Source organism: Nuphar pumila, chromosome 7 (assembly GCF_984573655.1).
Source record: "Nuphar pumila chromosome 7, dmNupPumi1.hap1.1, whole genome shotgun sequence".
Classification (NCBI taxonomy): Eukaryota; Viridiplantae; Streptophyta; class Magnoliopsida; order Nymphaeales; family Nymphaeaceae; genus Nuphar; species Nuphar pumila.
Genome location: NC_143255.1, coordinates 20,706,449 through 20,778,537, shown reverse-complemented (window position 1 = coordinate 20,778,537; position 72,089 = coordinate 20,706,449). Strand labels below are relative to the sequence as shown.

Genomic DNA, 72,089 nt, shown 5'->3' with positions numbered 1-72,089 from the left:
ATAAACGAGAATTATAATTTAAGCCCAAAGGACTCAAGAGGATATAACCTGCAATTCTTGGATCATGAGACCTTTGGTACATATGTTGGGGGGTGCTGAACCCTGCTGGACATGGTGGAGAAGAGGTATGAGGTTTCTCGTGGTTATGATTAGGCCAAAATAGTGAAAATAAAGTTAAACGGCTAAATAAGTTATAGGTATGGTTTGAGCTCGATAAGCGTTTCAGATAATGTTTCGGTCTAGAACTGAAATGACCTGTCTTAGGGGTTCTAAGGTTACCTAGTAATGTGTGTAAGGGGCTGGTGTATATTCTAAACACAGGGAAGGTTGTTAAAAGTCATGGGTTACCAGTTTACGACAATTAGGTATTTTGAGTACTCGATAAATTGCAGTTTTGGTTTTTAGGATCTATAAAATTGATAAAAGTTATTCTAAGGCTATAAAGAGGCTATAGAGGTACCTTGGAGGTCTATAGTAGGCTAAGATAGAGTTTTTCATATTCTAAAACTCAAACACATGATTTGCAATGCGGAGATGCCACTTGGCTTGCCAGAAAAGTGAAAATGCATGGTCCTATATGCTAGGGGAGCTCAGACTCTTGAAGAGGGTTGAACGTCCAACCTTAGGAGGTTTGGTCCACTGAGAACCGGAGAGGTCGTGAGAGAGGAGAGGGAGAGTAGAGAGAGAAACAAGAAAAAGAGAAGTGAGAGGAAGATGTCATAGAGAGAGAGAGACGATTAGAGAGAGTTCTGAGAACTTCACGTTAATTATATTCAATGCATAACAGGGAACCCCGACCTTTATTTATAGATGGGATGCTTGGGATAGAGTTCATACTTAATAACCTTATCTATAAGTTATAAAGAATACTACTGTAAAATAAAGACTGAACTAGAGAAAAGATTTCAGAGTCCTTTTGACAGGACTCCTATAATTGAAAGTCATAATAAATTAAGAGAGAATAATTAATTAAAAACTTTAATTAATCATGAGAGACTTCTAGAGAGGGGGAGGACATCCCATCCTGCTCCTCCAATTAGAGGCCCCTACAAGTGAGCCCCATCGGGTGGCGCTCCTTGTTTCTAGCATAGACAAGTGTCAGACTCTCCTTCCTTGTAGTATGAATACATGTCCCTTGACTTTTTTACATGTGAGAATACACCAGTTGCCACATTATCCTCCTGGCCCTCACCTAGGGCTGAATGACCTTCACTACCTGCAGAAAAAGGCATGTGGATCCTGAAACTCGAATGCACACTATCTTCTTAAATATCGGTCGTAACATAAGGCTTGAGGATGTTAACATGGTATTACTTGCCAAACTAGCTCACATGGTAGCCTCAAAGCAAGCAAATCTATAAGTGGATTTGCTTTCAAAAGAATATGGGTTCGGCAATCTTGGGGATGTTACAACGTGATGACTAGTATGGCAATTATTGAAAAACAAGCAATTTGGAAGATTGGGAATGGTAAATTACCAGTGGGTGGAAAATTTTCCCAGGTTCAGATTGCAAATGTGAGTCCAAATTCAAAGGATTTACGTAGACTCAAAAATATAAAGGTGGTAGATAGATTGGAGGCAGACTCATCAGGTTGGTGTAAAATGCAGGCTTCTAAGTAATTCAACTGGTTCATAATACAAAGCGAGAAGCTCTCGAAGAGGACGGGCTGCAATGGAAGGCAGACCAGGATTTCACCGAGTCAATTCGCAACTGGAAACAGAAATTTGAATTGAGAAAGTTGCTTTGGGTAAAAAACACTTCTCACGATCTGCTTTTACTCATAAGTTTGCTCTAGCAAATCGTCTGCCTACCGTTTGATGGAGTTAAAAAATGGGGAGTAAGTATGGCAAACGTGTTGTTCTTTGTATGTCAAAAGAAGAAGATGATTAAAGTGATAATGAGTACGTTGGTAGTTTATAGTGTGAAAAGATTTACTAATATATAATTTGTTTGAACAAACCACACTTAGCAAATCTTTTTTTTTATTTCACAGAGAGCTGGGGTTCAGCAGACCCCTACCAGTTATACAATCATACCATTAGGATTCGAACTTGCAACGTCTCAACACAAGGTGAAGTGCACTAACTGCTCCTGCCAGACAAGAACATCTCCCGTTGGTGCAATTCTTCTTTTTTTTCTTTTTAAATTTGACTTTGTAGGTAACGTGAACGCGTTATAAAAGATGGGCGGCACCAATAAACACTACATAATTTCTTAAAAGAACATGTATCGTTTACTGAAAAAACATAATCCAGGGGTCGATTGCTAACAAATCAATCATTCTAAACATATCTATATACAATGTCTGATTAAGCCAAAAAGACTTGCATTATAAGATCCCAACTGGATTATACATACAAAGGACGTAGCAAATATATTCCCAGTTATAGTGTAGAAAGAAATCAATTCCCCACCTAAAAAAGGATTTTCAAAGCTAAGCTACTTCGAAAGTAGCTATGGCTAGAAATCCTTGAAGTTGCATCACTGTCCACAAGAAAATTCTCAACAAAACCCTAAACTGCCTTGCAAACTATAATCACAAATATCGCTCAAAATTTGAACATCTCATGTTTATATATAGTATCACGAAATATTAAGAAAAACATAACTTGTAAGTTAATATAGTGATTTTTTCCTTTTTTTTAACCAATATCGTGATATTTTTAAAAGGCAAGGGTTAAACCCATGCATGGAGTTTTATGCTTTCGGGACAATGATCGTAAGTACGACAGGCAAAGCCAGCACAATGTAAAAATAGAAAAAAAAAAAACAAAGATTACGGATTTCCTATGTTTTATCTTTCCTTTGAATAAAATTTTATTTTCTAAAAAAAATGATTATATCACCAATTTAAATGACTAATAAAAAAAAAAAAACAAAAACAAAGATACATTTATCATAGGAGGGCAAATTTGTACATTTGCTAACCCAAATTCCACAATTCACGTCGTACTCCTCAAGTGGGTAGGCGCTGGTCCAATGTTTATTAATAATTCTTAAACATAGACACGTTGGGACCATCCTTTATCCTCCGGTGTGCGCTAGTCACCGTCGTGCATTTAATATCTTTGGGCTCTAAGGGTTGGGTACATTGAAGGGGGGCTTGGCCACTAGACGTATCGTCAAGATTTCACTGTTACGAGTGTCAAACCTCTTGCATTAATAATGAAAACCCATGCTCATCCGAAGCCGGCCTATCACAGGCATAATTTGGCAGTGCAATAAACACCATAATTTTTTTGTGTTTAATTCCTCTATGGCACTAAGGCAACGTGGCCTAGTAAGTCTTCCCAACACCTATTATACCAAAACACGTTAACACAACATCACTGCTTCTTTAACCTTTTCTTCACAGAAATCCTTATAACAATGTTGATGTAGTCATCTTATACCAGCTAGTACCTTCAACTGAAGGATTCAAATGTATCGTATTGGTCTCAACAATAAGTGCATACTGTCACCGGGGTTGAACCTTGCCTTGACGGCGCTACGGACCTTACCAACATCCAATGGAGGTCATAAGGAGCCTAACATAACACAACACTTATCTTCATTGCTTTTCTTTTCCTGATACCAGTGGAAGCCACTGGGCTATCATGCTAACCTGCTAGCATCAATTTTTTTTTGTATCACTGACCTTTGCTGCTAGGAAATCCAATCTAAGTTGATGTCTAACAATTTATTACAAGAAGAAAAGATGTTTGATGATTCAATTCCTTATAGAATTTTTCTATACCGGCTCTCTAAATCAGTTTGTTGACACCTTCATTCTAGCATCGTACAATTTGGGTATTGTTGAAAGGAAAAGAAAAAACATCAAGGAGCTTTTCATGAGTTAATATTATTCCTTCTAGTATATGTTACTACGTTTATTCTGTGATCTTAGCATTTGCACATCCCTTCTGTAACATCATTATGAACAATGTCAATTTACTGTTGTCTCTGCCTACAAAATTCGTTCACTTTTTTGGAGTTGTTCATTAGGAACAAATATATATCTGAACATAAATACCAAAATATAAAATATTGGATTTAAGCATAAATATAAAATATGTGAACATCTATTGATGTAAATACAAAATTTAAATGGATTTAAACATAAATATAAGATATATAAAATAAAATCATTTTTTTTGCAAAAAAGACTGTTAGTTTTGGCTTAAGTAGTCACTATTGGTAAAGTGTTGTTTTCCAAAGCAAAAACCTATAGCAGCAGCTAAAGTCGTTGCTATAGGTAACCTCTTGTGATAGAAGTAATTGTCACAAGAGATTTTATTTAGTGACGGTTTGACCTATCACTAAAATATTTAGTGATAAGACATTTAGTGACAACTCTTGGGGCTTTTAGTGACAGATTTTAGGGCCTTTTATCAATTAAAAAGCCTGTCACTAAAAGTCTATTTTATTGTACTAGGGGGAGGTGTGAACATTCCCAACTGAAAAAAGTAGTTGTCATTATTTGTCACAAGGTCAAGCCCAATCCTGTGACCAACTTTCACAAGATTTAAGGCATAAAGAAACACAATTTATACTTATTTTATTTACAATCACAAGATTTTGAGAAAATTTAATAATCATAGTGTTATTATAAACATACCTCAAAAGATACCCTAATTTTGACCAAGAGAAAAGCGTTTAAAAATTCTTGAAATTGTATAACGTCTTTGTAAAATGAAGCGCACCTTAGTTTTGAATTTAGAACTACTGACTATGATGCAGATGACATTCACTTTTGGCACCATTGTTGTGTGTAGACCGAGACCACAAAAATACATTAAAAATAGCCAATTTGCTACTCAAAATATGTCAAATCTATCAACTTGATTTCTTTATGATTTTACCCTTTTGTCACTTAAAAAGTTAGATGCCTTGGTCAAATCACTTGTTTCATTTCAATCATGCGCATGCGCAAAACATGTACCTACAATAGCACTTCATATTTCGTTATTCTAAAATAATGTCAAGCATCATTTCCATACTACAACAAGAATAACACTTCTATTCTCATACATTTAAATCATGCTCCCCATGATACTCAGTCTTCAATTTAATGTTTGCACAATGCATCAAATCATACTCATCTACCATAGGTAGTTTACCTGATTTCATAAGCAATTGTATTTTTCTAATGCGTTTTAGCATATAGCCATTTTGTGATACTTAGTATTAAGCATTGCATTTTTGCGACACTTGTATGAGAATCCATATATATATGCATGGTGCAAGCATTTAAACACTCGATACTTATTTAAAATTGAATTAACATGTGCATCTATGCACTTTCAATTGTGTACATAAATAATACATGAGCACTTGCATAAAAACTGAAACTATGATTTGTGTATCAACCTAGTCAACTATACACATTCGCATTTGCTCATTTGCATTTATGAAACATTTGAGACCTAATAAAAACCTTGACTTAAATGTGAATAAAACCACTTTGAAACTGAGTTTTAAATACACAAAATCAATATTTTAAAATAAGTTTTGAAACATATTTAAAACTGCATCTAAATCTGAAAATCTTTATCTCTTAGGCATTTTACCAAACATTTAGCATGTGGTACAATTTTCAATGCAAAAACTGAAATTCCTAAATTTATAACATGTAAAACATAATTAAATATGTTAATTAAACTATTTTAATTACATGCTCAACTCACTAATTAATCATAAACTAACATAATCTACTATTAGGCATATCAAAAATCCAATTACACTAACATGAGACTATGCTACATGCATTAGCTAACTTAACGCTAAAACACACAAGATTGCAACCAAAAAACCTAGATAAGCATTCTAAAATTTCAGTTAAGGGTTTTTTGTAAAACCTATAAATTTTGATAATTATTAAAATAAATAAAAGTGAATTTTCTTAAAAATAAATATTATAATATAATATTATTTGAATGCATTGAGTCCAAATGGATCTTGGATCTGAACAAGATCATATAGAACTAGTAGTTGGATCCAAATATGGCAAGTGGATTTGGATCCTAGGTAGATTTGAAACCCAATTGCGATTCAGTTGGATTTTTAATAGATCCAAATATTGTATGACCCAATCAAGATTTGAAAGCCAATTGAAGAGTTTTATAAATTCATAGTATTCGAAGATCTAGCCCAAATCTGAGATCCGTTAGAAAACCCATAAGCATATAAATAAATTAATATAGACATGTGCAACAAAAAGTGAAGTGTTGTGGAGAGGTTCATTGCCCCTTTGAGAGATGACGTGAGTTCAAATCCCACAACACACACAGTTTTGGTAAGAAGGTGCTACATTTTCTTTATAAAAAAAAGACTATATGTATACAAATAAATTAATGGAGACTCTAATTGCAACAAAAAGAGTAATAGCATTGTGGAGAGGTTCATTGCCTCTTTGAGAAGTGACTTGAGTTCAAATCTCTCCACACACATAGTTTTTGTTGTGGTGTATTATAATTCTCTTTTATAAAACCTTGATTAAATTTTGAGGCTACATGTTTTCTTTAAGAAATATAAAGACTAATCGAGAATTCCAAATTGACAAACACAATTAGGGTTTTGGAATTCAAAATTTTGGTTTTTACAAAAATATAAAATTTTCTCATTTAGCACATGTTTTTCCCTATAGGCTTTAAGATAGAATTTAAGAAGGATGGGAGGGTTGAAAAATTAATTTAGAAAGCTAGTTTTTCCATTCTTTCACTTTCATATTTTTTCTTGATAGAGTTAAGGTGGTTGCCTTGTGTTCATAGCTATAAGAAAAGGTAAGATGGAAAATAATAATGAGAAAACAAAATGAGGAAATAATTGAATGGGCGTGAATGAAGAAAGAGGAGGGATTGTTTCAAAGAAGTTTTGATTTATGGCAAAGAACCAAAAGAAATAAGGAGAAATTTCTGAAGTTGTCATAATACTAGTTACACGATTTTTCTGTTGGGTCTCTCTCTCATCTCTCTCATTCCCCTCAATTTTTTTCTCTCTTCCTTTCTTCCCTTTTATCTCCTTCTTGTCATGCTATCACCCCATAGTGGAGGTGCTGGATGAAGGAACAACTAGAGGAAGGACTATGAACCTAGATTTGGACACATAACTCAAGAGTTATTCGTTGATTCGACTCATCGAAAGAGGTAGGGACATTCTGTTCTTATATGTTTGCTTAGGGATGTGTGATACACATAGACATCCACTGTCCAAATATATGTATAATCATACATGTGCTCAGTCGTGAGATTAGCTATATGTGTGATACTATTCGAAAGAGGATCAGACACTTGATCCTCTAGAAAAGGGTATACATGTATAGATGTAATATTAATTCACGGTTTGGATTTGTCAATATATATATATATATATATATATATATATATATATATATATATATATATATATTGATTCATGATTTTGATCTGACAAAAATATATATATAGCTATGTAGTTTTTGATTCACGGTTTAGATGTTAAATATATATATATATATAAATATATATATATATATATTCATGATATATATTGATTTACGATTCAGATCTATCAAAAAAAATGTATAGCTATGTAGCTTTTTATTCACGATTTAGATCTATCAAAAAAATATATATTCATGATATATATTGATTCACGGTTCCAATCTGTCAAAAAAATGTATAGATATGTAGTTTTTGATTCACGATTTAGATCTATTAAATATATATATGTGATAGATATTGATTCACAGTTCAAATATGTCAAAAAGAAATGTATAGATATGTAGTTTTTGATTCACGGTTTAGATTTGTCAAAAAAATATATATCTATCATAGCCATTGATTCATGGTTCAGATCTGTCAAAAGAAAAATGTATAGCTATTAGTTTTTTGATTCATGGTTTAGATCTGTCAATATATATATGTATATATATATGATAGATATTGATTCATGATTTAGATCTGTCAAAAAAAAATATATCCATGATCGATATTGATTCACGGTTTATATCTATCAAAAAAATGTATAGCTATGTGATATTTTGATTTACGGTTTAGACTAATCAAAAAAAATATAATGATGTATATTCTTAAGTTGTGGTTTTATATCTCTAAAAAAAAAAAGCTATGCATGTATTTTGACCCACAGTTTGATATCTGTTAAAAGGAAAAAAAATATGTAGTATTCATGTACCTTGATTCATAGTTTGATATATGTCAACAATAACAAAAATATGCAGTTATGTGTGTAACTTGATTCACGATTTGATGTATAGTAAAACAAAAAAAATTGTGTTGTGGGTTGCAGGCCTGACGACTTTGGTATAGGGTGCTACAACATCCAACTGTACCGTTCAACACAAACCAATGCAGCTTTGTGCTGGGTGCTGCAAACCCGAAGGATAGGGTTCTGCTGCAGCCCAGCCTGCATTACAAAAAAACATATAGCCTCATTATGGTTGGGCATTGCAGTCTCGGTCTGTTGGATTCTATCGTAGCCCAAGCCGCTTCTGAAAAAAAATTGAATTATCAGTTGATGTTGGGCACTACAGACCAAACCAGCAAGGTTATGTCGCAGCCTAGCTTACCTAAAAAAAGTAACTATCATATATGATGGGCGCTGCAGACTCAACCGGCAGAGTTCTGCCGCATCCCAGCTTATCTAAAAAAAATCATTGTCAGATATGTTGGGCGCTACAGACCCGAATAGTAGGGTTATGCATGTGGGCTGGGTGTTGTAGACCGGACAACAACTCATGATGTTTCAATGAAGTCTGCAGCATCCCCAATTTGAATTTCAAAAATAAAATAATATATATAAAGATGACACAACAAATCGATGGTTGCCATTTGTCACCGCCATTACTCACCATCGTAAGGGAGTGATCAGCTAGTATGCTCTGGGTTGTAGTCCATCATGGACTTGTTGTATTCAGTGTGAAAAAAATATTAGATAAGTAAAACAATGATTGTTTGCTACATTAAACAACCTGACACCCATTCGGGTTAGGTTCAGGAATGAACTGAAAGAGGTCTATGAATCTAGTCCACGAATAGCACACTCTTAAATGTATGCATTTGTGTAAAATTGACATATATAGTTATCTATGTGGAGGTATACTTGTTGAAGGAACTAAATTAAATAAGTTCTCAAATTGCACATCAAATTGTGATAATGCATAAGAAGTGTTCACAGTTCGAATACAAACTGATGTCCAATTTAAAATCAGTGGTACCCTGAAAGGGAGTTATGTGTATTTCTAAAGCTCAAAAATACGTGTGTGAATTCGCTGAAATAGTATGGAGCCACAGGAGCTCTGGTGAAATCTATAAGAAACATGACATGGTCATGTACATTCAATTTGTCAAAGTGACTTGACATATAATGAAAGAGTGTTAGGCAAACATGAGCTTGTGGTTTGTGAATAGTTGTTCGAGTTTACGTGCACTATGTCAGACCTATTTACACTTGTTTTCACTTGAGTATAGATGAAATTATGGTATCTTTGCGAGATGCTTTGATACAAACCAAATAATATACAAACTAATATAAACACTTTTAAATAAAATTTGAGATTTTTGGGTATACCTGAAAGACAAAATATGTTACTAGACTTTTTGGGTTCTGGGTACACCTGAAAGATAATATATGTTACCGGACTCAAGGTTTACTTAGAGAGGTAGATGGTACAAACTTCGTAGGACACTCTTTGTGTTTGTGAGAATAAGGCTTTTCACTTGGTCCCCAGTCCTCAGAGTTAGGGAGCTATGACTACCAATGTGTCTTAGGTGGTAGACTCAAGTCTTCTGCAGATGTTTTCCGGATGCATCCTATTTCTAGTTCTTGCCATTAGGGAGTATTCTCTTGATCACAGACTGTCCCCTTTGGGTATTTGTATGTATGGTCACTCAGGTCACTTGATAAAATCATAATGAACCTTCGAGTGGTCGGTTCGCTATGATATTTAGCCTATGCTTACCCACAGAGCAGGTTAATAAGACAAACTTAAGTCTTTACTTTAACTTGTAGTGATACATGTCTTTTAGAATCAAGATGGTGATACTTGAGTTTTGAATGAATATTGAAAACAGTTGATGTGACTCGTATGAAATATGCAAATTGTATAATTATATTCTGATAGTTGCATGTTTACCTATACGCATGGCACTATGCACATATACAGTGATAGATTGTTGCTTACTCGGACTTGTTGTAGTCTGACCCCGATACCTTTCTTATTTTTCCTGAAGTGAATGACGTACACAGAGTGTATTGTGGGCGTTATTGTGAGCAGAGCCATGAGATCGGATATTTGTAGTCTTGCGGATCTCTAATGAACATTTTGATATATTATTATCACTCTTGTAATAATGATCAGACATTTAATTTATGGAAATAATGTTGAATGTGGCATGAATAATCTTTGTTATACCTTGTAACTTGCCCAACTATTTGATCGAATGGTTAACCAAATATTCTGTTGTGATTTTTTTCTTTTTTTAAAAATTTATTCTAATATTTTTGAGTTAAATACTTGGGGTGTTGCATTCCTACCCTTGTAGATCCGATAAATAAATATGGCAAAACCTGAAATTCCTAGGAGTTTTGCAAATTCGCAATGAACCACAACATAACTAATTAGTTGATCGACACTTGGCATGCACACGCAACACCAAGAAGAAACAACACCATGGGTTCAGATAGGGCACTCTCACACTGACGAAGAGTGCTACAACATTGCATAAATCATGAGGCAAATGTCAAAAACATAATTACACAAAAATCGATAGCTGATTGGAAATTAGGTGGAGCAATTTCCTAAAAACCTATCCAAACCTTTAAATCGATAATGGTTGGGCTGGATCTTCATAGCTGGACACCTTCCATAGTTTGCATACAATCCCAAGCTACCTCAAACGTTGTTGCATGGTTCCCAATGCTCAATGTTGAAAGACTCGATTTCCTTATAGAAATCGATAATCGAGAGGTGAAATAGATAAAGAACAATATGGCGATGATAGAGATGGTGATAATGGTGTTGGCTGAGCATGAAATAGCATGAATCTGCTTGAGCATGGTTCCCAATGCTGAGAATGTGCACAAAACCCAAGAAATTCTCAAATGAGGAAATCAGCTATGAAAAGAAACCTAGAAAGAAGAAGAATAGGTGAAGAAGAAGATTAAGGGAATAAAGAACTCACATATAGGAGTTGATGGAGGCTGTGGGTGGCGCAAATCTTTAAAATTGCCACCACGAATCCCAAAGCAAGGGTCGGCTAGGGTGAATAAAGAAGAAGAAGTAGAAGTAGGTTTTTTTCTCATAACTAAAAAAAGAAGAAAGAATAATAGGGGTGTTGACTATTGGGATTGAAAAAAGAAGGAAAGAAAGAGGGGGGTTGGGTGCCCAAGTGGGCCCCACCCATATGCACCCTCCCAATCCGGATCCAATTTGGGTCTGATTCAGTCCCAAACTAAATTAGGTTCAATATGAAATAACAACTAAAAAAAATCAAAATAATAACAATATTATTTTCATATATATAACATTTAAAATTTCAAAAACTACAATTACATATATATCTCTTTAATTTAAAATCTATAAGAATTCTAAATTGGGTCGACCTTTTGTGTCCAAACCCATGTGGCCACTCGACCCCCTCGTGTAAACTTTATTGCACGATCCTCCCCAATGGTATAGAGGTTAGGGCAATAGTGTTTCAAACCTCAAAACTTGGTGATGTACTCCACCAAAGTTGAACCACTCCTCTATAGGTCTAGAAACTCCTGCATCATTTAGGCTGCAACTCTGGGAGTTGCCACTAACACAGAAGACCTCATCCTTGAGATCTCCAATGTTCAGCATCATCAAGTCATTAGCCATCTTAATCCGACATTTAGAGACATGGTGCCTCTTCCTCCCATAATAGGAACATCTTCCCAACTCATAGGGTCAATCTAGAGTTGTGCGGATGTCGTGGCACCTAGGACACTCGTGCCCTTCACCACAAGCTTACAAGACATCAGTCTCCTTAATAATCTATTGGAGTCTATACTTTATAGCTTGTATGATCTCATCTTGTGGTTGTAGGGCATCAAATAGGTCGAGCTAGACTTGGATGACCTTGTTGCACTCGTCACTCCAAGCCATCTATCCAACATGCATACAAACATAAAAAAAAAATAATATGAATCTTTGAAACAATGAAAATGTTTGAATACAAGTTAGACAATTTTGAGCGAGTTATAATGAAAAGAGAAGTACACAGGACTAGGTCCATTCCCTTTAGGACTTAGATCCCTATATGAAACCAATGATTCCATACATTCATCTTTGATATTCATCCATCAAAATAAAAATGCAATTAATTTAACATCAGAGTCTCACGTCAATGTATATTGTTAAAATGGTTTCCATATAACTAAAACCCCAAAATAATCCAAGGAACAACGGTATTCGAGCCTTCACTGTTGATTGAATATACCCTTGGGTCATGCCTCTAATCTGAGATGTGTCTCTGTTGTACCCATAAAGTATTGTAAAAGAGGAATAAAAATGTATTGTGCATATAGTAAAGCATGACATGCATCATCTAAGAAAGAATAATATAAAGAAAAGAATTATAAGTTACTCATGAATGTTTCCTTTGCATTGGTAAGTCAAGCATAGATTGAATATTCATAAGTTCAATTTGTTAAAATACTTATGCACTGATTATGAAAAAATATGTTGTTCATACTTTCCTATTTTTAAGTATGAATGTTAAGTTATTGTATTCCTATTGGCGGCTATTCTAACCCCCTACTAAAAACATTTTAGCTACTGAGTAGTTGAGCAGAGTGAATGTGAGATATTAAGGCGACGTCGAGAGCCAATCATTTTTCTTTTTCTAGCATTGAATTTTGGAATCTATATTTTGAAAAGAAAAATGTTACTGCCATCGCTCTGATTTATGGAATGATTTTTTTTAAAGAAATGTTATCCATTTTCAGTTGAGTAGTTATGATTGATCGATTTGTAACCTGCCTAAGGTTTTAAGCTAAAGAAAATTAACAATGTTTTCACTGATGATTTAAGAAATAATTTTTTTAAAATTTTTATGTATTTTTAGGTTAAAATCTTGGGGCATTATAGCTTTGGTATAAGAGTGAGATGAAAATATTGGCTCACAACACATCCAACATTCCAACATTACTATGTAAGCATCACTCCGTAAGTATCCAAACTGTATAAATAAATCTTTGTTTCATCTTAATTACTTGGCTCGTGGTACTCGAGCCCTCATTGTATCAGCAATGCTACTTCAAGTGTGCATTATTTACTATTTCTGAAAAGTCAACCTGACCAGAGGTTTTCAAAATGGGCAACCTATGATCAAGAGAATTTCTATAATGACAACCATACTAAAAGTGGACGCATCCAACACTGCTGCAGTGGTTGAAATATGTCACCTAGGGCACTTAGATAACCCCAGCCTCTCTGACTTTGAGTGACTGAAGACTAAAAGGAACACTTTGCTCCCATAACAAAATTTGCATTGTAGGCAAACCTACATGCCCAACGTAAATCGAGGCTATACCACCAAATAGATTTGTCATGGATGGATTATGAGTCTATTATCTTAATTAGATTTATTATTATATGGTGTACCTCATTCTCTGAGACTATTCAGGGCCCAAAAGCACAAGTAACCTCTTAGAAAACGGTCACTTCAATGTCATTATGTGAACCCAACCCATTTTCACTTATGCTCAGGAACTTTTAGCCCACAAGAGCATACCAATGGTGAAAGCAGCCAAAAATCTTAAGTAAGAATTTATTCATGTATTATAGCACTTCCTTATGTGTTTCATGAGCTCTTAATAGACCCCAGCTCGCTCCCGAGCTAACAATGTGTAAACAATGGCTCACATGATCAATCATACGTCAAGTTTAATATTAAGAACATCTACACAAGTGTGTGCATCACACCGTGAAGGTCCTTGAACCATTCACACAAACTTAAGATAGATAATGAAAGCAAGCATATCATTCATATGACTTTCAACAAACACGCTTTACATTCATAACATCATTATCAAGTGCATGCAATCCAAACACACGCTCACATATAAAATTACAAACATTCATAAACATTTAATTGTGTGTGCATAATTTGTCGAGGTGTAAGTGTGCATATATATATATATATATATATATATATATATATATATATATATATATATATATATATATATATATATATATATATATATATTTCCAAACAACGTATACAATCAAATTTTTAAATCAATTCTTATGGTTTGGTTCAAAACCCATACTCGGCCTGATAGGGCCATCACACCTGATCGGATTCTTCACAACCAATCAGATATCTAAACTTACCTGACTCGATTTTTGAGTTCATGCCCAAAAACTTATTTCTGATCATTTTTTTTTTCAATATTTGGCAGGCTTACCAACCCATGCCCTTGATCGACCAGGGTCTGAACGCCTATCGTGCAGACTTGGTCTGGGCGCTACCCAGGTCAGGCCATGGGTCTGATTGCCCACGGGTCCAGACCTTGGTCTGACCCTGCTAGGTTCAGTACAGAGTCTGAGAACCTCAAGCGCAAGCATACAAAAAATGTTTGTATATTTTCCCTTTTTTTTATAATTTGTCCATTATGGAGCTGATTCTAGAATCCTGGCTTAGTTCCAGATTTGTTACCTAATCAAGGTTCATCATTGAATCTGCGTTTTGAAAGCCAATGATAAAGGTTGTCACATGTTTGCATAAAAAAATGGAAACAGACCATATAAAGAACATAAGTATGAGACCAACCATTAACAACTCAAATAAAAAAAAGAAAACCAGCCATGAATCTATGTTATAATGGAAATTCTCCATAGAGCCATGAAGATTAAATATAGGCAAAGTGTCTAAATATTTAAAATTGCCATTAACTATATAAATGGATAAAACTAATTATGAACCAGATGTAAAAGTGAAAAGATCACGTTAATTAGAATATGCATATAGATTGAAATGGCCATGAACATGAAGTAGAAATTCGAAAATCATTATTAAAAATGCACATGAACTGAGCTTAACCATAAAATAAAAACATTAAACATGTGCATGGGTTTTTCTCCATGCGTACCTATGTTCTTACCTCCATGTATTACTAGAATACGGTTGCACGTAGGAGCAGTAAACAAAAACTTATAATTTCGTTTGTGGTATATTTCGTTTGGGGCCGAGATCGAGAGTTCGTTCGCGTAATGGACCATTGGACCGCAATCGTGAATTTAGTTTCGACAAACAAAGTTGTTGGAAAAACTTATAATTCTCCAAGGCTTTTTTGAGTTCCTCCTAACTGAGTCGGTTGGCTTGTCAAGGTTGTGCACAATTGCCCCCCTATGTCGTACAGGCAGCACTTGGAGTGTGTGGTTGTCCCGGTGTATATGCATGTGATTAGAATAATTTAATTAACATATTTAATTATGTTTTACATGTTATAAATTCTGAAATTTCAGTTTTTGCCTTGGGAATTGTACAACACGCTAAGTGTTTGATAAAATGTCTAAAAGAGAAAAAATTTCAAATTTAAATACCGTTTTAAACATGTTTTAAAACCTATTTTAAAATATTATTTTTGTGTATTTTAAAACTCAATTTTAAAGTGATTTTATTCACATTTAAGTCAAGATTTTGATTAGGTCTCAAATGTGTCATATATGCAAATGAGCAAATGCGAACATGCATAGTTGACTAGGTTGATACGCACATCGTAATTTCAGTTTTTGTGCAAGTGCTCATGTATTGTTTATGTACGCAATTGAAAGTTCATAGATGCACGTGTTAATTTAATTTTAGATAAGTATCAAATGTTTAAATACTTGCACCATGCATATATATATATATATATATATGGATTGTCATGCAGGTATAACAAAAATATGATGCATAATACTAACTATCACAAAATAGCTATAAGCCAAAGCACATTAAAAAAATACAATTGCTTATGAAATCAGGTAAACTACTCATGATAGGTGAGTATGATTCGATACATTGTGCAAACATTAAAATGAAAATCGAATAGCATGATATAAATGCATGAGAATAGAGGCGTTATTCTTGTTGTGGTATGGAAATGATGCTTGACATAATTTTAAAATAACGAAATATGTTTTGTGCATGCATGATTGAAATGAAACAAGTGGTTTGACAAAGGCATCTAACTTTTTAAGTGACTAAATGATAAAAATCATAAAAAAAATCAAGTTGATAGATTTGACATATTTTGAGTAGTGAATTGTGCATTTTTAATGTATTTTGTGGTCTCGGTCTACACACAACAATGGTGCCAAAAGTGAGTGTCATCTGCATCATAGTCTGTGCTAAACTCAAATCTAATTAAGGTGCGCTTCATCTTAGAAAGATATTCAATTTCAAGGATTTTTAAAGTTTTTCTCTTGATCAAAATTGAAGTATCTTTTGAGGAAATTTTTATTAAAATCTATCTTGTTATTGTAAATAAAAAAAGTATAAAATGTGTTTCTTTATGCCTTAAATCTTGTGAAAGTTGGTCATGAGTTTGACCTTGTGACCAATAATGACAACTACTTTTTTAGTTGGGAATGTTCACACCTTCTTCTAGTACAACGAAATAGATTTTTAGTGACAGGCTTTTCCATTGAAAAAGACCCTAAAATTTGTCACTAAGAGCCCTGAGAGCTGTCACTAAATGTCTTATCACAAAATGTTTTAGTGATAGGGCAAACTGTCACTAAATAAAATCTCTAGTTGTGGCTGCTTCTATCACAAGAGGGTACCTATAGCGACGACTTTAGCTGTTGCTATAGGTCTTTGCTTTGAAAAACAACACTTTACCAATAGTGAGGACTTAAGCAATAACTAATACTCTTTTTTTTGCAAAAAAAAAAAATGATTGTATTTATATATTTTATATGTATGTTTAAATCTATTTAAATTTTTAATTTACATCAATAGATGTTCAAATATTTTATATTTATGTTTGATGGCTTCCTCTGGTATCAGGAAAAGAAAAGCAATGAAGATATAACTGCAGACAAACCTGATAAGATTTCTAAGAAGGTTGTCAAAAGCATCCGATCGAATGCTTATAAGCCAAACCAGCTCCTAAGAATGAACTCAATGTAGAACCCAGGTTGTTTATAGACATGAAAAGAGCAAAAAAGTATTGCCTTAAATTCCTGGACGGCATAGGCAGACAGAAAAGATAAAAACTGGCATTAACCTATAAAATTACAAAAAGAAGACAAAAACAAAAGTTAATCAACATGAAATGTTTGAACAACTTCAAATCAGACAACGTGTATTTCTAATAAAATAAGATAAAATTTCCAGAAAGTCCTGCAATTTTCAGTAAATCAGGAAAACGAAAAACCTTTTATCCTACTCTATATTGCATGAGTATCCTACTCTATATTGCATGAGTGACATTAAAAATCTCTCGGGTGGAGTGATTTCAAGTATCATGAGAATCGAAATCACTTCACTATTCAAACCTCATGTTTGGTTGAACATGAGATTTGAGGTGATATGAGAATCACTCTCATTCATTTGAATGAGACAGTGATTCTTATGTCCCCTTGGAAAGACAAACCGTAACATTGGGTGCCTAACCCAAAGTGTCTGTAAAATGATGATTTATATCTAGTGTAATCTCTGGTCGGGGGTCTGCCTAACCCCAACTTAATTGCCAATAAAAAAAGTAACATATTCAGTAGTATTTAACAATTTTTCCTTAAGAAAACATTTTTTTGTCAATTTAGGTATTGCTATGAGAAAAATCACGTAGTTGGTTTCCTTGAGAGCTAGGTGGTAGTTTCTAAATATTGGATTTGGTGCAAACAGAAAGGGAAAGGGAAGATAATCTTAGGTGGTAGTTTCAAAATCTAGGTGTGCATTCAAAGAGAGGGTCCTACTTTTGCCAAATGCATAAACTCCCATTCAAGATGTCAGTTTCCAAACAGCCACCTCTGAATGTATAAAGTACCTTCTTAACTACCAGTTTGCTGAGATGAAGGCACTAGATCAAACCCGGTTGGTGCACGTATGTCCCTAGCTTTCAAAGGTGGGTCACTTAAGGCAAGGTGGTCGTGGGGCCCACTCGGGGGGGTTTTCTTGTTTCGGCGAGGGTTGTCGTCATAAAAAAAAAAAACTATCAATTTCCCACCAGAAAGAAATGTTCTTTAAATGAAAAGAAGGCGCGAGAGAGAGAGATGGCTAAATATTATTGGTAAAAGTGAGGGGGCCTTAATTAATTACCCCAGCTCTATTATTGGCTAGTGAGCAAAAGCTGTCCGGTGGTCCTCATGGCATTTCTATGCAACTTGCAGGGCACATAATTAGGGCTATTAAAGGATGTATATGCAAATTGGTATAATAAAAATCGACCTACACCGATGTGGACTCATACTTCAGATATATCCATATCCATTTACCTTCCATGAGTGCCAAAGTAAAATGTGAAAATTAAAGACTTTGGATCTCATGAGTCGTGACCAGAATTGTCCATGCCCGACGAAATGGACTTGAATCCGTCTTTTTGTCGAAAATCCGAATTCAACCAATACTATTAATGACCCAACTTGATTTATGTTTAGTGCGTTGTGTTTGCTGGTCATCTCTCTTGGTGGGACGTGGGCCTTTGTCAAACACATGGATCCTATTTAAGATCCAGCACGGACCCCATCTACTAGAATAAATTCAGGTTTGACAAAAGAGGTAGGGTAGTTTATATATGGTTATGGTATGGCTTCATCTGCTGTATCAAATTAAAATTGGTTGTCATTTGAAACTATCAATATTATATGGCAATATTTTCAAAACCCAATATAAGTGCAAAAAATGTGATTAATGAAATAAAAACATGTTTTTTACTCAAATTAATAATTAAATTATTGTTATACAAAACTTTTATTATGATTTTCCCGAAAATGAAATTGTTATTAATTTTTTCATGAGATTTTCCTTGCCAAGACTTGTCACATATCATTTGATTCCGTGTGCAAGGGGCCAAGCTGATCCTCGGATAAGATGTGTAGGCCTCAATGGATCGGTCTTGTGCCGAGACTGGGTGGATCAGAGCTAGGTCCAACTTTCAGTGCTTGGGTTAGGCAGATAAAGCTTTTTTTTTTGTCAACAGAGAAAGCTTGGGTTAGGCAGACCCATACCAGTTATACAATCATACCATTTGGGATTCGAACTTGCAATTTCCCAACACAAAGTGACGTGCACTAACTTGTATCGTTTATTGAAAAAACATAATCCAGGGGTCGATTGCTAACAAATCAATCATGCTAAACATATCTATATACAATGTCTGATTAAGCCAAAAAGACTTGCATTATGCGATCCCAACTGGATTGTACATACAAAGGACGTAGCAATTATATTCCCAGTTATAGATAGTGCAGAAAGAAATCAATTCTCCTACCAACGGGGGCTCTGGTTGTCTGGTAGGAGCAGCTAGTGCACGTCACCTTGTGTTGGGACATTGGAGGTTCAAAACCCAATTAATGGTATAGTTGTATAACTGTTAAGGTCTGCCTAACCTCAGCTTGCCTTTTAAAAAAAATAAAGGAAATCAATTCTTAACTTTCAAAAGTTAAGCTAGGCCCAAAGTAGCTACGGCCAGAAATCCTTGAAGTTGCATCACTGTCCACAAGAAAATTCTCAAGAGAACCCTAAACTGACCGGTAAACTAAAATCACAAATATCACTCGAAATTTGAACACATCTCGTGATATATAGTATCACTAAATATTTAAAAAAACATAATTTTTAAGTTAATATAGTGAGTTTTTTGAAAAAGGCAAGGGTTAAGCCCTCGAAGTTTTAGGCTGCCAGGACAGTGGCCTTAAGTACGGCAGGCAGAGCCATCTGCACAACGAGGTCTATTATGATCCTGGGGGCGATTTCTCCTTGTAAATATAAACAAAAAACCTTAAGAATATATATTTCCTATATATGTTTATCGTCTTTCCTTTGAATAAAATTTTATTTTCTTATAAAAAATGAATATATCACAAATTTAAATGACTAATAAAAAAAACAAAGAAACATTTATCACAGGAGCGCAAATTTGTACTGACCCAAAGAATAGATAAAACATTCCACAATTCACGTCTTACTGCTCAAGTGGGTCCAATGTAAATGAGAGGAAGCTGTGTCATTTTTTATTATTTATTATTTCTTAAAAACAAAGACAAGTTGGGACAGTCTTTGTCCTCCGGTGTGGACTATTCGTCGTGCAATTAGTATCTGTATTTTTGGGCTCTAAAGGGTTTTGATATATTGAAGGGGACTTGGCCACTAGGCGGATGGTCAAGATTCCATTGCCATGAGTGTCAAACCCCTTGTATTAATGAGGGCAAACCCCTTGTATTAATGAGGGAAAAAGAAAGCCTCTGCTCAGCGAAAGCCAGCCTGTCATTACATAATTTGGCAGTGCAATAAACACCTCAATTTTTTTGTACTCAATGCTTCGACACCCTGTTGCGGTACTAGGTAAGATGGCTCAGTAAGTTTTTTTCTACACGTGTCATACCCCCAAAGACGTTAACACAACGGGACTAGTTTTTTTTAAGCTTTCCTTCGTAAGAATACTTCTTAGTATATGGTTGTCATATATATATATATATATAGTTGATAGCCACTTACGTGAGCACTTTCAATCTAAGGTCTGAACTAGCCTTACAAATCTCAACGATAAGTGCTGACCATCAATCATACTTTAGCAGTACTACAGACCTTATCAATATCCAACGAGACTAACGCATCACTTAGTTGTTGTTATCGATGCATACTATGCCAACAAGGAGCTTTCTACACATTGGGACTTAGCTTCATGCACTGCAGGGCGTACCGTATGGCCACCCCGTGAGCAATCCCTATTAGAATCTCATTTCATTGAGGAAAAGATCATAAAGGCACCCTAGCATTTGATGATTGAAGTCATAATAAAGAGCACCCCAAACTCATTCACCATCACTAAGCATACCCCATGTAGTCTTTCATAGTTGGGACAACACTACCATGCCCAGAGTACTTAACTGGATGCCCAAGGCCAATGAGATTTGGCAGACACATAGGCACCCTCACATACTCTAGTGCTTTTCGTGCGACATAAGGGGAGCGCCTGTGCAAAACTGACATCTTGGAGAGGGTGGTGTATGTTCCCCGTGGAACACGGGGCCGCATGTTCGAGGGTCCGAATGAGTGCCACGTTGGCACTCATTCGTCAGTTTGGGTGTGTAAGAAGGAATATTGCGGATCCCAAGATATTCCTCCGTACATAACTCCCGAATGACACTACAAGAAAATTGTTAATTAGCGACGAAAATTAGCGACGGATTTTTTCCGTCGTTACTTAGCGACAGATTAGCTAGAGATAGAATCTGTCGTTAATTCACGACGGATTAACGAGAAAACGACTTTTATCGCTAATCTGTCGCTACTTAGCGACGGATTAGCGACTGCATGTTTTTGTCGCTACTTTTTATTACAAGAACACCATTTTAGCGATGGATTTAGATAGGGAACTCTGTCGTCGCTAATCAGTCGCTAATTAGAGACGGCGTAGCTACAGAATATATTCCATCGCTTTTTTGGTATTTTGGTTTAGCGACGGCTTAGCGACGGAAACATTCCGTCGCTAAGCCGTCGCTAAATGTCGCGTAAATCCCTAATCCCATCCCTCTTTCTATTTTCCCTGTTTCGCTGTATTGCTCTCTCCCGCCGCCCGTCGGCTTTCGCCACCGTCCGGCCGCCGCCGCTCGCCAGCCGCCGCTCGCCGTCCACCGCTCGCCAGCCGGCGCTCGCCAGCTGCCGCTCCCCGTCAACCTCCCGCCACCGTCCGGCGACGCGCAGGTAATCTTCTTCTTCTTCTTCTTCTTCTTCTTCTTCTTCTTCTTCTTCTTCTTCTTCTTCTTCTTCTTCTTCTTCTTCTTCTTCACGCTGTACGCCCCTTCCCAGCCGGAAACGCAGGGGGTTTAACCCCCAGCCGGAAACGCAGGGGGTTTAACCCCCTGCCGTGCTTTCCGGCAGGGGGGGTCGACCCCCTGCCGGAAACGCAGGGGGTCGACCCCCCATGCCGGAACTGCCTTTCCGGCAGGGGGTTTAACCCCCTTCCCTGCCGGAAAGGCAGGGGGTTTAACCCCCTGCCGTGCTTTCAAACTAACAAATTGAAAACAAACTAACAAATTGAAAACAAATTGTTGTATTTGAAAATCATGTCGATAAAAGTAGAATTATTCTTAAATTTTTGTGGAAATCAAAATCCACTACTGAACTATGATAAATCAAGCTACTGATTTGCAATTTGTCAAACTGCTGTGAAAAGATTGAATTAAACTACTGGAAATTATAATAAATATACTGTCATAAAATCAACTGCTAAAAAGAATGTCTAACTGCTGATATATATATAAAAAATTGACTATTTGGATTACAAACATCGGCTCAAAATAAAAATATAAGTTGCTGATGATTTGAATAAAAAAAATTAATACTTTTATGTTGTGCTAAAATCAGATCGTAATTATTAGAAACAATTACTGCTATTGAAATAAAAAGAATAACAACGGTACTACAATTCAAGCTGCTGAAATTTGAAACGACTGTAGTTATGAAGAACCACACTGCTAAAATATAATAGACTATTGTGATTGAACCCAACAGTTGTAAAATTAATAAAATCGTAGCAAAAGATTTATTGTTTTGAGTTTAATCAACAACTATAATGACTAAATTATAAAAAAAAAAATCAAATCGAAATCAACTGGCTAGGTTGAGATTTAATCAACTCTGGTTAGTTAGAGTATTTCATAAATTTTTATCAATTTGTTAGTTTGTTCTAGTTAGAGTAGTTCATAAATTTTTATCAATTTGTTAGTTTGTTAATGTCTACTAGTAGTTAGTTTTACTTCAATTTGTTTTCTTGAAATCTGGTTAGTTAGAGTATTTCAATCTATTAGTCTTTTATAATTATATTTTTCTTAGATAGATTGGTATTTAATGTTCTCACAATCAGTTAGTTAGATTAGGGCTATTTGAATTCTTTATGATAGTGGTAGTTAAACGGAGTTCACATCTTTTCTAGTAAACTAATTGATTGATTTACTATTCCTTTGCTAAGTAGTTCAGATTAGAAATTGTCTATGACTTTATGTTAGTCGACTGGTTCAACATGTTATAGCTGGTTTGTTAAATTAGCATCTTCTAGTTAGATTTGGCTTAACATATATACTATTTTTCTTTTCTCTTCTTTCAATTAGTTAGAGTTGTTTTAATTTGTTTTAATTTTTTTAGTTAGTGTTTCATCTTATTTCATGATTAGTTAGTTTGTTACTTAATTTGTTTTGTTTTTGTGCAGATTTTTCAACGGAACCAACTCGTGCTCGGCCACCTGTGGTAAGTAAATGACAAAAACAATGCAAATTGGGTAAATACCCGTGGTGAGTAAGTGATGCAAACGTATCACATGTTATTTAATTTATTGAATGCAACACTTTATTGTTCACACACTCACTTAGTTGTTGATATCTAGGACTGCTTTGTTGGAGTTCGGAGATCATGCTGAGCATGATTTTAATGTAGGAATATGGAAGTATTTTTATTTTTGGAGTACGGAGTCCATGCTAAGCATGGTAGTAGTTAGTGAGATATTGAAGTGTGTTTGCTGCAGGTACATGTTTGCCATTTATTTGATATGAATGATTATGATGTATTGCAATGTTTGATGTAATTGTATCCATGCTTGCATGTAGTTACTTTCAATTTGATTTTGACTTCCATGTGAAATTTTATAATAAAAGCATGCTTCAAATGATTGTATCGTGTCATTAATAGTTTGCACATGAAAATATTAAGTTATCAATGCATGCATCAAAATTCTTGTTATTGTTTGACATAGTATATTGCATGATAAATTTGATATTTTCTTCATCGTAGCATTCTGATTATTTTTTTCTTAATTCATTAGGATACTATTCGTAACATCATACGACAGAATGACTGCAATCTGTGATTGGATGTACCGTAGGATAGTGGACAATGAGTTATCGCATGAATATATGGATGGTGTCGATAGTTTTATTGAATTTGCAACGGCGAGTGTCAGTACGGTAGATCCCACAGGTCGGATTAGGTGTCCCTGCAAGATTTGTAAGAATAATCGATTTGTAGAACCTCATGGCGTTAGACATCACCTATACAGGAAGGGTTTTGTGAGTGATTATCAGAACTGGACGTTTCATGGAGAAGAATTTAGAAACGATTTTGATGCACGGGTGAATGTGGTGCACGATAATCCATATACGAATTTGATATTTGATGCTGCAGGAACAGAACTGAGTTCTGCTATGAGCTCTAGTGATGTAAGAACTGCCGTAGATGAAGAATCACCAAACGATGCAGCTAGTAGATTTTATGATTTACTTAAAGATGCTGATGAGCCACTTTGGAACGGTTGTGAGAGTCACACTATCTTGTCTGCAGTTCTTCAACTAATGAATTTGAAGTCCGAGTATAATTTGAGTCAATCATGTTTTGACCATTTGTGCATGATTGTGAAGAGTATGTTGCCTAAAGATGAGAAATTGCCACAAAATTTCTATCGTGCGAAAGTTATGGTCAACGCTCTAGGTATGGGTTACAAAAAGATTGATGCTTGTCCAAATCACTGCATGTTGTATTTCAAGGAGCAGGAAAATGACATATCATGCCCGTCATGTGGGCATCCTCGGTTCAAGCCAAAGACAAGAGACAATGGTAGCACGAGATCAAAGGAAGTTTCATACAAGTCGCTCCGCTACTTTCCTATCACTCCTAGATTGCAGCGATTGTATATGTCTTCAAAGACAGCTAAACACATGAGATGGCATGTAAATAAAGTTCGACACGATGAAAACAAGATCACGCATCCTGTTGACGCTGAAGCTTGGAAGCACTTTGATCGTACTCATCAGAACTTCGCAATGGAAGTGCGAAATGTTAGACTCGGTCTATGTACAGATGGATTTAATCCATTTGGGGGTAGATCAACTCCATACTCATGCTGGCCAGTATTTGTAACTCCATACAACCTTCCACCAAGCTTGTGTATGAAACATCCAAATCTTTTCTTGTCTCTGTTGATCCCTGGTCCGACCTCACCTGGCCAAAATCTTGATGTATATCTAAGGCCATTGATTGATGAATTAAAAGTACTGTGGGATGACGGTGTTACCACGTATGATGCCCACAAAAAACAAAATTTCAACATGAAGGCCGTTGTTCTATGGACAATCAGTGATTTCCCTGCATATGGTATGTTATCTGGTTGGAGCACACATGGGAGGTTGGCTTGTCCGTACTGCATGGAGGATTCCAAAGCTTTTAGATTGAGGCATGGAAGGAAGCCTTGCTGGTTTGATTGCCATCGTCGATTTCTACCCAGCGATCATCTGTTCCGACGTCAAAAGAATGCATTTACAGCAGGCACAACTGAAACGGAAGGTCCATCCTCAAGATTGTCTGGCATAGAGATTCTAAGAAGATTGTGATACTTTCCAGATGTATTAACAGATGCCCGTAGTCCTACACCCTTCCGTGGATTTGGGAAGGATCACAATTGGACGAAAAAATCTATTTTTTGGGAACTACCGTATTGGCCGACCCTATTGATACGACATAATTTGGATGTGATGCATGTAGAGAAAAATGTGTTTGATAATGTGTTCAATACAGTAATGAATATTAAAGGAAAAACGAAGGATAATCTGAAGGCCCGTATGGATTTAAAATTAATATATAAAAGACCAGAATTGGAACTCAAAGAGTATAATGGCAAAGTACTGAAACCAAAGGCGAAGTACGTGCTCAGACCTGATCAAATAAAACATGTATGTCAATGGTTGAGACAACTGAGATTTCCAAATGGATATGTCTCTAACATTGCTCGGGCTGTGAAGATTGACGATTGACAGTTATATGGGTTAAAGAGCCATGATTGTCATATCTTTATGCAACGATCGATACCCCTAGCATTCCATGATATGTTAGACAAACCTATATGGGGGGTATTGTCTGAGTTGAGCGGATTTTTCAGAACATTGTGCGCATCGGAGGTCGTTGTATCAGATGTAAAGAATCTCGAGGACTCTGTCATCACCACTGTTTGTCTGTTAGAAAAGATATTTCCGCCAGCATTTTTCGATGTTATGGAACATTTGATCATACATCTGCCATATGAACTAAGGGTTGGTGGCCCTGTGCAATATCGATGGATGTACCCATTTGAAAGGTATATGTTTTTTTATATTTGTCTCTTTAATGACAGATATTTAAAATTTGAAATGTATATTCTTGTCAGATGCATGTTCGACCTAAAAAAAAAGGTTCGTAATAAAGCAAGAGTAGAAGGCTCTATTTGTGAGGCGTACACTTTAGAAGAGATTTCAAATTTCTCATCTATGTACTTCGAACCTCATATTCCAACACGTTACACATGCCCGCCCCGTAACGATGATGGAGAACAAGTAACTGTAGCTGACAAGCTGTCGATATTTCAACCACTTGGGCATGCATTTGGTAGTTGCCGATCAAGGCTATTGACAGATCGAGAGCAAGATGCAGCACACATCTATATTCTTTTTAATTGCTTAGCGATCGACCCATACATCGAGTAAGTATATGTATATGCAACTCAATTATAAATCCTTTTATGTTCTATATGTGGATACATGACTCGGTAATATAAGTATTTGTGGTTTGCAGACGATTTGATCTGGAGTTGCGAAATGAAGTTTCACATCTCACTGATGCAGAAGTACAAAAAGAACGTAAAACTAAGTTTGTGGAGTGGTTGAAACAGTTGGTAAAGAAGCTAACATAAATTTTGTACTTATAAACAACACTAAGTTACTTAATTGATCGTGATCACAATCATTGTTTATGTTTGTGCGTAGGTTCGCAATGGTGATGTTAAAGATCAAGGAATATGTGATTTAGAAAATGGTCCGACCAAAGTTGTGCAATGCTACAACGGGTATATCGTAAATGGTTATCGATTCCATACAAAATACTACGGTATAAACAAATCAACGATAAATAGTGGCGTGTGTGTCAAGGGTAGCAGCTACGGTGAAAATGAACATGATTACTACGGTGTTATAGAGGAAATAATGGAGTTGACTTACTTAGGCATGAATAACAGGGTTACGATATTCAAGTGTCATTGGTTTGATCCAACTGCAACAAGACTCGACAAAGCTTCAGGCATTGTGGAGGTGAATCATAAATCCAGGTTTGGAACATATGAACCATTCATATTAGCCTCGCAAGCTCAACAAGTTTATTATACTTCATATCCGAGTATAAAAAAGTCAGATAGAAATGAATGGTGGGCAGTTTGCAAGGTGAAATCCAAACTATACCCCGAGTATGATCAGTTATAGGAAGATGAGTTAGCTGAAGACAGTGATTACTATCAATCAGATGATGTCTGTGACTTCGCTTATGGTCACGATGTTGCGCATGATATGCATGTCATATCTCCATTGGCTGATGAAACATTCATAGAGGAATGTGATCCAAATGATGTACCAAGTGGATGGGCAAACAATGAAGAAGAAGAAGAAAGTCAAACTAGTGACGAGGAAGAATTCTCAAGCTAGTGAGCAAAATCTTATACTACAAACCTCTATTTAAATGCATTGAATTACTTGATGTGTGTTGTATTGCAATACTTGGTGTGAATGATTAAAAATTTTATTTGAATGTATTGTAATACTTGATACGAATGATTCGAATGCATTGTAATACTTGATGTGAATGATTTCAATTATCTGAATGTATTATAATTTATGCAATTAACGAATGATTTGAATTAGTGCAATACTTGATGTCAATGATTTGAATTATTTGAATGCATTGCAATGCTTGATGTGAATGACTTGAATGCATTGTAATACTTGATGTGAATTATTTGAATGTATTGTATGACATATGTTATTTGTTAGAATATGGTTCGTGGAGGCTATAGTGGTTGCTCATCCAGTAGTAGCCAGGCTCAACCTTCATCTTCACGGGCTCCTGTGATAGGTATATCATATAACTAATTAGATGCTTGATTAGTTCAAATGCACATTCTGAGAATTTCTAATGTATTTTTTTACAGATGATGTTGCGCCTGTACACGACCCACCTACACCAGTTGATCACACAAGTCAACAGCCAACACAGGAAACAGGGTCTTCTCAGGCTGGCACAAGAAGACTCATTCGAATAGTGTATATCGATAATCGACCATAAGTATTTTGTTTTCAATTATTGCATATCTTTTAAATATTTTATATTGATATTTACTGTGTAACAATTCATGTGCAGCACGAGGTTTGATCCACAAGAAGTAGTACGAGAGATTAGGAATTCACTTCTTCAACATCTACCAGGACCAGTTGCTCAATGGAAAGAGTACCCAAAGGAGGTGTTAGACAGATTGTGGTCCTCATTCATGGTATACAGTTGTTCCTCATAGTTAATGTGTTTCATATTTAATTTATTTAAGCAATGTCTACTAACTTTCTGAAAATATTTGTAGGCTTCGAATCGCTTTGCAACTACGGTGGAAGAAAATGATGCAAGGAAGTTGTGGCAGAAGGTGGTTGCCAATCGATTTGCAGACATGTTGCACACTATGAAGACTGCAGCAAAAAAAGCATCTGGCGTAGTAGATGATCCATTACTGTGGAAGGGCCATGGTCCTATTACTATCAGGAGAGATTACTGGGATGAAATGTGCGATATGTGGGCGGTAGATGCATTTAAAAATCGTTCTGCGAAGGCTTCACAAAATCGATCGAAGATGCCCGAAGCCCATCTACACACAGGTGGATCTAAGACATTTGGGAGCCACCTAAAGAAAACGGTAACTCATCAATATATAATATTAATTTTATAAGTATTGTTGCAAACTTGTGTACTAAATCTTTTGTCATTTAACTTCGCAGGAAGCAGAAAAAGGAGGCAGTGTACCATATAAGGATGTGTTTGTAGAAACACATAAACGGAAGACCACGAGAGTCTTCGTATCAGAGAAGGCGAGAACGACAACGGTATGTATTAATTCTATTAATAATCATTGCAATATATATGCAAGTTATCATAATGTTATCATTAATTATTAATGAATACTTTAAACATTATTTTATAGGAGGCATATGAGCAACAGATGGTAGAGCGATATGGCGAAGACGCTACTCAGCATCCATCATTTGATCCTACAGCATGGGTGACTGCAGTAGGTGAACCCAAAAAAGGTCGCGTGTTCGGGTTTGGGAGTAATATGAACACTTCACCAGTTATTGGTTCTTCCAGTTACGGCTCACCGACTTCTTGCGCCGACATAAGCTCCAAGCAGCCGACTATTCTTTCCGGTGATGATATACGCGAGATCATTAATGAATCACTGAATAACTACTTCCAATACACCGTCGCCCCCTTTCTCCGAAATGAGATCAAGGCCGCTGTTTAGGATAGGGGATCTTCGATTCCAGGTCCCTCTCAGGTATAATCACATATATAGTTTTTTTTACTGTCTTAAAGCACATCTGAGCATGGTAGAATCACATATAGAGTTTTTCTAGATGCCTTAGAACACATATGAACATGCTATAATCACATATTCAATTTTTTTACTGCCTTAGCACACATATGAGCATGATAGAATCACATATAAAGTTGCTTTGCCTGCCTTAAAGCACATATGAGCATGCTATATTCACATATTCAATTTTTTTACTGCCTTAGCACACATACGAGCATGATCGAATCACATATATAGTTTTTTGCCTGCCTTAAAGCACATCTGAGCATGGTAGAATCACATATAGAGTTTTTTTAGATGCTTTAGAACACATATGAACATGCTATAATCACATATTCAATTTTTTGACTGCCTTAGCACACATATGAGCATGATAGAATCACATATAGAGTTTTTTTATTGCCTTAGATCACACATGAGCACATGATAGAATCACATATAGTGTGTAATTTATTTCATTATATTTTGTTTATCAATACTGACTGTTCTTTTCTTGTGTAGGCTGCTAGCGATAATCAAGGTAGTGGAGCTGAAGGGACAGATAAAGACAATGAACAAGAAGACGCACAAAATCTTGGCGATGATTAGAGGACTGTGTTGAAGAAGTTCTATTTTTTTTATTTTTCCTAATTGTAATTGTTGAATTGTAAATAATTAAACTTCTTAATTTTAAGGTGGAACGATTAATTATTATAGATACTTGTTATATGAATTTTTTTGTGTGGTTTGTTTTTTATTTACAGGAAATAGAAATTGTACAGTTCTCGGTAATTAATTTTTAAATAAAATTTTTTTTTATTTTTTTTCGTGTTTGCGACGGATTAGCGACGGATGATTCCGTCGCTATTCATATTAATCTAGCGACGGCTTAGCGACGGAACCATCCGTCGCTATTCATATTAATCTAGCGACGGCATAGCGACGGAATTAAATCCGTCGCCAAGCCGTGGTCGCCGTTTAGTACCGGCGGATTGGCGACGGAATATAGCGCTCGTTATTCCGTCGCAATTAGCGACGGAATTATTCCGTCGCCAGTTAGCGTCGAAATATTCGCGACGTAAGCATACTGTCGCCTCGTTGTCGCTAATCCGTCGCTAACATGGTTAGCGATGGATTAGCGACGGATTCGCGACGGAATGTGGTCGTCGCTAATCTAATGCTTTGTTGTAGTGTGAGTGCCAACGTGGCACTCATTCGGACCCCCCGAACATGCGGCCCCGTGTTCGCGGGGGGAACATACAACCTGCTCGCGACATGAGAGGGTGGTGTATGTTCGCCCCCGATGATTCACTGAATCCCATGTCTGTGTTCGGGGGATCGAATGAGCGCCACGTATTAGTGGTCCTCTACAGTGGTCTTTTGTTCATTCATCCAAATGGCAACATTGTTAAAGCTACTACTCTCTATGGAGCCAACATAAATGTTCCCTTGGGAACAAATTAATAAGCCAAATCGACAACCTCTTACCATTCACATAATAAATTATATATTGTCCCAGTTCAAGACTCAAGTCGTACCTATGCCCGACCCAAGTGATTAGAAAGAGGAATGTCGACAATAGACCAATGAGCACCTTGCTCGATGTGGGCACTCTGCAAACCCACAAAGGTTCATCCATCTACTTCTATTCGAAGACACTTCTGCTAATTAACTTGGTTCTGACATCTCGCTCGAACATGAACTTCAGCAAGAGACACTTGGAGTCTCCCCACTTATGGTCGAACCTTAAGCCAAGCACCACACTTGGTGTCGCTCACGTGCAACTGCCACACGAATTTCCCACTTACATCACACCCTTCTTTATAAAATGCATCTTACACTTGTACTTGCTCTTCGAGAGTGCCAACACAACAGTTTGCGCATTCACTTCATCACATGGATCACATGAGAGAGAAAGACTACAAGTCTTAACGAGTCTCTCCACTCGAAAGCGCAAATTTTTTTTAGCCTATCTCAACATGCACTCTCTACAACATGCATTAAAACAAACACAACACTCCACCTTCGAGCTACCACAAGAAACTGGTAGGAGTTTTACAAATGTGTTGGTGCCGAAGAGTTATGAAACTTCGACACATACTGGTTCACTCATATCACATGGCGACTGATCAATAACCTTAATCTTTCACTTACTGTAGATAAAATGTCTCGTACCACCCTGCCAATAACTTTTCTTCTGTGTTCGATTCACATGCTTCAGTTGCATGCTTTCACCAACATAAAACAAACATTTTCTCATTTATGGTTTCTGATTAGAAACTCACAATCAAGCGAACACTGCCCTCTTTAGTGTCACATTAACCCTTAGGATTCATATGCTATAAATACAATCTTTGTGCCACTGTGTCTCAATGGTAGGGAGAGACATTGTTTTCTTGCACATACATGAACCATCACACAATGTTGTCTTGTGCTGAATACATAGTTGACCTTTTGCGTAGTCCAACGCAATACAAGCAAACATGTCGTTTCACTAACTCCTTGCTAAGAGACCAGGCTAAGGGCTCTCCAACATCTCTACCAACTTACGTAATCACAACGCTCTTGTTCAAAGCCAAGCTCGACGACCAACTTCATGTGGACAATTTTTACACTTTATGCCTTAACATATTTGCGACATTAGGCAACAAGGCCCGGTAAGCCTTCTCAACACATGCCATACCAGTAACATGCCAAGCGCGTGACAGCATGCGGCCAAGTGCCTTATGCGCATCATGCGTGGATAGCATTTGTGTCCAATGTGTGCGGCAATGTCGTGCACTATGAGCAGCGCCAATGTCATGCGCATTAAGCACACACAAGTGTTGTCACTACTGTGTGCGTCAAGCGCTTGCGGGGCCTGTTGCTGCACAAGGCAGGTCATGCAAGGCCCCTACACATGCGGGCAAGCCCAAAATGGGTCTGCTATGCAACGCAGATAGCCCAATGGTAGCATACCTGTAAGGCGGCCTTGGTTTTCCCGCCCTTTATGAAAGAAAGAAAGAAAAAAAACTCATTTTGTATTTCCCTTACAAATACGTCATTAGTATTTTCATATTATAAATTTATTTATAATATTTTTAAACAACTGATATTTTTTCAAGATTTTTATGATAAAAGAATTTTAATCATTTTAACCCCGTTAAGTTTGAAAAACGACATTTGTGACTATGCTGCCAATGACATCATGGAAAAGTGGCTTTTTTGTTTTGTTTTTTATTTCTTCATTTTGACTACTAAAACATAGTCACGTCAAAATTACTAATATTACAAAGCTATCGAGTGGGGGGGCCAAGGGAATGACCTAATAGTTGCATTTGGTCATTAATGAGGGCATTTATTCACAAACGCCTTTACGAGGCTACATAACAGGACTGCATGTAGAGAAATTGCACTTCAACCGGCCTCTGTGTTCTTTCGTGATTGATTGACTGATCCTATCTTGTCTTGTTTCTTCACCTCGAATTTCAGATTGCCAGGATATTTGAGGACCAGGGAAGGAGGTTGGGAGAGAGAGAGAGAGAGGGAGATGGAGGAGGCATACCACAGCCAGTTCGTGAGACACGCGGAGTGGTCCAATGAGCTGATCCTGGGCAGTCTTATACCAGGGGACTACAGGAGGCTCCCGCACACTGCCCAATCATGGCTCCGGAACTACATAACTGGGGTCATCTTCTACTTCGTCGTCTGTGGACTCTGGTGCTTCTATATCTACTACCTAAAGCACCGTGTCTACTTTCCTGATGGTCAGACTCGCTTTCTCTCGCTCTTTTTATATATAATATATATAAGGCACATCACCCTTTTTTCTTACTTTTAAGATTCATTTTGTAGATCAGACCTTCTAGATCTTATTTAGTACAAAATGAGTCTTGAATCATGTGATCTAGAGGTTAATATTTGGTGCCATCGCAGGCATGTAATCCTTGGTTCAGGTTTTATCAACTCAATTTGACCACATAGACGTGTTCAACATAGCTGGTTTGCTAAGAATCAAACATCAGATCACATTATCTCAATTAAAAAAAAAGATATTTTGAGTTGTCTCAGAAAAATCATAAATATTAGACCATATAAAAGTCATATTTTTCATCACAAAACTACACGATCCAAAACTAGATTCCTATCAAACGGCATCAAAATTACCTATTTTACATTACAGTAAACATATTCTAATCACTAAAATATGTTTGCTGGAGTATCAACCGAGATTTTGATGGGATTTTTTTTTTGTTTTTTCTTAAATTTCATCATACGATGTAAAGTATGTGTTGGGTTTTATGGGACCAGCTCTCGAATTGGCTGATTATGATATAAGCAGGATCTTTTAAGGCTTGAAATCGACAACTCAGAATTTTCATAAATATTTTAGCATTCAATATATATATATATATAAGTAATGCTTTTCTTAGGCCCCCTTTTTAGTTGGGTCTGGTTAAGCTCCTTCAAAAATCATAGATTTAAGTATTTTTTTCTCATGTCTAATACCCTAGATGTGATTTGTTTAGTGGGAGCCAACTTTTGGATCGCCGGCATCTGACCTTTATATAGGTTTTTTCGGTGATCTAAAATCAATGTCTATGAAGGTACCAGTTTTTTCATGCTCAGGAAAATATTTTTTTTCTTCAAAAAAACGTGATAAAAGAGTGAATTATCACTAAATCGAGCATGCTAAACACATCTAACGGCTCAGATCTATCATAAAACACTTAAAAGCTATGGGGCAGAATGAGAAATTGGGCCTAATATGTTCAGTTCTCTCTCTCTATATGTACCCGTTACAGGCTCTTTTTTCCATTTTCTTTTTCTTAATATATGATTTGAATGATTTACCTGTGCAGGCTCGCTACCTACAAGGAAAGCCATGTTAGACCAAATATGGTTAAGCATGAAAGCTTTGCCTGCACACTCTCTATTGCCCACAGTTACAGAGTACGCGGTTGAAAAGGGTTGGACAAGGTGTTACGCAAGAGTGGAAGAAGTTGGTTGGCCCTTGTACATTGTCTATACAGTTGTCTATGTGCTGCTCCTTGAGTTTGGGAACTACTGGGTGCATAGAGGAATGCATGAAATAAAGCCTATTTACAAGCATATACATGCAACCCATCACAAATACAACAAACAGGATACCCTTTCTCCATTCGCAGGTAATTTGGATTTATGAGCGAGCATGTTCAACATTTTTTTTTCATCTGATGACGCCATGAGCTAATTTAATTTTAGCTTTTCAGTTTCATAAATTAATATTTTTTCTTGCTAGGGGTGACCGTGTATTGTCACCTAATTAACATGGGCTGACCACTTTTAAAAACCCATAGGGTGTATTCCTTGCCGCAAGGTCAAAGCTAGGCCTACTCTACTGTAGGCAAAGGGATCTCACACTACAAGAAAAATGTGGATTAGCGACAGACATTATCCATCGCTAATCCGTCACTAAACAGTTTAGCGATGGATAGCGTCCGTTGCATAATCCTGGTCCCTAATTAGCGACAGAACTTTTTCGTCACTACTTTCATCACTAATTAACGACGGACATGATCCGTCGCGAGTCCGTCGCTAAATAAGTATTGATTTAGGTTTGCGATGGATTACATTTCGTCGCTAAAATAGCGACGGAATTAGCGACAAAATATAATCCACAACAAACCATCGAAAATTCATCGTTGAATATTAGCGACAGATATTATCCGTCACTACTTCATCACAAAATTAAAAAAAAGAGCCCCAACGTGTGCGCCTCATACGCCTTGAGGCGCACGCCTCGAGGCGAGGCGTGCCTCAGCTGGGGGGAACCCCAGACCCCCCTCGACAACCAACAAGATGATAAAATAGTTGTTGCAAGGTAGGGATCTGCTCCAGTAATTCCTCACTATCCATGTCTCTTATTCTGTTGTGCCCCTGCCACTCAAGGAGTGTGATCATCGAACCTATGTAATTCCAAAATTGGCAAAAATCTGAGAACAAACAGAAGGAATTACAATATTTAACAGGTGTACCTTCTCCTGCCCTTGTCCAGGCCTTAAATGCTCTATCTCGACATCATACCTCAATATTCTAAAACATTCTAATTGTTTTGGACCGCCACATTTTTCACCTTTTTGCTCTGATGTATATACCTCTTTGGCACTCTAGAGTGCCCCACAAGGCCTTACGGCTTAAGAACCTCGTGTATTCGGACTCTCTCTTCCCCTCTTGATGTACTTTGCTTTCAAGTATCTATAAAGAAGCTTTTTTCATCCTTGTCTCTTTGCTCTCTTTGTATTTGTGCATGCACATACTCTTGCTTTCGCTCGTGCGCGTGTGCTGTGCATTGCTTGTGCGCTTAAAAGGCCTGCTTTCGGTGTATATAAATTCCCGAAGCTACGTCATGGGGGCCTTCGCTTCTAAGTCCGTGACAAGTTGGTACTAGAGCCAGGTCGACATTGGGAGTGATAATGGCACCAAAGAAGAATGCCATGACCCCTTCGGGTAGTATGGTTCCTGCTGAAAAAGATTTCATGGCCAATGATCAAGTGTCAGCCATCTCACGCGATGTTGCGGAGCTAACTGGGATAATGACCAACATGGAGAAGTTGGTTAATGAAACTTGTGTCGCTTTTAATGAACTCAATGCAGAGATCAAGACAACAGTAGAGGGAGTGAAAAACTCGGTGGAAAGTCTTGCCACTAAACTTAATTACTCGGTGGAGGACTTTTTCACCAGATTTGATGATCTGTTGGGTCGGTTCAACATCATGGCTGCTGAATTGGATGTTATCCGACGAAAGAATGAACCGTTGGAGTGGCAGTTGAGGACTGCTCTGACTGGCGACATTGTGACATACGCTGATAGACCACGTTACAGGCTACCTGAGCCCATAAAGTATAAAGGCACACGGGACTCAAAGGATCTCAAGAATTTTATCTACAAGATAGACCCATTTTTAGAAGTTGCGATGATAGAGGAGGAAGCAGATAGACTGCGGACCGCAACAATGTACTTTGCGGATGAAGCGACTCTCTGGTGGAGACGTCGCTTGGGTGATGTTTGACGGGGATTGGTTGCTATAGTCTCGTGGGAGGATCACCAAAAGAAATTGTGAGACTACTTTCTACCTAAAAATCAGGAAAAAATAGCCCACAAAAGGTTGTTGGCGTTGAAACAGACATGGTTAGTGCATGACTATGTCAAGGCATTCTCTTCGATAATGCTGAAAGTTGAGAGAATGGATGATCAGGATCGGTTGCTCTATTTTGGCAACAGGCTGCAAAGATGGGCAAACCAAGAACTCAGTCGGCACGGCCCTACAACGCTAGCTGAGGTGCTCGTGGTTGCAGAAAAATTTACCAAGCTTGATAGGAATGAACCTGCATTTCAAGGCAAACAATAAGGAAATGATCGCAACAATCGAAGGGACAACCGAAAGAATGACCAAGGACATAATGCTGGTCGGGGGAACCAGCAGAATCATGGCCAACAAGATGGCCAAAACAATAACCAAAATTAAAATAACTTTTAGAGCGACAATTATCATCGCCGTGACTGCCGTATCTGCCACGGGGATCATTGGCAGGATACATGTCCCAATAAAAACCGTGGTGAAAGAAATGGAGATAATTGTGCACCCCGAGCTGCGAATGCTGTTCACGGTGAGGAAGAGGATCAACCTGCAGAGGCGCCAACAATTGGCGCAATGCAGATGATGAATGCAGTAAAGGTCACAACTGTTGTGAAACCGACAATATGCAAAGAGATGATGTACTTGGAACTTTTGCTCAACGGAAGACTTACCAAGGCATTGGTAGACACTGGTGCCACACATAACTTCATCTCGAGTGAAGAAGCAGAACGGTTGGGATTACAGTGGAAACAAAAAGAGAGTTGCATGAAAGCAGTTAATTCGGAGGCTAAGGCCATTTACGGCGTCGCTCATGATACACCAATGTAGATCCATAACTGGTCGGGAAGGATCACGTTATCAGTCGCACCTATGGATGATTTTAAAGTCACACTACAAGAAAATCGTGGATTAGCGATGGATAGAGACCATCGCGAATTTTTGCTCGCTAATTAGCGAAAAAACTTATCTGGCGTTAATTCCGTCGTTAATTTGCGACAGATTAGCGACGGATAATGTCCGTCGCTAAGCTATCGCTAAATTTTAAAAAAAAAAAGTTTTGATCCCTGTCGGGCGGTATTCCGGCAGCAATAAGCCGGACTTATACCGCACCCGACAGGCATTGCACAGAACCAGTGCTCTCCAGCGTCGCCGTCCTTCGTGAACCGGCGTCATCGTCCTCCGTGAACCGTCCTCCGTGAACCGATGCTCTCCGGCGTCGCCGTCCTCCGTGAACCGGTGTTGTCATCCTTCGTGAACCGACGTCGCCGTCCTCCGTGAACCGGCCTCTTGCACCGATGCCTCGAGGTTAAAGTGGTTCGAGTCTCGCTCCGACTTCACCCCGGACGGAAGGACGATCGCAGAAGAGAAAGACAGCATTACGTCTTCAATATTGTTGTTCCTTGACAGTCCAGAGGCCGGCCACTTCTTCTCATCCACTGCAGCTGCTGGCACCGCCATCTTCGGCTCCAACGAGCTGCCAAAAGCTGAGGTTCTGGCCACCGCTTTTGCGTCTGCCTCGTCGCCGTCCTCCATGAAATGGCATCCTCTGTGAGACGGCGTCCTCTGGCGTCGCCGTCCTCCAGCGTCCTCCGGCGTCGCCGTCCTCCAGCGTCCTCCGACGTCGTCGTCCTCCGAAGAAGTCGGTTTAAATCGAGCGCGATCGATTTAAATTTCGAACGTGGAGAGAGGGAAAATTTCGCGCTCTGTTAAATCGAAAATTAGCGAGGGATTTAGCGAGGGAATTTTTCCGTCGCTAATTAGCGACGGAAAAATTCCCTCGCTAAATCCTTCGCTAAAATGTTTTTCTTGTATTGAGAATTAGCGATGAAAAAATCATTGTCGTTAATCCGTCGCTAATTAGCGATGGATTAGCGATGAAACAACTTTCATCGCTAATCCGTCGCTAATTAGCGACGGATTAGTGAAGAAACATCTTTCATCGCTAATCTGTCGCTACTTAGCGACGGATTCATGAAGAAAGTTTTCTCTAGCTAATCTGTCGCAAAGTTGCGACGGAAAAAATCTATCGCAAATTTCCGTCGCTAATTAACATTTTTCTTGTAGTGTCATCATCGAGATAGAATTCTTGAGAAGCAACAAGGCAGTGTCGATGCCTCACCTTAACGTTGTCAACTTTGAGAGTGAGAATCAGTCTTGCATGGTTATTGCGATAGCAGGAAAGCCATGTGAGCGCTTGGTGTCTGTGCTCCAATTGAAGAGAGGCATGAAAAGTAGTGACAAGACTTTTCTCGTCACAATCTACGCTACAGATGAGGCAAAAGAAGCCGCGGATGTCCTTGAGGCCTTAGCACCAGTATTGAAAAAGTTTGGCGATGTTATGCCCGCTGAGATGCTGAAGAAACTACCTCTGAGGCGTGAGGTAGACCATCAGATTGAACTAGTACCAGGTGCACGACCACCCGGAATGGCTCCTTATCGCATGGCAATTCCTAAGCTACAGGAATTACGCAAAAAATTGAATGATATGCTCGAAGCAAGGATCATCCAACCATTCAAAGCTCCCTTTGGAGCGCTTGTGCTATTTCAAGCAAAGCATGATGGGTCGAAGCAGTTGTGCGTTGACTATAGGGCACTGAACAAAATAATGGTGATGAACAAGTATCTGCTTCCTTTTATTGCAGACTTGTTTGATCAACTTGAAAAGGCGAAGGTCTTCTCTAAGTTGGATTTGAGATCTGGCTACTGGCAAGTCAAAGTTGCAGAAGGGGATGAGCCAAAGACTATATGTGTAACGCGATATGGGGCGTTTGAATTCCTTGTCATGCCCTTTGGCTTGACGAACGCGCCCGCTACCTTTTCAACCTTAATGAATAAGATATTCTACCTGCACCTTGACAAGTTTGTCGTCATGTACCTAGATGACATAGTGGTGTACAGTGACTCGATGGAGCAGCATGTTCAGCACCTTCAGATTGTGTTTCAAACTCTGAAGGACCACGAACTGTATGTCAAGCGAGAAAAGTGCCTATTCAGCCAAAAGGAAGTCCATTTTCTTGGGCATATTATGGGAGGAGGCACTTTCAAAATAGACCACAGGAAGATTGAGGCTATTCAAGAGTGGGAGCCACCCTCTAAGGTTTAAGAGTTACGCTCCTTCTTGGGGCTTACAAATTATTATCGACGCTTCATCAAGGGATACTCGCAGATCGCTGCGGCGCTCACAGATCTGTTGAAGAAAAATAAACCATGGCTATGGTCGGATGCCTGCTAGAAGGCTTTTGATGGGTTGAAGCATGCCCTGACAGAGGAGCCAGTGTTGAAGTTGCCTGATTGTCGGCAAACGTTTGAAGTGCAGATCGATGCGTCTAACTTTGCTATTGGTGGAATGTTGCTCCAAGAAGGACATCCTATCACATATGAAAGCAGAAAGTTAAACGACGCTAAGTGTCGATACACTGTGCACGAGCGTAAGATGTTGGCGATCGTGCACTGTCTCCGCACATGGAGGCACTATCTTTTGGGGTCGCAGTTTGTTGTGCGCACTGACAACGTTGCGACAAGCTACTTTCAGACTCAGAACAAGCTGAGTCTAAGGCAAGCGTGCTGGCAGGATTTCTTAGTAGAATTCGATATGGCCCTCGAATACAAGCCAGACAAGACCAATGTTGTGGCTGATGCCTTGAGTTAAAAGGCAAAACTCTCAGCTTTGCTTGCTTTGGACGACAGTGTAAGCCAACCGACGAGCGATCTTCTCGAACAAGTGCGAGAAGCTTGAAAAAGTGACCTGATGGCTCAATAATTGATCACATTGGTGAAGGAAGGAAAGACGCAAAGATTTTGGTTAGAGGACGATTTGCTCTGCGCAGTGGGCGACCGTCTATATATTCCGCGGCAAGATACCTTGAGGAGGCGCTTAATGCACGAGTGCCACGATACTACCTGGGCGGGTCACCCAGGGCAACAGAGGACCTTAGCGTTGTTAGAATGCACATTCTACTGGCCGCAGATGCGCGATGATATAGATGCTTATATGCGGACTTGCTTGATTTGCCAACAAGACAAGCCCATCAATCAGAGACCCGGTGGACTACTAGAGCCCCTACCTATGTCAAGTCGTCCGTGGGATTAAATAACCATGGATTTCATTGTGAGCTTGCCGAAAGCACAAGGCTGTAGTTCGATCTACATGGTTGTGGATAGGTTCTCGAAGTATGTTGTCTTTGTGCCTGCCCCTGTCACCTGCTCAGCTGCAGATACTGCGAAGTTATTTATGCAGAACATAATCAAGTATTGGGAAATTTTTTAGAGCATCGTCAGCAATCGTGATGCACGTTTCATGAGAAGTGTTTCGCTTAATGGGGACAAACTTGCATTTCAACATAAGTTTTCACCCCCAAACCGATGGACAAATACAGAAAATAAATAGTATGCTAGAGGAATACATGCGACACTTTGCCAGTGCCAACCAAAAAGATTGGGTTGATTTACTTGATGCGGCTCAATTCTGCTACAACCTTCAAAGGAGTGAGTCCTCCGACCATAGTCCATTTGAAGTCACAACCGAACAACAGTCGCAGACTCCGCACTCCCTTGCTACGCGAGGATGTGGCAAAGCACCTTATGCATACCAGTTCGTCAAGAACTGGCAAGATCAGACAGAGTTGGCGAAGGCATATCTAAACAAAGCAACCAAGTGCATGAAGAAATGGGCAGATAAGAAGCGTCGTCCAACAGAATTTCATGTTGGAGACAAAGTGTTAGCCAAGATCTTTTTCGGCCACACAACTATCTTTTGAGGCCACCACTGAGGCCTTATTCGCAAGTATGATGGTCCATTTACCATTATCAAACGTGTGGGAAACTTGGCAATCCACATTTTTAGGGGCTGGACTTGCCAGCAAACTTTCAAGTGCATCCGGTATTCCACATATGTAACCTGAAGTCGTTCCACAAAGATGAAGGAGATCCTCAACGGAGCATGCCTTAACATACTCTGATCCCGCAGCGGGCTCCCTCAACAGTCAGTGTACCAGGCAGAGAGCCAGAGGTCATCCTCAACCATTCCAACAACTATCTAGGGGAGGTCAAAAAGTACTTAGTGCAGTGGAAAGGATTGCCAGAATGTGAAGCCACCTGGGAGAAGGCCAACAACATGTTTCAGCATCGACAACTTGTAGAAGGCTACCATGAACAATTGGTGTCGAGGACGGTGCCAACTTAGGCGGAGGAGCGTGTTCTGGACCGCCACATTTTTCACCTTTTTGCTCTGATGTATATACCTCTTTGGCACTCTAGAGTGCCCTACATGGCCTTACAGCTTAAGAACCCCATGTATTCAGACCCTCTCTTCTCATCTTGATGTACTTTGCTTTCAAGTATCTATAAAGAAGCTTTTTGCATCCTTGTCTCTTTGCTCTCTTTGTATTTGTGCATGCGTGTACTCTTGTTTTCGCTCATGCGCGTGTTGTGCATTGCTTGTGCGCTTAAAAGGCCTGCTTTCGGTGTTTGCGAATTCCTGAAGCTACGTCGTGGGGGCATTTGCTTCTAAGCCCGTGACACTAATATTTCCTCCAGATATAAAGCGTAGGTACGAACCCATGAAGATCAATCCCAAGCTAGGAAAGAAAAAGAAAAAGAAAATGAAAGTGCAAAACCACAAATTTATGCCAATTATGTATTCCTATACAGGTGAATAGTGGATATAAATATTACTTCACTAACCAATAGGACTTGAATCATCCTTGAAATTGGACATTTGGAGAATGTGCGCCTTTTCTGAAAAATTTAGCAGTTCTTCCCTAAAAGTAGGGTCACCATCTCTTAGCATCCTATGGATAATTATTAATGTTTTCAATGCAACCTGCAAAATGCCACCAATTGTCACCAGAACAGGAAAGCATATTAAAAGATGCATCTCATCAACCATCAGTTTGACAAAACAAGGGCTCAGAACAAAACGCCATCTCAAATTGTGTCTATCATCTGAAAATAAAAAAAGTCTAGTTCCAAAAGCAAACCCGAAACATCTCAAAAAACACTATCGTCCTCTCTTGAACTAACAAATCAAGACCTCTAGAACATAAGTTGGCAATGGACACATTATATGTCAGCTAATCAACTTCTCATATGACCAGCCAAAAGGTTTAGAATTGTTCAAAGGCGAAAGCAAGGAAACTCTAGACTTAAGCATCTTCAAATCTCTTAGCAATAGGGGAGTAAGGGGCATACTCACTTTTAGTGTGAGTATAGCAGCATAACCTATTTATGCAAAACAATTCAGGCAAAATAGGCAAAAGGATACACAAAATATAGATGCACAAAGTCTTGTTTTGAAGTACAGAATTACATCGAGCAAGAACAAAGCCATCACAACAAGAAAATACCATCTCAGGATTAGCTCAGTGAATCCTACACACAATTTGCCACAAAGAAACACTTATTTTATATACAGGTAAATAAAAATTATTTGAGGGCACAAGCAAGCGAAGCATTTAGCACAACCAACTGAAAAGAGCTAAGACTTACCTTTGGAGAGCTCTCAAAGTAGACATCAGGTATCTTTATTTCTGCTAGTACGCTGCTATTTATAGCCAAGGAAGCCTTTAGAATTTGAGTCAAGCAATTTTTTGAGTGCAACTTCTTTCTTGCATCAGCAGACAACCCACTGAGCGGGACTTGCAGACATGGAAGGCACCATTTTTCCTCTTGTCGTTGGTAAGACCTCCTTTTGGAACAACAAGGATTACCACCATCATCAACCAGTATCCCACGATCAACGTACCAAAACTCTGTTTATCGAAAACTATCGAGTATTCCCTACAAACCATCAATTATGATATCCAGTCACTTCCAATTCCACATATATTGAATTCAAGCATAAATTGATCACTATAACCTTACGCAGGGCATCGCTCTAGGATCTTACGAGTAACATCACATCAAGCTTCCTAAGTGCAGGCAGGTTAATGTACAAATCCGATCGAGGGCGGGTTATCATCAACTGAATTCACCACACACAAAATGAAATCCTTAATGATCCAATGCTGCTTATTTGGACGAGATCAAGAACAAAACACAAAACCATGAATGCGTAAAAACCTCTAAAGTCTTGCCACCAGGAAACTCTTGCAACGCAGGGATAAGCTCGACAATGGAGTCGCTAACACACAATAACCAATCCATCTCGCAGCTCCACAACGCCTTCTTCTACAATGGCAATGGCTCCAGCCTCCATAGCTCCCCAAACATCGTTGCTATTAGCGCATGCATACGGTTTCATCATATCAGTTAACGAAAATCCAGAATATACAAAATTCTTCTAAACGACAACTACCACCACCTAGGAGCTAAGTTTAAACGGAAAATTAGGGTTTTCAGTGACACAAAAATGCTCGTTCGGCGGTCGAAATGCGATGCTAGAATAGATCTCAGATTGATGATGATCAAACAAAATTGGCACAAAAAAGGGGAAGAGAAAAAAATGTGGAAGAGTATGTGGGGTGAAACAACGTGCCAGAGAGGTTGGTGATGGTGTTGGAGATGGCGAGGAGAAGCTTTGTGAATCACTCTTTCATCATCTTGAGCTCTGCATTTCCCAGCCAACAAAGGACTTCTTCAGAGCAAAAAGAATGAAAAAAGCAAGAGTTAGCCAGAAAAGGGACTAGACAATGACATACCGGCCGGATCGATCTCCGTCTTCTCCCTGAGCTTCCCCCCCTCCTCCCCCCACAATCTGCCATCTCTGCTGTCGACGACCGAGAGTGGAGGCGCCATGGCAGGACTCGACGGATCATCACGATTGCCGACTCCTTCGCTCGGATCAGAGGGGAGGGGATCGTCAAGGGCATCGAGGAAGAGATCGGGAAGGGATTCCTCCTCCTTTAGGGTTTCTGCCATTGATGGTACAGTGGAGGATCTTTCAGACGAAAGGGGAAACACACGAGAAAGAAATGAAGAGGGAAAAAGAAGAAGGGAAGGGAAAGGAGAGGGGAAGACAAGAGTCGGTCGGTGACGACGTGGCTCCGACCGGTCTACGGAGGAGGAAGAAAAAGGAGAAGAAGAGAAGGCTCGAGGGGCGGCTGCGTACAGTGAAAGGGGAAAAAGTGCGAGGGGGGGTGAAAAAAACTTCGCGCGGTTTAAATCGAAAACTAGCGACAGAACAATTCTGTCTCAAAATCCATCTCTAATTAGCGACAGAGTAGTGACGGAAAAATTCTGTCGCTAATCTGACACGAAGTTGCGACGGAGTTTGACACAAAACTTTTTCATCGCTAATTAGCGACGGATTTTGAGACGAAATTGTTTTCATCACTAATTCTACAGCGAATTTCAATTTTAACGATGATTACTTTTCTCTAGCTAATCCGTCGCAAATTTGCGACGGAAATAATCCATCATAAATTTCCGTCGCTAATTAACGTTTTTCTTGTAGTGTCAAGTGTTACCCTTTGTGACAAATATCACTATTTTTTCAAAAAATCATGAAAATAATGTGGTAAGTTGAGCAAACACTTTAAAGGGGAATTTCTTACCATATTTTTGAAATATCAATATGTTTCATTAAAATGTAAATATGATATTTTTATCATGATATTTACACTTTTAAGAGATATTTTTTTGCAAAAAAAATGTGATTTCATATATATATATATATATATATATTCCCATGAAAGCAAAAAACAAGAATTATGAAAAATCAGTTTCTCATGATAATTTGGCTGCTGATATTTTCCGATTAAAATATTTCGTCACTAGGGTTTTACCAACCAGAAGCCTGCCAATGATAGGGGTTTTCCTTGGCCTATCCAAAACAATAATAATAGCCATAATACCCCAAACTGGTTTGTATATAAACCCCATTTCACACCCAACATGAACCTGAACCAATTAATCCAAACCCAAACAAACACAAACCAGAACTCAGTTTCTTCCCACACCCAATTGGGACCCATGTCCTAATCTGGTTCCCTTAGAAAAATCTGGTCCCTCAACCCACTAATTAACCATACCCCAAATCCAACTTGTGAAATAGAACCAAATCCAAATTGCAAAATAGGACCCAGACGCATATTAAAAGAGCAGGATCCAATTGGCCCAATTTCCCTATTATTCTATCAGACTGAAACTACTACCCTCTCGTTAATACTGCAAAATGTTGTTCGAAATGTGAATACCACTATTTTTTACGAAAAGTTGGGCATGAGGATGCATTTTCTTTTAAAATTTTAACATACAAAAATGCATGTTTAATAACAAAAAATCCAAAAAGGTAAAAGTTTTTCAATTAAAAACATATAAATATTATTTATCAGGTATGGAACAAGTATATATGTTTTTTCTAGGGTAGGTCCGGTTGGACCCAGGTCTGGACAAGCCAAGTACCAGTGCCTCAGAATCAGATCTGGGTCCAGACCCACCTGCATGGTCTGCAGAAGGTACGACTCATTGACACCCCTCACTGATCATTCCTCATCCAGATTGCTGCCTTATCTAAGCTTAATTATATTTTCCCGTTTGCAGTTAAATTTATTATTTTTCTGTAAATTAAGAAACAAAAAAGGGTAGTAACTTAATTCGCTTTCTGTTGCAGGCTTTGCATTGCATCCTCTAGACGGTGTACTGGAGGCATCATCCCAATTCTTTGGTCTGTTTGTGGTGCCGATACATTTCGTTACGTACATGGTGATTGTGTTGTTTCTGGGGATGTGGTCTATTAACATCCATGACTGCATCCATGGGGAGTGGTGGCTTTTGATGGGGGCAGGATACCACAAAGTTCATCATATCATATATCGCCGTAACTACGGCAACCTCACCACCATCATGGACCGCCTATTTGGAACCATTTGTGAACCTGAGCGCGAGGGAAAAAAGGCCTCCTGAGGATCATCTCTCTCTCTCTCTCTCTCTCTCTCTCTCTCTCTCTCTCTCTCTCTCTCTCTCTCTCTCTCTCTCCTAATGTAATAAGCACTTTTTAAGTCCGCTCTTACATGATATAATTATATATGACTTTTATATGCAATGAAAAACTGTCGAGCACAATTGCAATAGATGTATGTTATTTTCTTTATCTTTTTGGGGTCTTATCACGGTTAATATTAATTCAATGTATTTCGTGAATGGGTTGATTAGCACAGTAAAGATTATAATTTTTCTATAAAAATTGTTTATATATGTATATATATCTAATACCCCTTGGTTCATGCTTTTTAAGGTTTAGGTGATATGTGTTTGTTGCCTTGTGTCATATACCCTTTCCTATGAGCCCCATCGTGTCGTCTGCTTGTTGATTTATTCATGTCCTTGGAGGGTACATGTGATAAGGATAATCACGATAATCAGAGTTCACGTCAAATGAAGAGTTTGGATAATCAGAGTTTACGTCAAATGGATGATAAGAATCCAAGTTAAATGGAGGATCATAATGAGAGTCCTAGTCAAATGAAGGTTATCAAGTCTGTCGCAAAGAGTCTAACAAAGGGTGATAAGGTTCACGATAATATGGATATATCAAGAAGAGTCCATGATAATATAAAAAATAGAGAGTTCAGATATGTTACTTGTTTGTAAAAAATTATATAAAGGCTCTCAATGGAACCTACTCAATCATCACGTTGGGTAAAGACTTTGCACCATGGAATTAGGTGTTCATAAACACCGACCCACGTAAATCGTGTTCTTCTTTCTATACGTTCTTTTTGTTTTCATGGTATCAGAGCTCATTGCCTGATGAGAGATTTTCTTTGCCTTCTTTTTTTCTTTATTTTCTCTTTATTATGGCTGCCATTTCAATTGAGTTGACCTTCTCAGTGAAATACCCATATTCTTTCAACCTAAATGTCTCTAATTTTGTGACAATCAAACTTAACCATAACAACTTTCTGTTATGACAAACTCAAATTCTTGGTCTTGCTGAAAGCTAAGACATGCTAGGATTTTTTATGGAGAATACCCCATGCTTACTCAATTCGCGCACACTCCTACGGGTACTGCTATGAATCCTGAATACATGACATAGAGAAAACCAAACTATTTAATGCAAGGTTGGATTACTGGTACTCTTGCTGAAGAAGTTCTTGAAATCGTTGTTGGCCTACAAACTTCTCGAGATGTATGGAATGCTTTGATAACCTACTTTGCCCATGTATCTAAAGAACGAGAATTCCTACTCATTCAAAAATTACAACTTCATTAGAAGAATGAAATGTCAATAGTCAATTCTATTAAAAGCTTCAAAAATATATATGATGAGCTTGCGGCCATAGGCAAGCCTAATGATATGACATCGAGGTGTTCTGGTTATTGAATGGGCTTGGAGCTGGTTATGAATTATTTGTTACAACCATGCTCAAACCACCAACCTCGTCTTAGGAATAAGTTGTCAGGTTGTTGCAAAGTCATCAAACCAGATGCGATTTGTATGAAGGAGTGAAGAATCACTCAACATTTTTTAGTCAAAGAACTGAAAATCAAAAAATTGAATCTCCAACAAAAAGCAACAGTTTTCTGTAAAAGGCCATGAGTTTACTCAAGCAGGTCAAACTATAAACCGTAGAAATAATTTCATCCAAAAGAAGCCCTTCAATGGTCAAACAGGAAATCAGGCCTAAGCAAAAAATAAGAAAAAGTGTGTGATTTGTTAGATTTGTTCAAAACTGAATCACAGGGCTATAAATTATTGGCATTGATTCAATTAGTCTTTTCAGGCTGAAGATGTTCCCTAAGCTCTTGCAGCGTTAAAACTTTATGATGGTCAAGACAATGTGTGGTTCCCAGATACACGAGCAATTGTCCATGTTACTTCATATGCAGGTAAACTTGACAATCTTAGTAAGTATCATGGATGAGAAAAAATTATGATTGGTGATGGATCCAAACTTGCTATTACTCATACAAAAATAGCAAATCTAAAAATTGGAAGCAAATATTTGAATCTTGAAAATGTTCTTGTTGTTTCTGAAATTAAGAAGAATCTAATTTTTGTTAGTGAGTTAACTTCTAACATGCCTTATTTGTTTGAGTTCTCGTCTAATGATTTTTTGGTGAAGGACAAAACCAACAGCAAAGTGCTAGTGACGGGCAATAGAATCAATGGTCTATATGAAGTCATGCCAAAAAACAAGCAAATCTTCTACTCTACACGTTTTCGCTCTTATAGCAAGGGCATCTGGCATGCAAGACTTGGCCATCCCAATATGCAGTTGGTTGCGATTTTCCCCCAAAACACTGAAAAATGCAAGGTCAAACCAGAAAAAATCTACACTCATAAAAACACTGAAAAATGCAAGGTCAAACCAGAAAATGTGATTTTCCCAAAAAATTCAATATAAAACAAAACCTCAAAAACAACGATAAAGATGGGTTTTTAATGTGATTTTATCATGGGTCATGCATAAATAGATATGAATAAGATGCAAATATTATGCATAATCACTACTCAATTTTTAACTATTAAATAAACTAGGTATATAACTGTAGGACTCATCTGGTCTCTTGTATGAACTTATATGACTTCCTAAGCTCTCTCTTGAACCTTTAGGATTTCTTTTATGAACTAAAATACAGTCATTATGTCAAAATTTTAGTCCACTTAACCCCTGTATAGGGGAGGTTCTGTCAAAAATTTTAAATAAATTTTGGTATTTTCATATTGAAATAGGGCAGGTTCTGTTAAAATTTCTAAAATAATTTTGAAGTTTTTTTTATATTAAAATAAGGCAGATACTGTCCAAATTTTTATAAAAAAAATTTAAATACCATGATTTGATAATGGGTAAATAATGCCAAAATTATTTACCAAATGAGCAATTCTGATTGATTTGAATTTGAAATACTCAAAAGGAAATTACTGTTATATTTGAGAAATTTAAATTATATATTATCTATTAATGATTTAATTTTAACATTTTAATTGTTATACATTGGAATATGTGAAATGAAATCATAGGCTCTGAGGTGGCACTTGTAAACCCCATGAATTTTCAATATTTTTATGAGGAATAAAGATAAATTTAATGCTAAAATATTATTTGAACTTAAGATGAGATTTAATTACAATTTAAACTTTAATTGGATTTGGAATGACTCTCAAACTGGGAATTTATTTTGAATTGAGTTTTGATTTTTAATTGAATTTAATCTATATTTAAGTTGGACTTAATTAGAATTTAATTTAAGTTTCAAGTTAATCATGATTCGAATTGAGTATGCGTTTGAGCTTGGAGTCCCATTGAATTTTAGTTTCAATTTTCAGAATTCGGATTTAGATTTAATTTAGATTTAATAGATGGATATTAGATATTCTAATTGGATTTGGATTTGATTCAAATTTTTATCTAAACTTTTAAAAACCCTAATTTTTGAGTAATTTCCTTTATAAAATAAATTCAAACATTTAGAGACAAAAAACCCTATTTTTGAGGCTAAGAATGAATTCACAACAAAATTTCAATAAATTCTGAGTTTTATTTCATCGAAATCAGACTTGAATTGACTTTCGAACACCCTTAGCAAGTTAGGGGGCAATTCAAGTAAATTTGGAGCCTTGTAGTGGTGTTTTTGACCTCGAGGGACATAGTCATTCCAACCTTGGTTGACCAGCCAGGTCAACTGTATGAGACCCTTATTGGTTTCATACACTTTGACTAGGCTTTGACTAAGGTAGGTTTTAGAAATAGTTTTGTAGAGTGAGGTGATTTGAAAAGTAGAAAATAAGGTCTTAAAGAAAATAAGGGCATTCAAAACCACCTCACTTTGGGCCAATACATGCAAAGCTGGGTCTACATGCATTGTCAACCCCTAACTTGTGCAGTGGGCTCATCATGATCCCACTTGAATGCTATGAACCCCCTATAGCCATTAAAAAATTAAAGAAAAAATTAAATAAAACAAAAATATTTAAAAAAAATAGAAAATTTCACCTCTTCTGAGGCCAATGCATGCAAAGCTTGGTCTGCATGCATTAGTAGCAAGCTGCTACACCTATTTGGGAGTAGAAGTTGTGCCACCCAATCTGACCAACTAATTTTATGGATTAAAAAAATGAAAGAATGAAAAAAATGTCAAAGTGAATGATTGAGAGGGGGGGGGGGGCATTTTTGCCTTAGAGAGGAGGAGAGGGGGGACGTCCAGCCCTCCCTCACTCTCTTTCTCATTCCTTCTCCCTCATATCTCGCATCTCTCTCTCATTCTCCCTCTCTCTCCCTCACTCTCTCTAATTCCCCCTACACAACCATGATTTTTGGTTTTTGATTTAGAGTTTTGAACTTGGGCATTACCACTCACCTTTTCGGCCATAGTTGGTGCAACTGAGGAGCTCAACCAGCTTGAGAGTTCAGTTGGTGGAGATTTTTGGAGACACAGGTGTAAGCTTGTGTTAGTTTGGCTCATTGTTGAATCTATATCTGGGCCATTCGAACTCAGAAATTCCTGATTTTTATTTTGCTGGATAGACAATAATTTTATCTAAAACTTTCATGTTCTGTTCATTGATAGAAATAGTCAAGTTAGACCTCGTTTAGGACTATCCCGAGTGTAACAATACCTAGATCCAACAATCAGTCCGCTTGTTTGAGCCGTATCTCGACAACCAGTTGTCAAAAAATTGCAAATTTATGCTCAATATAAAGGTGATAAAAATATCTAAACTTTTTATGTTGCCTCTACTTGCAAAATAGGCGAGTTGCTAAGTTAAAACGCCACAAAATTCAACAATGCCAGAACTTTGGATATTCTTTTATTTCTTTCGAGTATAGGATCCATTTGGATTTTGGATTGTGGATCGACCTACAGTCGGTACCACATCAAATACACATGAACATTAATTACTTGTATTGCTATCATAATATGGACACCACTTGTTCATATATGCAACCTATGAATTGATGTCATTTTATGACAGCAATTATGAAGGATTTTTATATATATTAGGTGTTGTCACAAAGATGATCGACACTTGCATATAAAAATATTTACTTTTGAGTGGCTGTCAAATGCGAAAAGCCTTGTTCATAAGCACTATAAATTTATATGAACAACCTGCCATATGCATTTTTAAGTAATGAATACTCATGTTCATATAGATACATGTTTAAAATAAATTTTTTTATTATGTATGAATAACCCATACGCCTATGCTTTTGAAATAAAATTTTCTGTTATTATTAGTTGTCACTTTGCTCATGTGCATAATAATAAAATAAAATTTTTATTGGCCTAGTGAATTTAAATGTTAGTTATGTGAAAAAAATATTTGTTTTGGCCTCTCACTAGTGTGTTTGAATATGGTTAAGAAAAAATTCTGATATAACATTCAATAAATATGTTTTGAAATCTAGTTATATATATATATATATATATACGTGTTAGATAATATGAGATTTTATAAAAAAAGAGAGAGAAAATGAATACTAACAATGTATAGCTACTCATGAAGTGTTATATATATTGTTGTACATGAGAATCAAACCCAGTTCATAGAATATGAGTAAGTATAGCTACTCATGAATTGGGTAGAACCTCGTATACGTGGGCCCTAGTAGGTCACAGATATATTTATGAATCTCATGTGCATAGTTGAGAAAAAAAAACTAAAAACTATATTTTTAATTGTTCTAAAACCATAAACATGAAATGAAGAAGAAATTTTTTTTAATCAAACTAATTAATCTAAGAAACTAGTGGTTTAGCTTATACATCGGCCCTAGTGTTCATGTATGAGGTTTGGGATTCGTAAACTTAAGATTTACGAATGTTTCTAATTTTATTTCTCATAGTGTGGGCCTTGGAAAATGATTTTCCCAAGTGATAGCTTACTGTTAGGTATTGTAAAAGCTCGTTGAGAGTGCAATAAGGTGTTTGCACTAGTTGTGAGAAATAATTTTTTTCTTAAAATTAGACATTCAATGTGTCTTGTTGGGCAAGGCCATGAGTACCGGAATGGTACATTGAGAAATTTAAAAATTTGATAATGAATCAAAATTAAAATAAACAAGATACACATATTTTGGTTAAGCCCTAAAGTATGGGGTAACTTGTCACCTTGAGTGACTCTTTGCTTACCTTGAGAGCGAGCTTACACCAACTCCGTAAGATTGTGCTGAGTTGCCGACAAACTCCTTCTCAACTAGCGGTGGCATGTTACTCTTGTGGGCCCCGATTCTAAGTTGAAACCAAATCAATGTCAAAGGACTATGTCTTCTAGCTTTTTTTTGCTCAGGGAACAACTTTGGAATGGATGCGACAGGTAATTAAATGTAGCCTAATCAGATTATGAATCAACTTTGGAATGGAAAGTTGCACAGCACTTGTTGACACAGTTGGATGCAGCAATATCCATGATCCATGGAGCAAGAAAAAGTTTGAGTCACTAATATATCTTTAAGTCAGAATTTTTTTTCTCCAGTGATAATGGCAGTTATCTGACAAAGAATCAAGAGCATCAACTTCATTCCAGTCAAGATAATGCACTCTTTCAACTTCAATGTCAAAAAAGAATCTGTCAAATTGAGATTAACGTTTGTATCTGCAGAGATTGGTGACATAGCCCTAACAGAAAAAAACATTTCCTGCTGTCATAGAGCAGCAAGGAATGAACTGATTATAAATATTAATCAAGTAGAAAATCTTCCTGTGTGTAATCAAAACTTTTCATAGGACAAGGGAGATACTAAGGCCACAAAAACTTCTAAAAACAGAAGGATCTCCATTCCTTTGGCTGGACTGTGCAGTCATGCTATCCTCACCAAGGAGGATAAAGAAATATGGACAAGTTATCGTGATTTTATCATGACAAGTTTACATGCATTTAACTTCCCAATAAGGGCTTGAGAAATTCAAATTTTCAACTATTATTAATTTTTTGCCATTTAATTTTATTAGATTCATTTTTATATTTTCATATTTTGAGCTTATTTTTTCACATGTTTAATAAAAATGTGCCAATCATTTCAAAAATATAAAACCGTCTTGAAAAAGCGATCTCCACTATTCTTATGACAGTGGAAAGTGACTTAAGATAGAAACAGAACTCTCGCTCTCTCTCCATCAATCAGGTGAACCTGATCACATAATTGGTGTGTTTAGCCAATCAGTCTAGGATTATCAAGATCCATGTGACATTCACGATCAATAAACCTCAAAACAATTAAAGGAGTGACTCTATACTTCACCATACTTTCATAAGAATGCATTTCAAAATCTCTGTCTAAATAATAGATGTGAATTTGGCCGTCTAAAAATTTTGGATTATTGAACTTTTGTGATGTGTTCTAGTGTTCTTTATTTCAAGGGATAAACATAATTGACAAGTTGGTCTTATCTCTGTAATTTTAGTTTGCCTCTCCTTGTGGATTCAAGTCTGTACTTATTCTTGGTCAAATAGTTACAGCATATATATGGGTTTGGAAACCACACAGGTCCTTTCAGATGCTTTGCCAAAAGTTGTTCCTTATGTACTCATAAATCATCGAGGGGTTTGTTATGTGTCAGCTCAAGCTTTTCTAATCATATTGCACTCTACTGATTGCTGATTTTTTCCTTCTCTTTGTATTGTGCAGGAGCTTCTTTCACTTATAATGTGTGCTATTGAACGACATCCAGATAGCAACACACTAGATTCTTTAACACACACACATTGTTTGTGAGACCTGAGATCCATTCATCACTCATTTTATCAATCATACAACAGCTGGTTGAGGATTCTGCCATTGTTGTGCCAGAAGCTGCTGCTCATAACTTGGCGTTGCTGATTCCGCTCTTCCCGCATATATGGACAAATATTTCAAGGTCAGCCTCACTAAATATGCTCAGAGGCAAACATGGATCTTAAAACTGAGGGTTTAGGGATGGCAGAGAGACTTTCTCATGTCATAATGATTTTGACAAGCTAAAGATTGCAGATTTTGACAAGGTCTTGAAGGAGAGACCAATGTATGTTCAAATTCACAAAGGTCTGATGCATTAGGCAAGAGTCGGTGGAAGTTTGTACCTCAAAGACAATTTTTATTATTTTTAAGTGTCGACTTGTAGACTGTGACATTAATTATTCCATTGTACGAAATTGTTAATATTTTACACATTGTTTGTGAACTACAGAATTTCTTTAAATTAAACTGTTAATTTTTATCCACATTAATTGTACACCGGGGTTGAAACAAACTATTGTACATTAGTAAAATACTGCGTCAGTAAAAAAAAAGGGGATTCATTGCGTCGTGCCAGTAGAAAAAGATTCACTGTCGCAGCTGGGCGCCAGTGAAACAGTAGAAAATCTTCACTGGCGCAAATCTGCACCTTAAAACCATTTTCACTGGCTCAGATGTGTGCCAGTAAGAAAGGTTCACTAGCACAATTTTGCACCAGTAAAACACTTTTCACTGGCACAAATCTGCGCTAGTGAAAAATTTTTACTGGTGAAAATTTTGCTTCAGTGAAAATGATTTGAACTGGCGAATGTATATTGGCGCCGGTCAATGCATTACTGGTGAGACCTTTACCGGCGTGGCATCTAAACACGTTTTGTGCCAGTAAAGGCTTTCGTGCGCCAGTAAAACCTATTTTTTCCTGTAGTGAGTTCAGGTGGTGGGTTGGCTATCAACAGATTCGGGTTTGGATCTGATATAGTTTTGTGTATAAACCAGTTGGGATTTAGATATTTACTAGGTTTGGGCTCAGATTGATTCAGGAACAAAATAGGTTCATGGATATGGGATGTTCATGTTTGGGAATGAAACATGTTCAAGTCGAAATCGGTTCAGCTATATACCGAATTCGACTTGGTTCAAGTGTAGATTGCAACGGAACCATTTGTGTCAGGTATAAAAATTAGTCAGGTCCAAATAGGCCTCGTTCTACATTCACTTTACCCAAGAACCGATGTGCTTCTTCAATGGGGTCTATATTTTGGACCCGAACTGCACCCATGTGTCTCCTAAGATCTGGTCGGGTCTAATCGGTTTGGGACGTTGGCTCAGTTCGGATATACCCGAGCCACTTACACCTCTACTTGTGGGCAACTCATTTCTATACACTGAACACATATTTACAAAGGAAAACAATAATTCATTTCCAAAAGATCGGTCCTTAGGTCCAGATAGATGTAATAACGGACACTTAAGAGAGAGAGAGAGATCAGAAGGCCTTTTTCCCGTGGAGCTCAGGATCATAAAGGGTACCAAACAGCCAGTCCATGAGGGTGGTGTAGTTGCCGAAGTTATAGCGATATTTGGTATGATGAATTTTGTGGCGTCGTCCCCCCATCACAAACCACAACTCTGTGTTGATGCAGTCATGGATGTTAATTGCCCACAATGCGCTATGAAGGAAGATCACCATGTGCGTAACAAAATGCATCGGCACCACAAACAGTGCAATACATAGAGGTGATGCCTCCAGTGCACTGTCTATAGGATTGAACGCAAAGCCTGCAACACAAAGTGAAACTATTACCTTCCTTTTTTTTTGTCAGAAAAATAATAATTTTTACTTCAAATGTGAAAAAATTAAGCTTAGATAAGGCAGCAAGCAGGGTGACGAATGATCAGACAATCTTAGGGGCGTCAACCGGTCGGACCTTCTCCCTGACCCCCTGCAGGTGGGTCTGGACCCAGATCTGATTCCGAGGCACTGCTACCAGGGGTCCGGACCTGGGTCCAACTGGACTAACCTACCAAAGAAAAAAACATACCCAGTTACTATAAGGATTGCATCGACCAGACCCCTGTAATCCATACCTGATAAATAATATTTTTAAGTTTTTACATTGAAAAAATACGGATTTTAATAGGAACTTAATTGGGTTAGACCCAGTAAAAACAATTCACTTTCTAATTTTTTTGTTATTAATTTTTATGTATTATATCCATTAAAATTGCATTTTTATATGTTAAAATTTTAAAAGAATATGCGTCCTCATGCCCAACTTTTCATAAAAATCAGTGTATTTACATCTCCAACCGTGCCGCACTTGTGTCCGTACTCATGTCCATGTGACATAGTGTTAACACTGTTCCATTTTGGAGTAGTAACGGGAGGCCAGTAGTTTCAGTCTCACAGAACTAGGCAAATTGGTTTGAATCCTGCGTTTGTAACGAGGGACCAGATTGGATCATGGGTCCTAATTGGGTATGGTTACAAATTGAGTTCTTGTTTGGGTTTGGATTGGTTCATGTTCATATATATGGGGTGTGAAATGGGTTGATATACAAGCCAGTTTGTGGTTTGCATCGATTCAAATACAAATTGCAAATAACTGTTTGGATCAGGTATAAAACTGGGTGATGTACAGACAGGTTTAGGTCTATTTTTGTTAGCTAAGATCCTACCCATTTCTCACATGGGTCTAGATTTCAGACCCAATCTATCAAGTTTGGGACATTGGTTCTGATCGAGTTTATCAAACCAAGTTACATCCTTGTCATTAACCCATTTAGTTTCATGTTATCCGATATATGCTTTTTGACGCTTATCCATCGCATCAAGTGCAAGAGAGCCTATTGAATATGGTGTTTGTCATTAAGCACATTTAGTCCCTAATTAATCCAACATTTACTTTTTGACAAATTCCTAGCTATAACCATCTTATCAAGTGCAAAGACAAGATACCGTTGAAGGCATTAATTTGCAAAAATCACACATTTTTAAAAGAAAAATTATTTTTTTTATATTTTTTAGCTAGATCAAGGAAAACCCCTTTCACTGACTGCAAATTGGTAGGCATCTGGTTGGTAAAACCCTAAGTGACAAAACGTTTTAATCGGCAAATATCAGCATCCAAAATATCATGAGAAAATGAAAATTTTTAAATTTCTTGTGTTCAATCACAAAAATATCAGCCATAATTAATAAATTAAAAATAAAATATTATATTTTATGAATAAATAAAAATAAAGTATATAAATGATTTCCCATGTTTTTCCTAGAAAAATAGCTGTTAAAAATGTAAATATCTTGATAAAATTTGGTTTTTGCATTTTAATGAAAATGGCATGATATTTTGGAAATATAACAAGAAATTACCATTTAAAATTATTGCTCAACTTATCGCATTTTTTCATGATTTTTTTTCTCAAAAAGATAGCAAAACCCTTGAGATCCCCCTGCCCACGTTAGCTATGCAACAAGGAACACTTCCTACTGCACATTTTTAGTGAACTGCTGCACCTGATCACCCTCCATCCATCTTTCAGATACAGCCTATCAGCTATGGGGCCCAGGCAATGATGGACGGTGATCAGGTGCAGCAGCAAACTAAAATTGTATCATCCCTCGTTTTCAAACTAAAATATTAATTTAATAAAACTGAAAACCTAAACCTAGTATATGGCGCGATCAGATTTTGAAAAAAAGATCAGATTCTCCCTCATCTATCTTTACCTGCAAGTGCCTAATCTCAGCTTCCCTATCAAAAAAATAGAAGAAGAAGAAATCTTTACCTGCAAATGGAGAAAGGGTATCCTGCTTGTTGTATTTGTGATGGGTTGAATGCAAATGCTTGTAAAGAGGCTTTATGTCATGCATTCCTCGGTGTATCCAGTAAACCCCAAAATCAATGAGCACCAGATAGACAACTGTATAGACAATGTACAAGGGCCAACCAACTTCTTCTACTCTTGCATAACACCTTGTCCAGCCCTTTTCAACCACGTACTCTGTAATTGCAGGCAACACAGCGTGTATAGGCAAAGCTTTCATACTTAACCATATTTGGTCTAACATCGCTTTCCTTGTTGGCATCAAGCCTGTACAAGGAAACCATTCACGGCATATATATTTAAAAAAAAAAAAAAAAAATGATCCTATGAGTATATAACTGGCATAAAATTCTCATGAAGACATGATATTGTGGTCTGAACTATGGGTAAAAAGTGAGCAGACAAAGTTGAATTCAATATCCACATTACCTTTTTCTTTTCTTTTTTTGGTGGGTGGGTTGGGGATGTGGATTTGCATCTCTCGGGCTCAGGTTTTTTTACAGTCGACACTTTTGGTGCTGCAGCAAACAAGAGTTCTTTTTTTGTCTTTTTTATAGCCAGAATAAACCATCATTATAGTAGAGCAGATCCAGTGATTGGGCGCGAGCACTTTGTAAAGTACTCCTACCACACAAAACACAGAAAATCACTGTGCATGCAGCGATTTTCTGTGGTTTGTGTTTTGCAATAAAAAGGCTTCCCGCAAATCGAATTTCTGTGTTTTGTATTTTACAACAGAAAATCACTGCACCCGTTATGCATTATATGTGGCCTGAGTACTTTGTAAAGTATTCGGCCTGATCACCTAACCAGCGGCTCATATTATAGTTGAGGAGCTTGAGGTGCAATATACATTGTGTGCGTAAAGGAGCTTGAGGTGCAATGTAGCACTTTAATGATGCAGTTTGCAGTTTGCATGATCGCAGTGATGCATGGAGCATTCAGAGGTGCCTAGTTCTGTTTTGATCGATCCGAGCTGACCTTTGACTATTTTGACTGAGTTAACCTTAACTACTTTGACTTTCGGTTTCCGTTTGAGACCATTTAAAGTATTTTATGGAGCCTTTGTGACTATTGGTCGATTTTGGACGTCCTTGACTATTGATAAAATGTGAATGATCATTCAGGGTTATTTTCATCTAAAATTTTAAAATGTTTGATTTATGGTTATTTAATTAAACTTAAATCCAAAATTTGTTTTGTCTTTTTAAGACCGTAAAAACTGCATTATCGACTTGTTGATCATTAGACTTTTTTTATTCTCAAGCTTTTTTTATTTTCTTTCCTTTTGACTCTTGTTTTGCTTGCAAATTCGTATTTGAGAGAGGCCGGTCACCTGTTCTTGAAAAGCAATGACTCACTTGCTTATTTTTGCATTTTCGAAAATCTCAAAGTGGGGCGGTTGAGATTTAAATATAACTATCTCAAGAATGTGCCTCTAGGTTTGGAATATTGATCTTACAAAATCCTGTTTTTGGCCACCATGTTCTAACAATGCTTTCAACCGACTCATCTAGCCAAATGTGTAGAGCCCACAACAAGAAACCAAATTGGAATGTCTTTTTTTTTTTTCTGGTGCGCCACTGTGTAGCCCACTTTTTCTCTTTATTTTTTGTTTGTTTCTTATTTATCTTTGAAGGATAATTAATAATCATCCAAATCAGGTTGCGCACATGAGCATCATAATCACAGGAAGCTTCTCTGAAAATTGCTTTTTGGAAGCGTGAAAGCATAGACTTCTTTCACAAAGCATAAACTTCACACTTTCGAAGCTTTATGAGAAACAGAATGGAAAGCTTGTTTCTTTCAAAATTAAAAGGGCAATTTACACGTAGGCAACTAACGTATGGCAAATTCATGTTTAGACGCCTCAAGTATCAAATATTTAAGTTAATTAGACGTTTGACCTTCTAAAACATTGCTCAAATGACTGCCTAAGTTGTTCTTTCATTCACTTAATGTAACAAATTTAACCTCTTTTTTTCTTTAAATCATTGAACTCATTTTTCTAAACTTTTATAGCAGTACACAAGGGTACCTAACTAATTAATTTCAGAGAGAAAGACACTCACCATCAGGGAAGTAGACATGGCTCTTTACGTAGTAGATATAGAAGGACCAGACTCCACAGATGAGGAAGTAGAAGATGATCCCAGCGATGTAGTTCCGAAGCAACGACTGCCAGAAGTGGGGAAGGCCCCTCCAATAATCCCCTGGAACAAGACTCCCCAGGACGATCTCATTGGACCACTCCGTCAAACTCACGAACTGTCTCAGGTACGCCTCCTCCTCCATCTCCCCCTCTCTCAACCCTATAAACCCTCCCTTCCTCTGCCGGCCTCGCCTCTCACAAAAGAACACAGAGGGAACAAGAAAGGCGAGCAAGGAGCAATCGATCACAAAAGAAGCACAGAGGGAGAGAGTGCAACTTCTCGCAGGATACGCAGTCATGTTATATATAAACCCACACAAAGCCCTCGACAAGATGAAACCATCAGATCTGCCACCTCCCCTATTCTCAGGTGAAATATGATTGCACAAATATTTGTTTATTAGGCACCTGATCACCTACTATCTTGAGGACAGGCCTGTCAGTTGTGGGGCCCAAGCCCTGATAGAGGGCAATCAGGTCTTTTAATGCACAAATTTTGTGCTATGTGATTGTACCTGATCCGGACCCCTCCGCTAGCCTTATGTTGCCTTGTAATAGGCCACTAAGGAGGGTACGGTTTTTCATGTTAAAATATTCAAAAAATTAATTTTTATTAATTAATAAAATTATAAATTTCCGGGTACTCGTGTCTCATTTTTTTTTATAACTTTTGAGTCGAATTCAAATCCCATAATTTCGAGTCCACTCATTACGGTAATTTATCTCTTAGGAGCCCCAATTACCAACCGTTGCTGCAACAAAACTAGGGGTGTCAACAGGTCAGGTTTACCCAGACCCGAACCAAACCCTATAGGGTTTGGGTACAGTGATAAACAAGAAGACACAATTAAGACTTGGGTCTGAACCTGAAGGTCACATTAATACATAGTTTTGGGTATATTTTATAAAACTTTATACCAGATCTAGACCCGAGTTTCAATTGAGATGTATAATTTTTTAATAAAAAAATTAATATTTTATTGGGTATAGCTCGGGTCTGGTTCATGTAGTTCTTATCGGGTCATGATAACGTTTTTGTAAGGAAATACATAATATCATGTCATGATAACGTGGCAGTGAAGAGTATCATAACAGTCGGGAGGAGAAAGGATGGTCCCCTGCTTTGTCTATTGCCTGCCGATCTTCTCATAACGCGTTCGTATCGATACGGTCAAATTTACCAAAAAATTAAGAAAAAAGAAGAAGATTTGCTAAGTCGTTTGTACAGACAAATAGCAATTCTTTAAACATACTTTCAGCATGTTCGGATACAGGGGTCTGACAATTAAGTATATGGATCCGGTTCTGGTTTATGAAATATTAAAGCTAGAGGGTCCAACCTGCTTTCCATTAAAGATCCGCTATTTATATATACAAACGTATAAAATCAATATTTTGCCAGGCTTGATATATGCTATATACCAAGATCTGAACCGTGCTCTTCTCATGTTAGGTCCAGCTAGAACCAAACGGGTCCTGGTTCTGGCACTTAAAGTTGGATCTAGCTAACTCTGACCCACCCAGTGTTGGCGCAGGACTGATCCATTGAGGCCTACACATGGACCCATATGATCCGAGGTTCAGCTTCGCCTAGGCACACGGAGCCAAGCCATGTCACAAGTCTTGGCAAGGAAAATCTCATGAAAATTAATAATTTCATTTTTTGGAAAAAATCATGACAAAAGATCAGTATACCAAAATTTAAGGAGGAGCTTCGTCAAGTACCTGCACTAGATTGAAGCCATAGTGGCCTAGTTAAACATGTGGTCAAAATCAGGTAAGAAACCTAGCTAGGTCATGCCCAAAAGCCTAGTCAAAACCCCAAGGTTGAAAGAACGCTTTCAGCAGTGCATGTGTTTTGATGCAGCAAGGGTTGGTGATTGGGGGTCTGAAGACATGTGTTACAATGATTTGTGGACTCGAGGACACGGGATTCAAATTCGACTCTAAAGTTCAAATTTTAAAAAATGGGACACAATGATACGATTTTTTTATTTTTTAATTAATAAAAATATTTTTGAATATTTTAACATGAAAAATATATTTTATTAAAATGAAATTAAAATATAATAAAATAATATTTTATAATTTTAAAATACGTGTCAGTCCCCATGTCAGCATGTCTGCGTGTGTCACCAAGGACACAGCCAAAATGGCGTGTCCCTGTGACATGGACGACAACCCTCAAGCTCGTCAATTCCTTAGCAGTGTCATTCGCCAATCCCTAAACTAGGGCTAGCAATTAAGCAGCCCATGATGCAATCGATACCAGCTTTTCACTATACCATCTCCTATTCTTTAAATTTTCCTAATTTTATATTTTTTTCTCTACCATTTAGACTAACATTCTTATTATGTGTACAACTAAAACATAAACTCCGGTAAATTGAGGATCGAACCTCAAAGTTTGAATCCCGATGCCATGAAGACCCTCAAGTCAAAACTTGCTATATTGGGAGGGGCGCCCTCCCAAGGGGGGATGTCTCATCCTAGAACCTTCTAGGATGGGCTGAGTGCTAAAAAGAAAAGGAGAAAAAAAATGAGAATAAGAAAGGTTTGAAAGAAAGTAAGAATAAAAATAATAATAATAATAATAACTTGACTAAGTCAAACTTGCTTCCCAAGTAAGCAAGTTTGACAATATGCATTGTAGAAAGGTGAACTCCACATGGAGGTGGCCTATGGGGGTCACACCTTATGCCATATATAATATATAAATTGTATAAACTAATATTAACCTAAGCTCATTAAGTAGAAGAAACAAAATATTCAAGGCAAATGAAAAAAAAAGGAGAAAAGAAAACTTAAAAACTAGAAGAAAGAAAACTTTGATGGAGAATAGATCAAGGGTTGAGATTGCCCAGCCCCTTGATATATTTTCTACAACCTATAAATCGGGAGGAGGGGCACACACACACCCTATTTGGTACATTTTGATTTTTTTATTTTCTCTCCCTATTCCTTTTCTTTCTTCTTCTTCGTCTTCCACTTTTGGTGGTTTCTTTCTTGCACAACCAAAGGGTGAACCTACACATGTTAGAGGAGAGCAGCAGTTACCACACGAAGCGGATGGGCGGATTCGCTTGTGAAGATTTGGTTTTTCGGTTAGGAAGAGTGTTTTTGTGATAAAGGTAGGGGGTTTTACTCTCTACGCGTAGATCAAAACTCATAGGCATGATTTTATTCTGATTTATAATTAGATGAACCCTGTACCGAACCTCTCATATGAGGATTTGGTGTTAGATTCGTCAAAATCAGAATAGAGAGGGTTTTCTAAAGAAAACCCCTCTCAAAAATTGATTTTTTACTAAAAATCAGTTTTCTTAAAACCTAATTAAAAATTTGTTTTCAATACCAATATGCATGCATACACTTTGAATTAGAGTTGTACACACACATATACATGTGAAAAAACTATGATTTTAAACCTTACAAAAAAAATATACAAAACAACTATTGGGTTCGAATATGGGTATATTGGGCTTAGTCGATTAGCACAAATTCAAAATATTAGAATTGCTTAAATAAGTAGTCTTTATAAATTTTGAATTGGGTTAGTGAAAAAGGGTTTGATCAGATTTTTTTCAGCGAGAAATCAGATCAATCCTTAAAGAAAATGTTTTACTTGAAATAAAAATATAAAATTTTAATGTATCTTGTGTGTTATGGGTTTTTCAGAAATAAAAATAATTTTCGAAATATAATATGATAATATATATTATTTTCTTGTAAAAAATTTAGTTAGATTGATTGAGTTAATGTTCTCATTCATATTATATGTTGTTAATTGAGTTTTTGTTATTTTTGTTATGGAAAAAGATATAACTTTATACTTGAAATTGAGAAAACACTAAAAATATTTTTAAGAAAATAGTATTCAGGAAGACAAATCAATTTTTCCACCTAACGGATGCAAAAATGAGACTTGTCTGTGATGAAATATGTAAATATAACGTATTTAGATTTTTAACTTTTTATTAGATATTTATTATTAAAAAAATTAGAAATATGAATTCGGGTGGCCTATTTCTATTTACCCAAATGCATATTACCTGCTATTTTGTATATTCGATCTGACACCTTACCGATAAATCATTTGTATCTCTCTCCTTTGGAGGAGTTTTTATTAATGGTTTATTACGTTGAAAAGCTACCAAAATTTCATACAATCTGTGAAATTTTAAGCTCCATTCTCGATCTGAGCACGGAAATGTGATAGTAGGAACAAAAAATATAGGTGTACACTAAATCAGTCATCTCTCTCATATGGACGAATTTTGATAACCGGTTTATGGCATTCGAAAGCTGATAGAATTTTTTACAACTTATCAAAATTTCATCTCTTTTCACAAAATGCATACTTCTCTATGACAGTTGTAATAGTCAGATAGATTTGAGGTCCAACGGATCCTGAACCGGCTAAAGGACTAGTTAGCAATACATGTGATGTTTCTAATGCATTCGAGTATTCTTTTATGAATTTTATAACGCTGCATATGAATTGTTAAAATATTTTTTATGCATGAATTGAGTGCACAATATAAGGCACAAATTGAATAATTGGCCTTTGTTGCTATTCGCTAAAGAACTGGACGAAAAGAGTTCGAATTGTGATCAAATATAAATGTTTAATTATTTATAAATACTGATATTGAAATGAATAAAATATGAATAATAATATGAAATTTTGAATGCATTTAATTGTTATAATCATTGCCTAATGATGAATGTATGTTTAAGCCAAAAATGAAAGAAAAGTATTATGCAATGATATGTGAAGTATGCATTTTTAAGAATATGCATCCATGGGCCCGGAAGAGGCCAAATCCTTAAATCAAGTTCATAAATATGTGTTTCATGAAATTAATAAATTTAAAAGGTTTAACCATGTGACACAAAAATATAATGCTTGAAAGGAGAGGGCATGCAGTAATTTCAACTTCATGGATACTATTTTTTAGCACGAAAGGTTGCTCCTCTCCAACTATAAAAATAAGAGAATTCTCTACATTAGACTATAGCATAGATGATAGAAACTCATGAGTGAAAAACTGATGCACCAAGATGACGATATTGGGAGCACTCTCTCAATGTGCTCGTCCCTCACCTGTAAGACTGGTGAAAGATGCTTGACCAGGCCAAAGCCATAATTATATGAAAACACCTTTGCATTGTGGCCTTGAGCCAGGTTACTACCTATGTTAGTACCCACAGGGCTAAGAATGGAAACCTAAAGTGATTATACTTTTAGTTAGGCATGGCATGCATCATTTAAAAATAAAACTTAATTAAAGATAAGAAACCACTCATGCACACAATTCAGACTCGGCAATGGTAAGTGCATGCATTTTAACTGTTCATGTATATTTAAATGCTTATGGCTCAGTGATTGCTTTTGATTGAAAGAGTTATGCAAGTGTAAAGTGATTGAATATGCAAGTCTAAGTATTGGAATATGTTTTTGCATGCATGTTGTAATTTATGTTTATTGAATAACACTTTCCTACTTAGGACTTATTAGTCTTACCCTATTATTATTATTAAATATTTTTCAAGTAGCGAATAGAGGACCATGCAATGGCGGAAGGTTGTAGTAGGAACTGAGCCAAATCTTTCTTCTTTTTTATTATGTTTTTGATTGCGAGCATTCACAAGTGTTTGAAGACTCTAATATTATTTAATTTGAAAGACTAATATTATTTAATTCAAAGTTTATAATAGACATTTATTATTTATAGATGTTTAATTTTAAATTTGAAGTTTATTTGGAAATGATATGATAGATCTGTAATACGCCAAAGCTTTTATCTCATTTGAATTTCTATTACAATTTCTAAAACTATTTAAAAAAATATATATGATTTTTGAGATAAAAAATTTGTGGTGTTATAGTCTCCTATCACTCAGAGTTTAGGTGGCTGAGTTATCCTTAAGATATAAAAATTAAACTCCCGGTTTCTATGTACATGACTCGAATTATTTCATTTACAAATTAAAGAAGTCAATTTATGGACTTAAACACACCTCCCGCCAGTGGTATAAAAAGTTCAATTAGGTAATTATGAACTTTGGATTCACTAAAAACATTATAGATCAGTGCATATACCTTAAGGTTAGTGGGAGTAATTAAGTTCATAATTTTGATTTTATTTATTAATAATATTCTTTTAGCAATTAATGATTTAAACCTACTACATGAGACAAAAGATTTTCTTTCCTGTCATTTTGATATGAAGAACATGTGTGAGGCCACATATATCCTTAAAATCGAGATATATCATGATAGAACTAAGGGTGTCCTTGGCCTCCCACATAAATCTTATATCCTTAAGGTTCTTAAAAGATATGAGATGGAGAACTATTCTCTTGGTTCGGCACATAGTGAAAGGAGATAAATTGAGCCTAAAAGACTATCCTTAGGATGATAATGAAAAGGCGCAGATGACAACTGTCTCATATGCTTCAACGGTTGAGAGTTTGTAGTACGTGCAGACCTACACACAACCTCATATTATATTTGTTGTAGGAATGCTTGGAAGATACCAGTCAAGTTCAGGTATTGCGCACTAGAAGACAATGAAGAAGATCATGCTCTATTTGAAAGAAATGAATGACTATATGTTGACATACAAAAAAGTTGACCACATATAGCTCATTGGATACTTTGATGCAGACTTGATAGGATGTCTCGACAGTAGAAAGTTCACTACTAGATACATCTTCCTATTAGTAAGTGGTGTCGTCTCACGAAGAAGTGAAAAATAGTCTATAATTGATGCTCATATCATGGAGGCAAAATTCATTGCTCTATACAGGACTTCATCTAAGGTCATTTGTTTAAGAAACTTTATTATGTGTCTTAGAATTATAGACTTTATTGAGAGACCACTAAAGATCTTTTGTGATAATGAAGCAGTCGTGTCCTTCTTAAATAACAATAAGAGCTCAACCTCGTATTGACATATGAAGTTAAAGTACTTTGTTGTTAAAAAAATGACTGAGAATCATCTGGTATGTGTTGATCCAATTAGCATGAAAGAAATGACTGTTGATCCCCTTACTAAAGGGCTAGCATCAAGATTGTATTCTCAACATGTAAAGGAGATCAGTCTATTTAATTCCTTCTGATATATGACAATGCATTATGGTTATATGTGATCACATTTGTGAAACTGGATTAATTCTCTATGGCTTTGTGTATTATTTATTTTGCATAAAAGATCTCTCATTTGGTTGGAGAGAATAACAGAATAACAATATTAAATGACCAATAGAATGAGTTAAAAACTAACCTATTTATAAAGGTAACCTTAACATGCTAAAGCACTGAAAAATAAATTGTATTATAGTACATAAAAAATATGACATTTCATAAAGAAGTGTTCATCTTCATGACTCATATAATTCATTCACGTGATACCTGATAGCATGTGAACCCACATGAAGAACTAAGTCAAGATATTGGTATGAACCTTAATTTTGAACCTTTTCGTATCAATGGGTCAAGTGAGAGAATGCTGGACATTTCAGTTTGAGTCCAACCCTAAGTATGACCCAGTTTGACACTACTGAAGGGGTTAGTAGGCAATTAGTGGGAATTAGTGGGGAAGGGTTACGTGAATGTGAAAGGGTTCACATTCTGTAACCCCCACTTTTCTCCCACTATAAATAAAGGCAAGACTACTTGATGAGAACAACCAAAGTTGTCCTCATTTTTCTCATTGGGTTCAGGGTCCTGCTCACCATCGACTTGAAGGCCTATGCTCATCGCGGGCGTCAATAGGTTGATGAGAACGCCAAACACCCGCACGTTGCTTCATCCATGGCATCTACCGGTATGTAGCAGTTTTACATTCCAGTTTTATTTTAAAGATACGCCAACACCTTCTCCTTAAGAGCTTTCCCAAACCAAATAAAGATTTGAAGTGCCTGGTTGATGCGTTTTCTAGTCTTGGATGGCACTTGAAAATTTTGTACAAAGTGTAATAAGAGACTTGTGAGAACATGTTTCACGTTATTTGTCAAGGTTGAACCCAACCCAAACCAAACACTAGTATAAAGCACTAAATAACCAATTATAGGATTGGACGATGGTTTTACATGACGGTGATCCAACTCCTATAGCTAATACAACTTTCAAGACAGCCGTTGTAAAATCTGTATCCAACGACATATATATGTCGAACCATGTGGATAATTATTTTTTATGATATGCTCCAAAGCTCCATTGCCATAAGTTCAGTCCTCAGCCCAAACAGAACTCAAAAGAAGACACTTATGTAGTACTCGTTACATTACCATATATATATATATATATATATATATATATATATATATATATATATATATATATATAGAGAGAGAGAGAGAGAGAGAGATGATAACGATGAAGAAGTGATCAGAAGGCTTTTTTCGCATCGAATTCTGGATCGTGGAGGGTGCCAAATAGCCAGTCGAAAAAGATGAGGTAGCCACCGTAGTTATTGCGATAGGTGGTGTGATGAATTCCGTGGTATCCCGCTCCCATGAAAGGCCAAACCTTTCCATGTACGCCGTCATGAATGATAGCAGTCCACACACCCTCACAGAAGAAAAGCATCTCGTGTGTAAAGAAATGCGTTGGTACCAGTAAGAGTGCAAACAGTTGCGGTGATGCCTGCAAGATACCATCTATGGGATTGAACGCCAAGCCTGCAACCAGGTAGTGAGTATAGGAAGCCAATGTCTTTCTTTTTTTTTTCTAAGGAGAAAAGAAATGTCAGAGAACAGAAAAAAGGATCACACTTTTCTGCGAGGATCAGGTGAAAGTAAATGCACACAAATACCAATCTTCCTTTTGTAGAATTAAAAATCAACACGCTTCTAGAAAGTTCTTGATAAGCATTATCGAACATTGATTTGTAATTATGTTCATTTTACCAAGAGAATATTTAGGGGAGAGTGCACACCAGACATTTAATTTCTTTTTCTTTGTCTAAACTAAATCCAAGCGCTCGTGGTCCATTTATAGCTGTCACATGGACACCTGAATTTGTCCATGTTGCTTTAAATATATGACAGGAATTGTGTAATGAAGAATGCACCTCGACTGGCTGCTACCAAGTTTTATAACAATATTCAATAAAATAAAAAAGGGTAATTTACTTACATGTGTCTAACCTATGGTAAATTTACATTTAGATGCTTGAGTATTAAATATATATGATTAATCACTCACTTCTACAGAAGGTTTCAAATCCGCGCCTGAGTAACTTTTCGTTAACCTACAGTTTTAACCTTCTCTTTGTTCAAATTCTTGGCAGTCCAATCAACTCGTTCTACAGGAAGGAGGAGACGGGTTGGAGGCTTTTAAGGAGAGCTGATAAACGAGCTCATGAATGAATCTGCCAAAAGGTTTTCAAGATTCGCTTGTTCTTCTAACGAGCCGAGCTGAGGTCAAAAGCTCGTGACGACCAGAGTTTGAGCTAGCTCGTTTAGTAAAGAATACTGTTTTTAAAATTAAATTTAGACTCTAAATATATTGAGATAATCTCAAACCGGCTTATTCCAAAATAAATACTTCGTTCCAAAGATGTAAGAAACATGATTTTAACTCTAAACTTATTGCTTGCAACCCAAACACTTCAATGATCTACACCCTACGACATAAAATATAAAATATATACATATATTCATCACTAGCTAACAGGCCTACACAAGTCAAGCCCAGCCAAACAATTGCTGTTCTGGTACAAGCAGCCAAACAAGTGCATGCTTAAATGACATAGACCAATTACATGACAGCATTCTGAGCCTGCATTCCGTTGCTTGGGGCATGGATTGGTGTCATGTGATTGACCTGTGTCACATAGGCAGGCACTTAAGCAAGCCCTGAATTTTCTTCAGTTCTGGTACTTACCGAACCTATTTTACGGGTTTGAATGATATCTTTACAAGCTTAACATGAGCATAACTATGAGCAGCTAGTCTCGTTTCCCTTTAAGGAGGGAGATTTTCTTAAATTATAAATTATTAATAGTCCAATCAATGTTTACCTGCAAATGGAGAAAGAGTATCCTGCTTGTTGTATTTGTGATGGGCTGCATGAAGATACTTGTAAAGAGGCTTTATGTCATGTGATAATCTGTGCACCCAGTATAGCCCAAACTCAACGACCATAAAATAGACAATGGTATGGACAATGTACATGGGCCAACCAACTTCTTCAATTCTTGCATAACACCTTGTCCAGCCATTTTCAACCAGGTACTCTGTAACTGTTGGCAATCCACTGTATAAAGGCAAAGCTCTCAGGCTTGCGCTAATTTGTTTTAACATGGCTTCCCTTGTCGGCATCATATCTGCAAGAATAAACCATCCAAAGAAAATATATAAGAAACAAAGATCCCAAGGCTAACTAGCATAAATTCTTCTGACAAAAGATTGTGGTTTGGCCCATAGTTGAAAGTGAGCAGACCAAAATTTGAATTTATATCCACATCACACAGGTAGGGTAAATGGTCCAGTGTCACACCAACTATATACTTTTAGATGGATATTTCAAGTGTGAAGATCATTTTGCAAACCACAAACTTTAACAAAAGTTTGTGTTGTGTTGAAGATTATGGCTTTCTTACTTTGTCGAATAATTTTGGAATGATACTCTAAATTGGGTGGAGTTCAAACTCTTTCAAGTTTGATAAAAGAAAAAACAAAAGCAGTCAGATAAACGTCACAACTTCCTAATAAATTCATCTTAAACTTTCGTATGAATGAGAAAGAACTCCAACAACAGATTCCAATGCAATTCTTGGACTTTTGGTTGCAAGACATGAGAGAGAGAGAGAGACCACCATTGGGGAAGTAGACATGGCGCTTGAGGTAATAGATGTAGAAGCACCAGAGTCCGGATGAGAGCATGTAGACGATGTTTGCTGCGACGTAGCACCGGAGCCACGACTGGGCGAAGTGGGGAAGTCCCCTCCACCAGTGGGCCCCCGGCAGGAGGCTCCCCAGCACCACCTCGTTGTACCACTCAGTCTGCCTCATGAACTCGCCCATCTGCTCTCTTTCAAAACTGGCCGGAAAACGGCAGTGTTGATGGAGGGTTAAGGAACACAAAACGACAGTGGTCAATTTCTCTCTTGACACGCACTATATATCAACGTAGAGGAGTGCCTGTATAAATGTTCTTGTTCAACTGAAAATAACCATTCTGCATCCATCTTCCCTTCTCTCCCTTGTACAGTTCCCCCTACGAATAGTTTTAACTGTTGATGGTGATCTGAACCGGTCGGATATATATATATATATATATATATATATATATATATATATATATATATATATATATATATATATATATATATATATATGGGTATTACTGAATCCAATCTAGTTGGACATTGCCTAATTAGATTTGGAGTTGGGATTGGGATTAGCGTGTGAAAAAAGTATATAATACCGAATTTAGATCCAACTAAATAATCGGATATGATTTTATGTGAATAGGCACAGATATCCATAAGATTCGAAATAAGTTTCGAGATGAATTTATGACTCCTTAACGAATCTGACTATTAATCAGATGTTTATTTGATCTACTCGATCCTAGTAGGCAGATTCGAGTTCTGTTGGATATCTGACCCGGATCAAATCCCTTGAGGTCACTAGTTAATTTTGAAGTGGTTATAAAGAAAATGGCAAAATCAAGTCTGTTTTTTTTTTTTTTATAAAAATTGAATTCAAGGATCACCATGGCTTTGGTACATAAAGCCATGCAATGCTGCAAAACTCATATTGTAAAAAATCTTGGAAAGGAAAATATAGAGGCAAATTAAAATAATTTTTTTGAGAAAATTTTATC

At 37.1% G+C, this 72,089-nt stretch overlaps 4 protein-coding genes across 5 annotated transcripts; 1 reads left to right on the top strand and 3 right to left on the bottom strand.

Moving 5' to 3' along the window:
* Positions 1-32,973: 32,973 nt before the first annotated feature.
* Positions 32,974-54,557, top strand: LOC149831451 (delta(7)-sterol-C5(6)-desaturase-like). Of its 2 annotated transcripts, none has more exons than XM_090013907.1 (3): positions 32,974-33,307; positions 34,403-34,708; positions 54,178-54,557. In XM_090013907.1, exons 1-3 carry the CDS (start codon positions 33,091-33,093, stop codon positions 54,207-54,209), a joined length of 555 nt encoding a protein of 184 aa, XP_089870033.1. In that variant the 5' UTR covers positions 32,974-33,090; the 3' UTR covers positions 54,210-54,557. The 2 variants fall into 2 exon arrangements, with proteins under 2 accessions (XP_089870033.1, XP_089870032.1); XM_090013906.1 differs by lacking the exon at positions 54,178-54,557 and adding an exon at positions 46,212-46,693.
* Positions 42,339-43,856, bottom strand: LOC149831452 (rop guanine nucleotide exchange factor 1-like). Its single transcript, XM_090011804.1, has 4 exons — positions 43,797-43,856; positions 43,548-43,622; positions 43,148-43,408; positions 42,339-42,482 (listed from the first exon to the last, which is right to left on the bottom strand). Exons 1-4 carry the CDS (start codon positions 43,854-43,856, stop codon positions 42,339-42,341), a joined length of 540 nt encoding a protein of 179 aa, XP_089867930.1.
* A 1,103-nt stretch (positions 54,558-55,660) lies between the features above and the next one.
* LOC149831450 (delta(7)-sterol-C5(6)-desaturase 1-like) lies at positions 55,661-60,509 on the bottom strand. The gene is made up of 3 exons (XM_090013905.1): positions 60,165-60,509; positions 58,054-58,359; positions 55,661-56,043 (listed from the first exon to the last, which is right to left on the bottom strand). Exons 1-3 carry the CDS (start codon positions 60,385-60,387, stop codon positions 55,751-55,753), a joined length of 822 nt encoding a protein of 273 aa, XP_089870031.1. The 5' UTR covers positions 60,388-60,509; the 3' UTR covers positions 55,661-55,750.
* A 7,729-nt stretch (positions 60,510-68,238) lies between these two features.
* On the bottom strand, positions 68,239-71,352 carry LOC149831449 (delta(7)-sterol-C5(6)-desaturase-like). Its single transcript, XM_090013904.1, has 3 exons — positions 71,077-71,352; positions 70,279-70,584; positions 68,239-68,935 (listed from the first exon to the last, which is right to left on the bottom strand). Exons 1-3 carry the CDS (start codon positions 71,282-71,284, stop codon positions 68,643-68,645), a joined length of 807 nt encoding a protein of 268 aa, XP_089870030.1. The 5' UTR covers positions 71,285-71,352; the 3' UTR covers positions 68,239-68,642.
* Between the last annotated feature and the right edge of the window lie 737 nt (positions 71,353-72,089).

Bases quoted from the DNA above. Each gene is read 5' to 3' on its own strand.
- LOC149831451 (XM_090013906.1), top strand. From the start codon at position 33,091: ATGGAGGAGGCATACCACAGCCAGTTCGTGAGACACGCGGAGTGGTCC. The intron at 33,308-34,402 runs GTCAGACTCGCT...TTACCTGTGCAG, and splicing joins CCGTGTCTACTTTCCTGATG to GCTCGCTACCTACAAGGAAA. The intron at 34,709-46,211 runs GTAATTTGGATT...TTTCTGTTGCAG, and splicing joins TACCCTTTCTCCATTCGCAG to GCTTTGCATTGCATCCTCTA.
- LOC149831450 (XM_090013905.1), bottom strand. From the start codon at position 60,387: ATGGAGGAGGAGGCGTACCTGAGACAGTTCGTGAGTTTGACGGAGTGG. The intron at 58,360-60,164 runs GTGAGTGTCTTT...TTCCTTGTACAG, and splicing joins CCATGTCTACTTCCCTGATG to GCTTGATGCCAACAAGGAAA. The intron at 56,044-58,053 runs GTAAAGATTTCT...TTTGTGTTGCAG, and splicing joins TACCCTTTCTCCATTTGCAG to GCTTTGCGTTCAATCCTATA.
- LOC149831452 (XM_090011804.1), bottom strand. From the start codon at position 43,856: ATGGAGGCTGGAGCCATTGCCATTGTAGAAGAAGGCGTTGTGGAGCTG. The intron at 43,623-43,796 runs GTTATTGTGTGT...TGGTGAATTCAG, and splicing joins TGGAGCTGCGAGATGGATTG to TTGATGATAACCCGCCCTCG. The intron at 43,409-43,547 runs GTAAGATCCTAG...CGATAAACAGAG, and splicing joins AGCTTGATGTGATGTTACTC to TTTTGGTACGTTGATCGTGG.
- LOC149831449 (XM_090013904.1), bottom strand. From the start codon at position 71,284: ATGGGCGAGTTCATGAGGCAGACTGAGTGGTACAACGAGGTGGTGCTG. The intron at 70,585-71,076 runs GTGGTCTCTCTC...TTATTCTTGCAG, and splicing joins CCATGTCTACTTCCCCAATG to ATATGATGCCGACAAGGGAA. The intron at 68,936-70,278 runs GTAAACATTGAT...ACCTGGTTGCAG, and splicing joins TACTCTTTCTCCATTTGCAG to GCTTGGCGTTCAATCCCATA.